Source organism: Triticum urartu, chromosome 2A, assembly GCF_056163025.1.
Source record: "Triticum urartu cultivar PI428250 chromosome 2A, HENAU_Tu73, whole genome shotgun sequence".
Lineage (NCBI taxonomy): Eukaryota > Viridiplantae > Streptophyta > Magnoliopsida > Poales > Poaceae > Triticum > Triticum urartu.
The window spans coordinates 58,508,147-58,580,235 of NC_141874.1; the positions used below are offsets into that span (position 1 = coordinate 58,508,147).

A 72,089-nucleotide genomic window follows, 5' to 3' on the forward strand; every position below is an offset into this window, starting at 1 on the left:
TGTTGCACAAGCTTGGGAGAGAATGAAATTAATGATACGTAATTGCCCTACTCATGGTTTGAATTTGTGGATGATTATACAAAACTTTTATGCCGGATTGAATTTTGCTTCTAGAAATCTTTTAGATTCGGCCGCGGGAGGCACTTTTATGGAAATCACTTTAGGAGATGCTACTAAACTCCTAGATAATATTATGGTTAATTATTCTCAATGGCATACTGAAAGAACTTCTAATAAAAAAGTGCATGCGATAGAAGAAATTAATGTGTTGAGTGGAAAGATGGATGAACTTATGAAATTATTTTCTACTAAGAGTGTTTCTTCTGATCCTAATGATATGCCTTTGTCTACTTTGATTGAGAATAATAATGAATCTATGGATGTGAATTTTGTTGGTAGGAATATATTTGGTAACAACGCTTATAGAGGGAATTTTAATCCTAGGCCATATCCTAGTAATCCTTCTAATAATTATGGGAATTCCTACAACAACTCTTATGGAAACTATAATAAGATGCCTTCTGATTTTGAATCTAATATTAAAGAATTTATTTCTTCGCAAAAGAATTTTAATGCTATGATTGAAGAAAAAATTGCTTAAGATTGATGATTTGGCTAGAAACATCGATAGAATTGCACTTGATGTTGATGCTTTGAAACTTAGATCTATTCCACCTAAGCATGATATTAATGAGTCTCCAAAAGCCATGAGAATTTCAATTGATGAGTGTAAGGAAAGAACCGCTAGGATGCGTGCTTCCAAAGATGCCTTTATTAAAGCGTGTTCTACCAATTCCTATGAAATCAAGATGAAGATCTAAAAGTTATTGATGTGTCTCCAATTAAATCTTTATTTTGCAATATGAATCTTGATGAAACTGAATATGATCTTCCTTTACCTAGAAGGCGTTCTAAAAATTTGGAGTATTTAGATTTTAATGATGAAATTGATGAAAATGGGATTGAAAGAAATAAAAATCTAGATGTTGCTAAACCCACTATTTGGATTTCAAGGAATTTAATTATGAAAGTTCCTCTTTGATTGATTGTATTTCCTTGTTGCAATCCGTGCTAAATTCACCACATGCTTATAGTCGAAATAAAGCCTTCACCGAACATATTGTTGATGCCTTGATGCAATCTTATGAAGAAAAACTTGAATTGAAAGTTTCTATCCCTAGAAAACTCTATGATGAGTGGGAACCAACTATTAAAATTAAAATTAAAGATCATGAGTTTTATGCTTTGTGTGATTTGGGAGCTAGTGTCTCTACTATTCCCAAGACTTTGTGTGATTTACTAGATTTCCGTAACTTTGATGATTGCTCTCTAAACTTGCATCTTGTGGATTCCACTATTAAGAAACCTATGGGAAGGATTAACGATGTTCTTATTGTTGCAAATAGGAATTATGTGCCCGTAGATTTCATTGTTCTTGATATAGATTGCAATCCTTCTTGCCCTATTATTCTTGGTAGACCTTTCCTTAGAACGGCTGGTGCGATTATTGATATGAAGGAAGGGAATATTAGATTCCAATTTCCAATTAAAAAGGGCATGGAACACTTTCCAAGAAATAAAATAAAATTACCATATGAAACTATCATGAGAGCCACTTATGGATTGCCTACCAAAGATGGCAATACCTAGATCTATTCTTGCTCGTTATGCCTAGCTAGGGGCGTTAAACGATAGCGCTTGTTGGGAGGCAACCCAATTTTATTTTTATTCCTTGATTTTTGATACTATTTAGTAATAAATAAATTATTTAGCCTCTGTTTTGGTTGTGTTTTTTGTGTTTAATTAGTGTTTGTGCCAAGTAGAACCGTTGGGAAGACTTGGGGAAAGTCTTGTTGAACTTGCTGTAAAAAACAGAAACTTTAGCGCTCACGAGAACTGCTGTAATTTTTATTTGAAGAGTGATATTTAGTTAATTATTTTTGCAGATGATTAATAGATAAATTCCTCACGTCCAGCAATTTATTTTAGAATTTTTGGTGTTCCAGATCTTGCTCTAGCTACAGATTACTACATACTGTTCTGTTTTTGACAGATTCTGTTTTTCGTGTGTTGTTTGCTTATTTTCATGAATCTATGGCTAGTAAAATAGTTTATAATCCATAGAGAAGTCGGAATACAGTAGGTTTAACACCAATATAAATAAATAATGAGTTCATTACAGTACCTTGAAGTGGTCTTTTGTTTTCTTTCGCTAACGGAGCTCACGAGTTTTCTATTTTGAGTTTTGTGTTGTGAAGTTTTCAAATTTTGGGTGAATTCTTTTGATGGATCATGGAACAAGGAGTGGCAAGAGCCTATGATTGGGTATGCCCATGGCACCCCCAAGATAATCCAAGGACACCAAAAATTCAAAGCTTGGGGATGCCCCCGGAAGGCATCCCCTCTTTCGTCCACTTCCATCGGTAATTTACTTGGAGCTATATTTTTATTCACCAACATGATATGTGTTTTCTTTGGAGCGTCTTGTATTATTTGTGTCTTTGTTTGTTAGTATGCCACAATCATCCTTTCTGTACACACCTTTTGAGAGAGCCATACATGAATTAAAATTTGATAGAATACTCTATGTGCTTCACTTATATCCTTTGAGCTAAGTAGTTTTGCTCTATGTGCTGCACTTATATCCTTTGAGCTAGATAATTTTGCTCTATGTGCTGCACTTATATCTTTTGAGTGTTATAATTTTGCTGCTTCACTTAGATCTTTTAGAGCACGGTGGTGGATATGTTTTAAAGAAACTATTGATCTCTCATGCTTCACTTAAATTAATTTGAGAGTCTCTTAATAGCATGGTAATTTTCCTAATAATAATATGCTTGGTATTCAAGATTTGTGAAACTCTCTTTTGAGTGTGTTGAATACTAAGAAAAGATTGAAGCATGATAATTGTTTTGAGTTATGGAGGTGATAATATTAAAGTCATGCTTGTTGAGTAGTTGTGAATTTAAAGAATACTTATGTTAAAGTATGTGATTCCCGTAGCATACACGTATGGTGAACCGTTATGTGATGAAGTTGGAGCATGATTTATTTATTGATTGTCTTCCTTATGAGTGGCGGTCGGGGACGAGCGATGGTCTTTTCCTACCAATCTATCCCCCTAGGAGCATGCGCGTAATACTTTGCTTTGATAACTTCTAGATTTTTGCAATAAGTATATGAGTTCTTTATGACTAATGTTGAGTCCATGGATTATACGCACTCTCACCCTTCCACCTTTGCTAGCCTCTCTAATACCGCGCAACTTTCGCCCGTATCATACACCTACCATATACCTTCCTCAAAACAGCCACCATACCTACCTATTACACTAGTAGAAAAGGGGGCAACGGTCCAGGCTGGGTCAGCCCATTAGTCCCGGTTCAGTCTACAACCGGGACCCATGGGGGCATTGGACCCGGTTCGTGAGCCCAGGGGGCCGGCCGGGCCACGTGGGCCATTGGTCCCGGTTTGTCTGGACCTTTTGGTCCCGGTTGGTGGGACGAACCGGGACCAATGGCCTCGCTCCTGGCCCACCACCATTGGTCCCGGTTGGTGGCTTGAACCGGGACCAAAGGCTCCCCTTTAGTCCCGGTTCATGCCACCAACTGGGACCAATGAGGTGCCTATATATACCCCCTCTCGTAAGAGCAGAGCACACTGCTCTATTTTTTCTGGCCGAGGGGGAGAGGGCTTGGTGGTGCTCTAGCTCACCTCCTATGCACTCAAGGTGTTCGATGGAATACCCGAGCCACACTACTTAAGCTTTCTCCTCTCCAAGCGAGACCTTCAAGCTCCATTTTCCTCAATATTTATCTAGGTTTAGCGGTCCGTCACGCCGCGTCCCCATCTTCACCGCCGTCGATCACCCACGCCGAGCTCATCGCCGGCACCACTGTGGTGAGCCTCTTGTTCTTATCTTCTTTTTGAAAGGAAAAAATATTCTTACTTGTATGTTTACATAGATACTTGTATTATTTTCTTACTTTTATTATTGCATCTTATATAGTGCGATGGTTTGGGTATCCGCCCTCATCGGCCCTCGTCCTGTCTATGATTCGGATGTGGTATATATATTATCTTTATAACTATTGGTTCATTTATTGTTTATGAAAATTATGCTGACCAACGCGACATAGATTTTATTTATGTAGGATCTATGTGAATCGGAAATTCCAACCGACCCTATTGTCGAGAGGTTAAATTTAGTTGAAGAAGAAAACAATTTGTTGAAGGAAAAAATAAAAAAAAATTGAGGAGGAGAAGATGATATTGGAGTTGCATGTTGCGGATGTCATCGATGATCACAAGATCAAGATGGATGCAATGCGCTTGAAGATTAGAAAGATTAGAAAATATGCCATTCATACCGAGGCTTGGTATCATTATGCCGTTGGATCAATTGTTACCTTGGTTGCGATTATGATCGCATTTGTTTTCGCATTGAAATGTTTTACATAGTTTCAATGTATGGTTTAACTAATTAGATGCTCTAGAGAGCTATATGTTGTTACACTAGAAGAAAACAGGGCTTTGGTCCAGGCCGGGTCAGCCCATTAGTCCCGGTTCAGTCTAGAACCGGGACCAATGGGGGCATTGGACCCGGTTCGTGATCCCAGGGGGCCGGCCGAGCCACGTGGGCCATTGGTCCCGGTTCGTCTGGACCTTTTGGTCCCGGTTGGTGGGACGAACCGGGACCAATGGGCCTGGCTCCTGGCCCACCACCATTGGTCCCGATTCGTGGCATGAACCGGGACCAAAGGCTCCCCTTTAGTCCCAGTTCATGCCACGAACCGGGACTAAAGGGTTTGCCCAGAGTTTAGTCCCACCTCGCCAACCGAATGGGCGCCCACACCTGTTTATAAGCCCGTCCCTCTCTGCGTTGTTGAGCTCCTCTCAAAGTGAAAATAGATGCTCCTATAGAGGAAATTGGACCTAAATTCATAAATAGAAATTAATTATGAATTTATGTTTAATTTTCTCTATATGTGCATCTATGTTCACTAAAAGAGAAGTTTTTATTTTTTGTGACCTAAAAGAAAAAAGAAATCACTAAAAAACTATAAGTATTTAGTTCTAAGTTGAAATGAAAAAATAAATAGCAAAAAAGAAAAAAATGCCTATAATATTTGTTATGACTAACTAAAATTACCAAATTGAGTAAAGTTATTCATAAACTAGTGATTCACACAAATTTTAAAAAATTCAAATTTAAACTATTCAAATTTTAAAGCTAATGGCACTAACAGAAAGTTCATAATTTTTGTGACCTAAAAGAAAAAAGAAATCACTAAAAAACTATAAGTATTTAGTTCTAAGTAGAAACTAAAAAAGAAATCACTAAAAAACTATAAGTATTTAGTTCTAAGTAGAAACGAAAAAAAAATAGAAAAAAAGAAAAAAAAATGCCACCTACTGGGCCAGGACGGCCTCAATACGACTAGAAACCCAACCATGGGCCAGGATTCAGGCCCGCAGCAGGCCCAGTAGGCCCACAGGCATTGCAGTGTCCAATTAGGCCCATAAGCCTGCATTTCAGAGGAGTTCGAGAGGGAAGAGGCAGCGGAGCTTATAAACAGGTGCTGGTCACTCTCAACTAGCGAGGTGGGACTAAACTCCCACCACCGCGCCAGCGCAAGGCCATTGGTCCCGGTTGGTGGCACCAACCGGGACTAAAGGGGGGCATTGGTCACGGTTCGTGGCACAAACCGTGACCAATGCCCCCCTTTAGTCCCGGTTTGGTGCCACCAACCGGGACCAAAGGCCGCCGCTTCCCGCCCTTTGGGCTGCTGAAAAAGGCCTTTGGTCCCGGTTGGTGCCACCAACCGGGACTAATGCCCACCTTTAGTCCCAGTTTGTGCCACGAACTGGGACTAAAGGCTTTGCTATATAAGTTCACACTTCGGAAATTTTCACTCTCATCTCTCGCAGTTGTCGCCCCGTCCCCGATGCCGCCAGGCTGCCCCGCCGTCGCCGTTCGTGACAGAAGCCGGGACGAATGCCCCCTTTAGTCCCGGTTGGTGCCACCAACCGGGACCAAAGGCCGCCGCTTTCCGCCCTTTGGGCTGCCGAAAAGTGGCCTTTGGTCCCGGTTGGTGGCACCAACCGGGACTAAAGGGGACATTCGTCCCGGTTTCTGTCACGAACCGGGACCAATGCTTCGTCTATATAAGTAGCACTTGTGAAATTCCCCGCCCGACGACGCCGCCAGGCTGCGCCTCGCCGTCGCCCCTGCCTCCGACGCCGTCCCGCGCGACCGCAGACGCCGTCACCGCTCCGTGCCCCCCTGCCTCCTCGCCGCCGACGCCGTGCCCCTCACCATCGCTGTCGCCGCCCCCTGCCGCCTCATCGCCCGTCGCGCCACGCCCCCTCACTGTCGCCGTCTCCGCGCCTCTCACCGTCACCGTCGCCGCGCCCCTCACCGTCGCCCCCGTGTCCTGCCGGCCTCCTCGTCGATCGTCGCCTCGGCCCGTTGCGTAATTTCCTAATTTAGATGTGTAGTTAATTTAGATGCATAATTTAGGATGTAGAGTTAATTGAGTTGTTGTAGTTAATTTAGATGCGTAGTTTAGATCTATAGTTAATTGAATTGTTGTAGTTAATATAGATGTATAGTTTAGATGCAAAAGTTAGAATTTCTTACTGTTCATACATTTTTTTGGTGATATTATTGTTGCATATGCAAAAGTTTGTGTGTTCATATATATGCAAAGAATATGTCAATTTTTTCATAGAATTTTTATGAATTTTTTGTTGTAATTTTGTTCATAGAATTTTTATTTTGTTCATAGATTTTTTATGATTTTTTTCTGTTCTAATTTTGTTCTTAGATTTTTTATGATTTTTTTCTGTTGTAATTTTGTTCATAGAATTTTTATGATTTTTTTTATTCATAGAATTATCTTTGTCAATTTACGTATATGTTCATATTTAGAAGAAAAAGAAGGAGAGAAAAAAGGAAAATAAGAAGAGGAAGAAGGAGAAGAAGAAGAAGAATAAGAAGAAGAGGAGAGGAATAACAGGAGAAATAAATAAGAAGATGAAAAAGAAGAAAAAAATAGAGGAGAAGAAGAAGGAATAGAGTAGAAGTTTGTGTGTTCTTATATACCCCCCTTCTTTTTTTCTTGTTCTACCTCTTCTTATTTTTGTTATCAGGTATGTCGTTGTCGATATACCCCCCCCTCCCCGATAACTTTTAGTAATTAGTACTACTTAGAAAGTGTTTAATGGAATTAGTTAGAACTAGGTAAACTTGTTTATTTTTAGTAAGTACTACATTATTCTATTGATAGTAAGTGCTCAGTAGTTGAACTAGTTGATTTAATAAAACTGGTTTATTTTACTATAGAAGTAGTTTATTTTCAGCAAGAAAATTAATAGAACTAGTTTATTTTTTTAGTTAAAGCAATTATTCCCGCATCGACGTGGACGATGCCTATCCCGCATCCTCGTCGTCGAGTCGGCGGAGGACGACACCTGCTTGACCAGATGGGCCATGTCCGGGACTGGGCTCCGCCAGGGTGGTACTGGGAGGCGCTACCTTCCGAGGGCGTATCTTGGTGAGGAGCCAGCCCGTCGTTGACCCGATCCTTGTTTGGTGGCGGTCGCGTGGGCCAGTGACGGTGCCGAGGCTTCCGGACACCGCGGAGGTGGTACGTCACCGTGTCAGCGAGGAGGACTAGCACATCCGTCGCTACATGGTTGCGTTGGAGGGCAGGTTCGAGAATACCTGGCAGGTTCTTCAGGGATCTCACTGGAGCTATGATCCTGTGATGGTTCCTTCCCATTGAGTGTCCACCGCCCGCGCCGATACCCGTCGGGCGCTACGGTTCTAGCTGTACTGGCGATATGTATGATAGTATTCGACGTGTATTAGTGATAATATTCGATGTACAGACACATGGAGATGATGTAGTTTTTCTTATAATTGAATGCATATGATTAGTTGAATAATGATCTAATTTAGTCTTTGAATTATGAACCTATAGGAAATGTCATCATCGGACGACGGAAGTCTCTCGGGGGAGTGCGACTGGTGCCACGACGATCGAGGTCAGTGCAACAGGCCTCACCTGGACGATGGTCGGCGCTTCGGCATTAAGCTCGAGGAGACCTTCGAAGTTGAAACGGTACGCAACGATGACAAGTGTTTTTTTTCATAATTAAGCATGACTTCAACTATTTCAACGTGTAATTTTCATCTTTTACAATTCGAGTATAGTTTATCCCATGCCATGCAAGACGCTATGACTTGGAGAGGATGGATTTTGAAGGCCATGAAAATTTTGAAACGAAGAAAATTCACCTAAGGACCCATCATGATGTGGATTTTGAAGTAAAGTTGTATAATGCTGAGAGCGTAACCCATTTTGGTTGCAAAAATTGGGAAGCATTTTGCAAATTGTATGGTTTTGATGAAGGTATGCTTGTCACCATGGATCTTGGTGATCCTGAAATCGAGCAAGACAATATGGACATTTGGGTCCTTGTTGATACGCCTCCAGTTCTACCGCTATGTGAGTTTCTTAAACATAGTTAATTATTAACTAATTTATATTGTTCATTTCAAAATAGTTGACAGGTTATTTCCATTGACAACTTATTTTGAAGTATCAAAGAATGTGCAGAAGATGGTAGATAGAACTTACTACACCGATGGCTCTGAGTTAACTTACAAGGAGAAAACTCATCTGGTTGGATTTTGTAATCATCTTGAGAATTACAATATCTACAATCAAATTCCTCAACATTATGGTCAATACGTGCGACTAGTGCACGTGTTGAACTACGGTAACTACTATGGAGATACCCTGGTAAGATTTTTTACTATTACGACATCCGTGCATCTTTTTGCATACTTCTAAAACTAGTACATCATTGCTAACTATGAAGTTATTACTATGTTTTTCAACAGAGAATCCCCAGAGGATTGTGTGCCTCCTTTGATGTATCAGAATGGCGGCAGCCTTCGTGTTTTGAACATATATCCAGGTCATCCTATGAATCTCAACTGTCCATACAAGATTTCTAAAAGAAGTGGAGACATGAAAATCAAAGGATGGAAAAAATATATGGACAATCGTAAGGAGCTTCTTGGAAGCAAAAGGAAGCGAGGCGCAAGAATTGGAGACAGGATGATCTCCATTCTTCATAATGGAGAGTCAGGGTCTATATTGTTTTATGCTATTTTACATTAAGTGTGTTTAGGTCCTACCTGATACTGATGATCATGTGCTAAGAACAATTATGTAGGGTTGGGTTCGATGACTATGAGGATGATGATCGTATGACTTATTATTAATAACGAGTAGAAGTTGTATGATGATGCTTGATTAGTAGGACTTGTTATTATATATGATGATGTATGATGCGAGCATGCATATGAGTTATTATATATCTGCGGGTGATATAAGAGAGAACACTTCTCTCTATTAGCTAGCTAATAACAACCTAAAAATAACCCCCTAAACCCCTAAAACAGCCACTTTTTTTAAAAAAAAAGAAAAACCTCAGCTCCAGCCAGCTGCTAACGCGTGGAAGCCTTTTGATCCCGGTTTATGTCATCAACCGGGACCAAAAGCCCCCCTGCCTGGGCTGCCGGCAGCGGCCACGTGGATGCCCATCTGTCCCGGTTCTGGTTTGAACCGGGACTAAAGGGGGGAGGTATTAGTACCGACCTTTTAGTCCCGGTTCCAGAACCGGGACAAAAGGCCCTTACGAACCGGGACTACAGGCCCTTTTTCTATCAGTGTTAGATGAGAACTATGTATGTACTTTGGTTTTAATGTGATGATGAACTTCTATTAATTTGGACACTTAATTATATATAACGCACGCAGATGAACCGGCAATGGATGTACGCTGACAGACACACCTCCGAGTACATTAAGGGAGTGCATGAGTTTCTCGATGCGGCTGAGGCAAACAAGCAGAATGGTTTTATGTGTTGTCCATGCACTGAATGTGGGAATACGAGGTCTTACTCTAACAGGAAAATCCTTCACTCCCACCTGCTTTACAAGGGTTTCATGCCAAACTATAATGTTTGGACGAGGCACGGAGAAATAGGGGTTATGATGGAAGACGGCGAAGAAGAAGAGTACGATGACAACTATGTGCCCCCTAAATACGATGTTGTTGCAACGGGAGGAGCTGGTAAAGATCAAGAGGAACCAGACAATGTGCCCAATGATGCTGCAACGGGTGAAGCTACTGAAGATCAAGAGGAACCAGACGATGTGCCCGATGATGATGATCTCCGCCGGGACATTGTCGATGCAAGGACGCAATGCGAAAGTCAAAAGGAGAAGCTGAAGTTCGATCGCATGTTAGAGGATCACAAAAAAGGGTTGTACCCCAATTGCGAAGATGGCAACACAAAGCTCAGTACCGTACTGGAATTGCTGCAGTGGAAGGCAGAGAATGCTGTGGCTGACAAAGTATTTGAGAAGCTACTGAAAATATTGAAGAAGAAGCTTCCAAAGGATAACGAATTGCCCGACAGTACATACGTAGCAAAGAAGGTCGTATGCCCTCTAGGATTGGAGGTGGAGAAGATACATGCATGCCCTAATGACTGCATCCTCTACCGCGGTGCATACAAGGATGTGAACGCATGCCCGGTATGCGGTGCATTGCGGTATAAGATCAGACGAGATGACCCTGGTGATGTTGACGGCGAGCCCCCCAGGAAGAGGGTTCCTGCGAAGGTGATGTGGTATGCTCCTATAATACCACGGTTGAAACGTCTGTTCAGAAATGAAGAGCATGCCAAGTTGATGCGATGGCACAGTGAGGACCGGAAGAAGGACGGGAAGTTGAGAGCACCCGCTAATGGGTCGCAGTGGAGAAAAATCGAGAGAAAGCACTGGGATGAGTTTGCAAAGGACCCAAGGAACGTATGGTTTGCTTTAAGCGCGGATGGCATTAATCCTTTCGGGGAGCGGAGCAGCAATCACAGCACCTGCCCCGTGACTCTATGTATGTATAACCTTCCTCCTTAGATGTGCATGAAGCGGAAGTTCATTATGATGCCAGTTCTCATCCAAGGCCCTAAGCAACCCATCAATGACATTGATGTGTACCTAAGGCCATTAGTTGAAGAACTTTTACAGCTGTGGAATGGAAACGGTGTACGTACATGGGATGAGCACAGACAGGAGGAATTTAACCTAAAGGGTTGCTGTTCATGACCATCAATGATTGGCCCGCTCTCAGTAACCTTTCAGGACAGTCAAACAAAGGATACCACGCATGCACGCACTGTTTAGATGACACTGAAAGTATATACCTGGAGAAATGCAGGAAGAATGTGTACCTGGGCGATCGTCGATTTTTTCCGACCAACCATCAATGTCTAAAGAAAGGCAAGCATTTCAAAGGCGAGGCAGATCACCAGAAGAAGCCCGCCATGCGTACCGGTGATCACGTACTTGTTATGGTCAATGATTTACACGTAATCTTTGGAAAGGGTCCCGGCGGACTAGTTGTTCCGAATGACGCTGAGGGACATGCACCCATGTGCAAGAAGAAATCTATATTTTGGGACCTACTCTACTGGAAAGACCTAGAGGTCCGCTCTTAATCGACGTGATGCACGTGACGAAGAACCTTTGCGTGAACTTGCTAGGCTTCTTGGGCATGTATGGGAAGACAAAAGATACAACTGAGGCACGGGAGGACCTGCAACGTTTGCACGAAACAGACGGCATGCCTCCGAAGCAGTATAAAGGTCCTGCCAGCTACGCTCTTACGAAAGAAGAGAAAGAAATCTTCTTTGAATGCCTGCTCATTATGAAGGTCACGACTGGCTTATCGTCGAATATAAAGGGAATAATAAATATGCCAGAGAAAATGTTTCTGAACCTAAAGTCTCATGACTGCCACGTGATTATGACGCAACTTCTTCCGGTTGCATTGAGGGGGCTTCTACCGAAAAACGTCCGATTAGCCATTTTGAAGCTATGTGCATTCCTCAATGCAATCTCTCAGAACGTGATCGATCCAGAAATCGTACCAAGGCTAAGGAGTGATGTGGCGCAATGTCTTGTCAGTTTCGAGTTGGTGTTCCCACCATCCTTCTTCAATATCATGACGCACGTCCTAGTTCATCTAGTTGACGAGATTGTCATCCTGGGGCCCGTATTTCTACACAATATGTTCCCCTTTGAGAGGTTTATGGGAGTCCTAAAGAAATATGTCCGTAACCGCGCTAGGCCAGAAGGAAGCATCTCCATGGGCCATCAAACAGAGGATGTTATCGGGTTTTGTGTTGACTTCATTCCTGGCCTTAAGAAGATAGGTCTCCCTAAATCGCAGTATGAGGGGAGACTGACTGGAAAAGGCACTCTTGGAAGTGACTCAATAATATGCAGGGACGGATATTCTTGGTCTCAAGCACACTACACAGTTCTACAGAACTCTACCTTGGTGACCCCGTATGTCGATGAACACAAGAATAGCCTACGCTCCAAACACCCGGAGTAGTGCGACGAATGGATTACATGTGAACACATCAGGACTTTCAGCAGTTGGTTGGAAACACGTCTCAGAGGTGACAACACTGTTTGTGATGAGCTGTATTGTCCAGGGGACCATCTTTGACTGTAATGACTTACAAAGGATACGAGATAAATGGGAATACATTTTACACGATCGCCCAAGATCAAAAGAGCACCAACCAAAACAGCGGTGTCCGCTTTGATGCAGCAACCGAGGGCGGAAAGGACACATATTATGGTTACATAGTGGACATATGGGAACTTGACTACGGACATGATTTTAAGGTCCCTTTGTTTAAGTGCAAATGGGTCAATCTGTCAGGAGGCGGGGTACAGGTAGACCCACAGTACGGAATGACAACAGTGGATCTGAAAAATCTTGGGTACACTGACGAACCGTTCGTCCTAGCCAATGATGTGGCACAGGTTATCTATGTGAAGGACATGTCTACCAAAACGAGAAAAAGAAAAGATAAGGAAGCGAATACATCATACAATGAGCCAAAGCTCCACATAGTTCTTTCAGGAAAAAGGGATATCCTGGGAGTGGAGGGAAAGACAGACATGTCTGAAGATTATGAAAAGTTTCATGAAATTCCTCCCTTCAATGTCAAGGCTGGCCCCAAGCATCCTGATAAACGATGAAGATTATCCATGGTTACGGCGCAATAAGCAAATGACACAAGCGAAGAAAAAGTGAAGACTTTCTCCCGCAACTATTATGATGATACCATGCCAACTTTGTATCTAAATAGCAAGTATCGTCGGTGTGAGATACATGTGGCCGTCGGTGTCAGACACTACATCCACGTCCCACAAGTGACGCGGGCTTCGACGCCCACGTCACTTGTGGGACGTGGATGTAGTGTCCGACACGGATGGCCACATGTATCTCACACCTACGATACTTGCTATTTAGGGTTTCCTCTACCGCTCGGCGACCCTCGACGAGCCGAGCGGTAGAGGAAACCCTAAATAGCAAGTATCATCGGTGTGAGATACATGTGGCCGTCGGTGTCGGACACTACATCAACGTCCCATAAGTGACGCGGGCTTCGACGCCCACGTCACTTGTGGGACGTGGATGTAGTGTCCGACACCGACGGCCACATGTATCTCACACTGAGGACCTCCAGCTTGACCACCCTACCGGTGAAGGGGAGACTCGGCTGGGTTCTGCTCTGAAGACTCCATGCCTATGGTGGAAGGAGCTCACCAACCTTCCGAACTGGATGCCTCCGCCTCCTCCTCCTCCTCCTCCGGCGAGTCAGGGCACTCCGCCTCCTCCACCGCCTCCTCCTCCGGCGAGTGACGATCAGGGCACTCGGCCGGCTCCTTCTCCGGCGCGTGGCGGCACTCCGCCTCCTTCTCTGCCTATGCCGGCGCGCCCGAGCAGCCGGCCTCCTTCTCCGCCTCGTCAGCAAGGGCGGAAGAGACCTGCCGCCGCTCCGGCTGCTCCAGCGCGTCGTAGTCCTTCTCCTCCGCCTCGTAAGCAAGTAAAGAAGAAAACCGCTTCGTCTGCTGTGTCGGTGTCTAGCAGTACAGCCAGAGGCGGGAGGACATACAGATTCGGTCCTTCTCTGAAGACTCCAGAGAAGTTACCATACGAGAGGACCCCAGAGGAGAACGTGAGATCGTGCGAGAAGAAGTGAGGAACTTCTTTGAAGTGGTGAAAGCAAAGAAACATCCACCTCCGGAGGAGAACGTAGATCCGGTGAAAGTGAAGCGCACTCTGGCTGCCCTGACAAAACCACCCAAGTCTCCGCCGAAAGGAAACTATGAGCGCATTATTGGAAAGGAATTTGCCGAAGTGGAGCGGTCTGGAAGTACTGTCAGTGATCAAAGGCTGAAAGAACGACGAGCTGGGAAACAAATTGCCCAGCTCGGCAAACAAGCGAAGCAATCGTGCCCCCCGCTCAAGGTGCCTAGCGACATCGTTGCTAATGATCCGAGGATGGTGCCCGGTTATAGCAATCTTGGAGATTACCTGCCCGACGATGTACATTATGATTTCATGGAGGTGCAGATACAAAGATACGAGTACGGGAAGCCTCTCGTCAAAGATGAAAGATCTCTATCAACGATGATGCGAAGATTGCATGATTGGTACTTGAAAATCTGCAGAGAGTCTGGGGGGCGGCGTACTTTGTATGTGAGAGTTAAAAAGGAGCATGACCTCATTGGAATTGAACTGTTGCCTGTTCCATTTGAGGAGTTCTTTCAGTTTTTCAATCAATTGGCCCTCGATAAAGCAACAGTCACCTGCTACTGTCTGTAAGTAGAACTACTTCTGTCATTAAGTCTCTCTATATAGCTCAACTCTTTCATTGCATGTATTTATAATTATCCTCACTATATTATGCAGATTGAAGATCGTCGAATTGAAGAAAAGACAAATCGGTGATATTGGGTTCATTAACACAAATCTCATAGATGCAACTCAGGTTAAATTTCATGCCGCAGATACCGAGGCCAACTTGCTACGATCGTTGGTAATAAATGAAAACAAAGATATAATACTCTTTCCTTACAACTTGTAGTGAGTGTTACTGTCTTGTGCATATTCAGTTTCCCTTATATATTAGTCAAGGTTATAGTAATGTAATTGATGAGTTATGCATGCGTGTGTAGTTTCCACTATATTCTCCTAGAGATTAAGCTTGAGCAGGGACTAGTAACCGTCTTAGACTCAAGACGAAAAGATCCCCAGGACTATGCGGACATGACTCAAATGCTCGAGAAGTAAGTTAAATCAATCATTATCCACCATATCAGCAACATTGTTCATTTCCTGATATATCAAGTAATTGTTTTCTTTGTCTCACGGGGTTTGGAGAAAATTCACCAAAAAAGCTCCGGGACTCCCGAAGAAGCTGCAATTTAGACAGCCAAAAGTAAGTACTATAGTAGCATGTTTCGCGCATCTCCTAGTGATTCAAGCGCTAGTTTCATCAATACCATTTGGCATTCTTGCTTATCAGTTTGATTGAGCTCTATTTCTTGTAAAGTGGTTGTGGCAAGAACAAGGGAATGATTTCTGTGGATACTACGTTTGCGAGTCCATCCGCCACATGACTTGTGAGCGGGGCTACTCTGACGAACAATATGAAGTGCGTAAATAACAACATTCACAATTTTATTTTATTACCATCATTTGTGTTGAGTTTCATTCATTCATATATATATGTATTGACCCCCTTCTGAAAATTAGATGTTTCGGAAGCGGGATGAACTCCTAGCACCAGCTCGCATGCGAGCAATTCAAGAGGAATTAGCGGCATTCTTTCTTGACCATGTGATCGCTGAAGACGGAGAATACTATGTGGACCATGAGTCCGTATGTTAGGAGATTATATTTGTAAGAGATAATTATTGTTTATATGTAGCCGGTAGTGTCGGATAGATATACGAGAACTTGTTGTTCGACCAATCTCTCGGAGAAGGAGAGGTGGTCGATATCACTTCTCTCTGTATGCATATATGTTCATGACGATCTTATGTTTCCGTCGTTTTCTTACTAGCTAGCTAGCGTGTCTAGTCCTCTCTATACGTATGTATAGTACGTAGCGTCGACCAAGAACGGACATAAGAGAGGACACTTCTCTCTATTAATTATAGCTAGCTAACACAATATATGAAACACCTAAATTAACCCCTCAAAACCCCCAAACCCCCCCCCATTTCAAAAAAACAAAAACCCCAGCCACAGAAATGCTGACGCGTGGATGCCTATTCACTACTAGGGAAAACCCTAGCAGTAGCACTGGTTTTGTGCACACTAGTAGCGCGGGTAGGCGCGCTACTAATAAGGCGCTACAGCTATTGCTTAGCAGTAACGTGTGCCGCACGTGCTACTGCTAGGACAAATAGCTACAGCGCTTGTTCACTCCCACGCTACTGCTAATGTAACTACTGCCAGCGTGTTTTCTTTCCATCGCTACTAGTATTGTTTTTTTAGTGTATTTATGCGCCATAATACAAATATTGGTACAATACCAGTTATGAGGTTTACATCATTATGTCCATAACAGTGTGTCAAATGAAGGTGGATTAGGTTCAAGTGGAGGCAATATGTGGTGCATGTCAAAAGTATACTACTAATCCAAACTTGATCTAGTTTGGACTAGTAGTACTTTTGATATGCACCACATGTTGCCTCCACTTGAATCTAATCCGCCAGCACAAGCTATTTAATCATCATCATAATCATTAGCACCAACAATATTTATTTAATCACCACTAACACTAGCTAATAATAATCATCAGTCATTACCACCAACACTAGCTATTTTATCATCATAGTAATAGTGTAGCACATCATCATCCTCAAACTCATTTCTAGCTAATCACTCCTGCTGCTCTCTCTTAGGTAAAACAACATAAAACATGTGTAGCTCTCCTCCTTGATCAAGTTGGAGCATGCAGATGAACTTGTCTCCTAATTTTGGGTAGCACATCTGTTTGCTGCCCCCTAGTACTTGTCTGCGCTCCCCCATCACATATCTGGTCCAGTCTTGCACTATTAAGCATTCATCGCTGATCTTGAATGCACTAAAGTAACATGTAGGATATCTTGGCCGTAAGCTATACTCATGGTACCTTTAGTCTTGATCCCATAAGGCACAACATTCATCGGGAGTCCCTGTTGAAGAACATCGTATGGTGACATACCTAGCAATGAAGTTTAGCTTCACAAATAATGTATGGAAAAGATGCATTGAGGACAAATAGTAAAAATCTTACCATCCTTCCTAAATAGATGTGACCGTAGTTCATGACGAACACTATTGGTCGCACGTTTTCAGTACTAAGATTTCTAAGTCCAGGAAGAAAATTTGTCTTGACGGTATCAAGATCCTCAAGCCATGAAACATAATGACTTAGCTCCTCGCAGTTTAGTTCAGCCCCAGGACAGTAGTAGGTCCTGTCTACCAAGCGTTGGACATGTTTGCTTGCACCGAAATAAGCTGACAATACAAATTAGTTGTCAACTATTTTTTAATAAACAATATCAAAGACATAAATATGCTTGAGAAACTTACATTTTGGTGTAACTGGAGGCGTCTGCACATCAACCCAGATGTCGGTATTACCGTCAATATCATCTTTCAGATGAATATCAAAGGTTACCATATCAAGCTGAAATGCATAAGTCTTGCATAGTGCTCGCCATGTTTTGCATCCAAAATAGGTGTAGTCGTCTGAATTCTATAATTTTGCGTGGAAAATATAACCATGCTCGGTCTTCAAATAAACTTTATTTATGACTGAAACCTATCTTATCCAATACAAAAACTCTTGCATGGCAGGGGATACGCTAGTAGAATAGTAAAAAAAATAAGTTGAAGCAAATGAAGCAGATGTCATGCCTAATTATGAAAAAAGACTTGTCGTTGTGACTTACTATATCCACTTCGAAGTTCTCGTCCAGCTTGATGCTGAAGCGCCTATCATCATCTAGGAAGATTCCGTTGCATAGGCCGTGCTCATCTTCGCAATATTTGCAAATACCGAAATCCTTTTTGTCGTCAGACATTTCCTATGTTCATAGTTAAAACATTAATTGAAAATCAATAAAAGACAACTACCAGGATACTCAACACACAAATCCGGGGCACTCGATATTTCCTACATATTCTGGCAAAAGTCATGCCAAAATTCACGGAAAAATCTGGCATGACCTTTGCTAAAATAGGATATATCGAGCGCCTGAAATTTGCCGGAACGGAAATGAATCAACACTCCGGCAAAACATAGGCCACTCGGAGGTGTAACCTGCAAACATGACCGTCCACTTGGATATTGAGCAACACAAGATATACATTTCAAAATATCTTATAAGACTCAAATTAGCATGCATTCAATAAGCAAAAGTAAATCATCTCATGCATCCATACGTCGTCGAATATTATAACTAATACATCCCGAATAATGTCATACATATAACATCACCAGTACAACTAAAACCCTAGCACACGACGGGTATCGGCGCGGGCGGTGGACACGCACACAGAAGGAACCATCACGGGATCATAGCTCCAGTGAGATCCCTGGAGAACCTGCCAGGTATTGGAGAACCTGTGCTCCAACACAAACAAGTAGCGACGGACGTGCGCGTCCTCCTCACTAACACGGTGACGCACCACCTCCGCGGAGTCCTCGAGCCTCTGGACCGTCACTGGCCCACGCGACCGCCACCAAAGAAGGTTCGGGTCAACGAGAGGCTGGCTCCTCACCAACCTGCGCCCCCCGGTAGGTAGCGCCGCCCAGTACCACCCCCGCGGAGCCCAGTCCCGGACATGGCCCATCTGGTCAAGCAGGTGTCGTCCTCCGTCGACTCGACGACGAGGATGCGGGATAGGCATCGTCCACGTTGATGCGGGAAAATTGCTTTAACTAAAAAATAGCAACAAGTTCTTACTAACTAGTTCTATTAATTCAACTAGTTCTTACTAAAAATAAACTTACTATAAATAAAAATATTCTAGTACCTAATTAGTACCTAGTTCTTACTAACTAATTAGTACCTAAGAACTACTGCCCTAATTACCATCTAATTTGATGAACCTATAGGGGTGGAAAGTGGTAGCGGATATTCCAATTATCCAACTATAAAGTGAAATAAGTGGTCAAATTTTACTCGTTTTATGATTCATCTTAGAAATTTGATTCGTTTCCACCCTTACATGAACCCTAACTCATTTAAGCCGCATCCGCATCCGATTCGTTTCCACCCTAACTAATTTGATGGAGGTAGAAACCCTAGGCAGAGGTAGGGGAGAGGGAGGAGCAGGCATGCTCACCTCGGGTGCCTGCGATGAGGGAGGGACAGGCGGCGTCGAGGTCGTGGTCGGGGCTCCGGGGCGGCGTTGAGGTCGGGGTCGGGGGCGGCGTCCCAGGCGGCGTTGAGGTCGGGGGCGGGCCGGCGTTGAATATGGGGTCGGCGGCGGCGTGGGGAGAGCGCGCGGCGGCCGAGGGGCGATGGCGGCGGCGAAAGTGGAGTTGATTTGGGGGATGAAGTGGCCGTGGGGAAGGACGAACCGTGTGGTTAAGTCAGAAGTACCAGTAGCGCGGTCCAGAAAGGGCGCTACTGCTACGTTAGCTACAGCGCGTTCTGGAATACACGCTGCAGCTAAGGAGATTAGCAGTAGCGCTGGGCCATTATACGCGCTACTGCTAGGTTGGGCTAGCCATGTGTGCCCAGTTCAAATGTAGCAGCAGCGCTTTTCGCTAGTACGCGCTACTGCTAAAGTCATAGTAGTAGCGCGGTTTATTTACGCGCGCTGCTACTAAGTAGCAGCAGCGCTTGATTTTGTACAGCGCTACTGGTAAATTTCTGTGTATAGGCTTTTCCCTAGTAGTGATTGGTCCCGGTTGGTGCCACCAACCGGGACCAAAGGCCCTCCTGCCTGGGCTCCGCGCACAGGACACGTGGAGGCCCATCTGTCCCGGTTCTGGATTGAACCGGGACTAAAGGGACAGGGCATTAGTACTGACCCTTTAGTCTTGGTTCAGGAACCGGGACAAAAGGCCCTTACGAACCGGGACAATAGGCCCTTTTTCTACTAGTGTTATGGCATTTCCATAGCCATTCCGAGATATATTGCCATGCAACTTTCCACCATCTAGTTCATCATGACACACTTCATCATTGTCATATTGCATATCCCGGCACACCGCCGGATGCATTCACATAGAGTCATATTTTGTTCTAAGTATCGAGTTGTAATTGTTGAGTTATAAGAAAAATAAAAGTGTGATGATCATCATTATTATAGCATTGTCCTAGTGAGGAAAGAATGATGGATACTATGATTCCCCCATAAGTCAGGATGAGACTCCGGATGAAAAAAAAGAGGCCATAAAAAAGAGAGAAAAGGCCCCAAAAAATGATCAGAGAAAAAGAGAGATGGGACAATGTTACTATCCTTTTACCACACTTGTTCTTCAAAGTAGCACCATGATCTTCATAGTAGAGAGTCTCTCATGTTATCACTTTCATATACTAGTGGGAATTTTTCATTATAGAACTTGGCTTGTATATTCCAATGATGGGCTTCCTCAAATTTCCCTAGGTCTTCATGAGCAAGCAAGTTGGATGCACACCCACTTAGTTTCTTTTTGAGCTTTCATATACATATAGCTCTAGTGCATCCGTTGTGTGGCAATCCCTACTCACTCACATTGATATCTATTGAAGGGCATCTCCATAGCCCGTTGATACGCCTAGTTGATGTGAGACTATCTTCTCCTTTTTGTCTTCTCCACAACCCTCATTCTATTCCACCTATAGTGCTATATCCATGGCTCACGCTCATGTATTGCATGATGATTGAAAAAGTTTTGAAAAAGTTAGAGAAGGAAACAATTGCTTGGCTTGTCATCGGGGTTGTGCATGATTTAAATACTTTGTGTGGGGAAGATGAAGCATAGCCAGACTATATGATTTTGTAGTGATAACTTTCTTTGGCCATGTTATTTTGAGAAGACATAATTGCTTTGTTAGTATGCATGAAGTATTATTATTTTCTATGTCAATATAAAATTTTATCTTGAATCTTTCTAATCTGAATATTCATACCACAATTAAGAAGATTTGCTTGGAAATTATGCCAAGTAGCACTCCGCATCAAAAATTCTCTTTTTATCATTTACCAACTCGAGGACGAGCAGGAATTAAGCTTGGGGATGCCTGATACGTCTCCAACGTATCTATATTTTTTTATTGCTCCATGCTATATTATCTACTATTTTGGACTATATTGGGCTTTATTTTCCACTTTTATATTATTTTTGGGACTAACCTATTAACCGGAGGCCCAGCCCAGAATTGATGTTTTTGCCTATTTCAGTGTTTCGGATAAACGGAATATCAAACGGAGTCCAAAGGGAATAAAATCTTCAGAAACGTGATTTTCTCACCAAACATGATCCAAGAGACTTGGACCGTACTTCAAGGGATCAAAGAGGTGGTCACGAGGGTGGGGGCGCCCCCCCTAGGGCACGCCCCCTGCCTCGTGGGCCCCTCGATGCTCCACCAACCTACTCCTTGCTCCTATATATACACACGTACCCCCAAATGATCAGAACAGGAGCCAAAAACCTAATTCCACCGCCGCAACTTTCTGTATCCACGAGATCCCATCTTGGGGCCTGTTCTGGCACTACTAGGAAAAGGCCTACTAATGGCGCACCAGTTTTGCCTACTAATGGCGCATCACTGGTGCGCCATTAGTATCACGCCACTAGTATTTATTACTAATGGCGCACCACTGGTGCGCCATTAGTATCTGGTATACTAATGGCGCACCACCCAGTGCGCCATTAGTATATAACACCATGCGCCATTAGTATGCCTCCCAAGGGCCATATTTAACCATGTGCTTTGGCACACTAATGGCGCACTGCGGATGGATGCGCCATTAGTATACTTGGCAAACTAATGGCGCACTCTTTGGTGATGCGCCATTAGTATAGTTTGGCATACTAATGGCGCACTCTGTAGTGATGCGCCATTAGTATGAATATTAGGTTTTATTTTTTTTACTTTTCTGATTTTTGCACAGGTTACAAAATTTATTATTTGACAGAATATAGACAGTAGCACATAGCAACAACAGATTCATCGAATACAATAGAAGATTAGTCTTCGAATACAATTCATCATATTAGTCTCCGAATTCAAAAGACCGAACAAAGATAGAAAATTACAAGTCTCGAGACCGCGAGTATCGAGTTTGTCTTCACATTACAAGTCGATATCGATCATCTAAACTGCCATCACATAGAAGAGAGCTGCGGTCATCACGATGAGCATCATCGCGATGAAACTGGTCTTCATCCGGTTCCTCCAACGCCCCCTCCTCTCTCCCGCTAGATAGCGGGCGTATCTAGATTCCGCCTCCGCCCTAGTGGTGTACCCTTTGTAACTGTTACCGCTGAAACGGTGAACCTGTCTCCGACACTCCTCCAAGTCGTCGTAGACTCCGGGAACCTTACCCTTGTACACGACATACGACGACATCTCTTTGCACAAGCCAAACAAAATACAATACATACATAAGCAATATATAATTATGCAACAAAAGGATTGGAAGAGAAAAGCAAGACATTAATAGCATGATTCATGGTCCTACTAATAAATAGCATCAATTACATCTAAGTTGATCGACTGTCCAAGCCAAAGAGACATACCATTCATTAAAGTTTAATTACAACATGAGCCAATCAATGTTTCAGAACTACACATCACTATGTTCGACTCGACTCATGGACAGGAGCGTGGATGAAGCCGCCGTCTGTCGTGTTGTCATGAAATCGCGGGCGTTGTCAGCCTGCATTTGTAGCATTCCGTCTATCTCAATGTTGGACGGTTGATATCTCAGGAAGAACTGCCCCGAGGTATGAAGGACATCTTGATGGATGATGTCCGCAAACTCCGACTGGATGCGAAAGAATTCTTGTCTGATGTCCGCGTCCTGGATTGCCGACAAGCTCGCGGCCCAATATTTGAGATTATTTGGTAGCAGAAGGTGATGATGGCCCCTTACGATTGCCTGCATGTGATGGAGGGCGTAGTAGGCATCCTTCTGACCGCCAGGCGGCTGCTTGACGCAGTAGAACGTCGTATTGTGGGCAAACACGTGCTTGCCGTACTTACGAACTGCCCTGGTGAATGTGCCTCTAGATTTGGCGTAGCCGGGGAGAACATCATCAAGAACTTTCTTGATATTTGTGTAGTCTATCTTGGAGTTATGGTTCGGGTCGAAATACGTGGCCATGGAATATTTCGGGCTTAAGAGGATGAGTGTGCAATGTGTGCACAGAACACGGAATGTTAGAAAAAAAGAACGATCAAAATCTAAGAAATCATATGTTACGGGGCGGTTAAGGGATGACTTACTCAGGAAAGTAAGCCACAAGGAAGTTATCCTTATCTGGGTTTGCAAGAATGACGTCTTTGAGGTGTGAACTCGCGACTTGGCGGTCCCCAGCGCTGCTCAAGAGCTTGGCACGCATGTAGAAGGGGTCGACGATCACGATGTCCGGGGGCTTGTCTCTAATGATCCGCATCTCCATACTCAGTGAAAACAGCCGAACGAAGGTGTAGTGCAGCGGATGAAGGTTGAACATAGCAAAGATGTCATCAAACCGCAGGACGAGCGTACCCCCGATGGCGCCATCCACAAATCCCTTGCCCTCTGGCACCTTGGCCACGAAAACCGGGTATGCCACATCATTCTCGCTGAGACGCCGCTTCTCCAAAGAAAGAACACTGTCGTGCAGACTCCGCATAGCACCAGTTGCAGCATTGAGCATATTTGTCGGTAGCATCGCCCTACCCGCCACATGCACCCTCCTCGAGATATCCTTAGGTGAAGGTGGCCCGTCCTGAGCACGGGTCGTACTCGGTGCTGGCTGGCTCGCACCGCGCCCTTTTTAGTCTGCCGTTTCCGGCCCTTCTTCTTGATCTGCTGTAATGGGACCGAGTTCTGCTCACAGACCGCCTTCTTGAGCGTGTTGGGGCTGATAATATTTGGCACCTCCGCTATCTGAGGCTCGATGAAGGCGGCAGCTGGAGGCGTCTCCTGAGAACTGAACGCCAGACGACGCCTGTTGCAATTGGGTTTCTCCGCCGTACCAGCTAGATCGCGGTCGTCTTGTTTGGGTTCTTGAGAAGGAGGCCCGTACAACTCGTCACCGTACCCATGTTCGGCAAAGTACTTATCGATGTTGGTAAATGTACCATCGTCGTTGTCGTCGTCATCCGGATCCTGTGCCATATGCATGTCCGGATCCTGTGCCATAGGGATGTCCGGCATGTCCGGTAGCGTTGCGGCGTTCTTGCCATGGCTTGGCGCCGGCACGACTGGCGGTCTTGTCTGTGGGGTGGTGTCCCCCGCCCCCAAACGAATCTGGCTCTTCGGCCAAAGCAGGGGCCAGCTTACGCAGGCGCTGAGGGTCATCTCATCTTCTTCGTCGGCCCCAGCGGGTCGAATCGGAGGTAACAGCTCGTCGCAGCCTGGCAGCACCCGAACCACTTCAACCCTATACATTGTGGGTGGCATCGGATTACCATGGAACACGGGGTTGCCCGGTTGAACGATTCTTCTCTTGGCGACATCGACCAACTCGCTGCCCATGAAGTGCAGGAGAGTGCAAGGAACGTTGGCGGCGCCCTGCGAAAACATGTAGGGCGTCAGGGATGCCTAGTCAAAGGCAAGGAGATGAGGTCCTCGGCCGAGAGGCTTAGTTACCGTGATGCTGTCGAGCTCGGCTAATGTCGAGGCACCGCCAACAGCGGGCGTGCAACTGACGGAGGGGCCGCTTGCTGGCGAGGTGCCGGCCGGCGTACACCCGGGTGCATTAAGCTCCAATGCCACTGTCGGAGACACCAATACCGCCGCCGCCGGAGACACCAATGGCGCCGATGCCGTAGACACCAATACCGCCGCCACCGGAGACACCAATGGCGCCGCCTGCGCGTTGTGCGAGTTGCTGGCCGTGAAGCTGGGAATCGGGGGCGGCCCCTGTTGGCCACCTGCAATCAAGGTAGGCATAATGCCGGTGAGCGTCGATCCCAGTTGTTGTTGCACTTGCTCTTGGACCATCTCCGAAATCCGTGCCACTTGCGCCTTGAGTGCTTCAACCTCGCGCGACTGGCTTTCCGAGCTGGTCTCTCCTTTCGCCCACCAGCGGCATAGTATGACGACCATTTTGTGGACAAGCCTTTGTCGGCCACACGACCAGCTGATGTCGGCTTATTGAGCTTATCCCTGTTTTTCATTACGTTCAACGCCCTATTCAAAGGGGTGTCGAAAGGGGAGCTCTGAGACAACCCCGCGCTACTGCTTTCTTTGTCCTGCGGAAGGAACGTGAACCATTTAGAAATATTGGGGATTAATTAGAATGCAACCATATGGAGCTAATTACGCGGGGGTGTATTCCTTACCAGAACAAGCTCAAGCTCCTTGGTCTTCGGATCCGTGGTAAGCTCCTTTGTTACTGGGTCCTCCTTGTACCGGGCCCTGAGAAAGTTCCTGGTCTGCTTGTCACTGTATTTCTCGAAGTGGGGCGGTAGGCCTTGCTCGGCACACTCTGCGTCCTCCTTGTCCCATATAGGCTCCGCCACTCTGTAACCGCCAGGACCGAGTTGGTGGACCCCTATGTTCAACTGCCGCATTTCTTTCCCCCACTGACTTGATTCGGAGGTTGCGGGGCTATTGCACTTGATCTTGAACTCCTTGTAGTCATCTTCTCTAATCAAAGGATATTTCGCCTTGATCTTCTCATAACTATCGCCTTTGTCAATCATTGCCTTCACCGTGCTTTTCCAAGTAGACAGGGTCGTGCTCATCGTCGTGAGGGCGGCACCGTTCACTTTATTACCCGAGAGGCGTGTGTTTGCGAACTCAGCGGGGAACTTGTATCGTTCGTGCAGCTTCATGAAGAGGAGGCTGCGCAAATTCCCTCGGTCCTTATGCCTTAGGTTCTCGGTGTTGATCGAGGCGGTGCTCTGGAGAATGCACCCGAGCTGAATCGAGTACCCCTTGACTACGTGTTTGGGCGCCGTTGGATGCCCGTCGGAGTTCACTTCAGTAAATTCCTCCCTGACGGTGCCGAGCACGTTCGGGTGCCGGTCCTTCCATTGCCTCTTCGGTTGGCTGCCATCTGTGTGTGCGCCGCCATCATCAGTGGTGGCATCCGCGGCGCCATCATCAGTGGTGTCATCCCCAACGCCACTAGGGGTTGTGTAGTCAGGATCGGTGTCTTCCGTGGCGTCCTCATAGCGGTGAGGTTCTTCCTCCAACTCCTGGGACAGCTCCCAGAATTGCTTGCCGCCCGAACCGCCGGCCTCATCGTTGTGGGCCATGTTTTGCTGTAAATAGGAAAAAAGTTTGGTCAAAAAGTTGGTTATTGTCAAGGAACAAGATCATGGTCTCATCATTTAGGGTTTGTCGACGCCGAGGCACCCTAAAAGCCTAAGCGTACATCATTTAGGTTCTCATCGACACCGAGGCACCCTATAGAAGCCAAGTTAAGTTTTCATCATTTAGGGTTTATCGATGCCGAGGCACCCTAGGTTGGGCCTAATCACTTGGCACTAATGGCTTGGCTCTATTGCCACCTATGTTGGGTTTATCATATAGGGTTTATCGATGCTAAGGAGAATTCTAAGTTGGGCCTAATCACTTGGCTCTATTGCCACCTATGGTTTAATGCAGCAAGAATGGCGGGCAGTTGATCCTACTTAACTAAGTACTAAGATACCCCGGACCATGCATTAGTCGCAAGTACCCCATATGTCCTATTTTTAGCAAAGTCATGCTAAAATTCACGGAAAATTTCAGCATGACCTTTGCTGAAAATAGGACATATGGAGTACCCGAATTTGCCGGAACAGAAGTTAATCGACATTCCGGCAAACTCAAGGGCCTCTCGGGGTACCTGCAAATTCATCACGAGACAATGGTCGGAGACAAAACCTAGCCACAGACCATATGGTCCTCTGCTTTCATATGGAAAAAAATCAGCTCAACTTATGTGAGCTTCCATTCCAGATATAATAGGTCACCAAACAAAAAATCATCCAGATATAATGGTACAGCAAAGAAACAGCTTAATCCATGCCTCAGCTTATGAACAGTCATTACTTCAAATACAGAAGAAGGAACAATTTATTTGTGACATAGTTACAAATGATGACAGAATAAAGCAACACCCTGCACTAGCCTAAAAACAAGTGAAGTTTCACCCATATAAGAACAACTTTATAAAATTAGAGAAGTTGCTAAATTTTTTGTATCCTTCATATACACTGGAGTACAGTGCTTTATAATGTTCCATCATCATTACAGAAAATTGACAATTGTCCATAATAGTTAACTGAAATTTTTGCCTCATAGCTTGGGTGGGTTAAGTACTAGGAGACTTTGTAATGTGCAGTACAGGTGCAGTAACAGGCTTTTGAGTTAAGAAAACATTTATGTTTGATTTTCAGTAAAAAGGCTTAAGAACTCAAACATTGCAAGCACAAAATTACTCCAAGAAATTTACTCCCGCAAGCACAAAATACAATCAAGAAATCCAAGAAACACATGGTCTTGAGGATATTCTTTATGACTGATTATTTTAGTTTTACATGCAGATTTTGACCAAAAAACACATGATCTTTTTAACAGTTTTCAGTTTGGACAGAATACTGAAAACTATAGTTTGGACATAATACACTTTGGTCTTCTAGTTACAAAACAAAACTGACATATTTCTAGATGCCATAATCAGATCAAAATTTCAAACCACACACTTACTTTCAACTATAAACAAAACTGACTTGCTGTTAATGAAACTCATGGTGGAAGTAACTACTAGCAGCATGTCATTATCATGGCAGTCCACTATATATTTTTATGACAATATACATCATTATCAGGGAACATTATGGCCATTTTCTTACATGCTGCTAACTGTACCTAACTGATTTTTTTGACAGTAGCTCAAGTTTTTGATAGTAGCTCCTAATTGTGCCTAACTGAATTTTTTGACAGTAGCTCAAGTTTTTGACAGTAGCTCCTAACTGAATTTTCTGCTTAAAGGGAAGGCTGACTTAAGTGGCAAGATGATACAATTTGCGTAACATAACAATATATGCATCTTAATATAACACCATCTCCTACAGAAATAGTATCCAGATCTACTAGGGGCAAAGTATAACTGATATTGTTTTGCTGACCTCTAGTACAAGGTATAGAAGAGGAGGTAAGAGAAGAAATAGTGACATTTCTCTTAGCAGGAGAATTTTTCTTTCTTCTAGAAACTACAGTAAATTTCTCCTCCTCTTCCACTACAGTATCATGCCAACTTAGACACAGGGAGGCGACATTTCCATTCGATTCATGAATATCTAAACAGTGTTCAGTTTTCTTACTAATTTATTCCCTAGATAATTCCAATTCCTTGAGAACATGAATAAAATCAAAATTATCCAGAGGTATATCAACACCCATCATTGATGCTCTAAACATAATCTCCTTAGCTACTTAATTCCCCAACCCTAGCTACTTAATTCTCCAACCCTTTTCTTGTCCAAAATTCTCCAACCCCTAACCCTAGAACACATCTCAGAAGGAAATCAAGAGGGGGAAGAGGGGGAAGCGGCTCGGGTGCTCACTGGGGAGGTTGAGGGCGACTCGGGGTAGCCAGAGCTAGTCGAGGCGGCGCGAATTCGGCGTCGAGCGGTGGCGATGGTGGCTGAGGAGGAGGAAATTGGCGGGCGTCGAAGGGATGGCTCGAGGGCGTCCGAGCTCGTCTGAGTCCTCGTAGTCGAAGAGGAAGACAACGGCGGTCCTCCTGGGCAGGCCGCGCGGTGTTGGACGGCGAGCACGAGGTTGACGCATGCGGGGCCGCGGGGGGAGGGGGCGCTTGGGCGGGAGGACGTCGAGGGCGTGGGCGCGGGCAGAGGGGGGACGGCGAGGGAGGCGGCGCTCGGCTCGAGGAGGCGCGGGGGCGGCGACGAAGACGGAGGCGCGGGGGCGGCGGCGGCGTGGGGGCGGCGACGGAGATGGAGGCGCGGGGGCGACAGCGTGGGTCGGGGCAGCGGGGGAATTAGCTAGGGGGTGAGGGAGAGGGACGAAGGGGATCTGGCGAGAGGGAGGGAATTAGCTAGGGGGAATCTTACTAATGGCGCACCCGCGGTCGGTGAACCATTAGTAATCTTTTTTTTACATAGCAATGGCGCAGCAGCCAGAGGTGCGCCATTAGTAATCTTTTTTTACATAGCAATGGCGCACCAGGCAGAGGTGCGCCATTAGTAATCTTTTTTTATATATAGCAATGGCGCACCAGCCAGAGGTGCGCCATAAGTAATTTTTTTTGTTGCATGTAATAATTTTTTAGAAAATGAATATGAATATGAAACAGTAATATTTTTTTATAAAAACAGCAATAATTGTTATTTAACAACAATTGTAGTCTACACTTTTTTATTATTATTTTTTTAATGAAGAGGGGAGAGGAGAAGGAGCTCACCGGGGAGCGGGGGAGGGTGCGGGGGGTGCTCGTCGGCGGTGGTGGAGCGGGGGAGGGTGCGGGGGGTCGTCGGCGGCGGTGGTGGAGCGGGGGAGGGTGCGGTGGGTCGTCGGCGGCGGTGGAGCTAGCGGGGGAGGGTGCGAGTGGATCGAGATCAAGATGGAGGGGGAATCGAGATCGAGATGGAGGGGGATCGAGATCGAGTGTTCTCATGAATATTCAATATTTTATCATATTGAATATGAAAAAATATCATCAAATTTGAAGAAATATTCATGAATTCAAAAAGTGCCCATGAAATTTAAAAATATTCATGATATCAAAAAGTGCCCATGAAATACAACCGAGAAATGAAGACTACGATTTAAATACAGTCGATCTTAGCTAGCTATCTGTTCATAATCTTCTTGCCCTTCTTTTTCGCAAATGGAGTTCTTCTGTGGAACGGACGTCCTTTAGGTAGGGTGGTCCTGCTTCTTCTTGTGGTGTATGCTGCTACTTCATCGTCGTCGTCATGTTCGATCTTCGGGTCGCCGTACTTGTCGAAGTCTTGCTCATTGGCTACTCCATCCATTCCGATGATCTTCCTTTTGCCGCTCCTCACGACAGCACGACTGGGCTTTGATGGGTCGGTAATGAAGAAGCATTGGTCCATTTGGGAAGCCAGTACCCATGGCTCATTTTTCGCGGTGACGTTTGCGCCCGCGGTCTTGGATTTGGCTTCGGGTATAACCATGGTGGTGAAATACCGGTCTTCTTTTAGGACGCTCTTGGCCCATCTAACACGGAACATCGGGACCTTCTCTCCAGCGTAGCTCAGCTCCCAGATCTCCTCGATCCTTTCGTAGTATCTGTCCTTGTCGTTACCGGTGTAGGATTCCATCGTTACCCTGGAGTTTTGATAACAATCGCTCTTCATGTCCTTGTCCTTGGTGTAGAATGTGTAGCCGTTGATATCGTACGCCTCATAGGTCATCAGGTTGTGCTCGGCGCCCTGTGACAAGGCGAATATGAGTTGTTCTTCCGCGGAAGAATCCTCATGTAAAGGGTACGACAGAAGCTTCTGCTTGAACCAAGGCGTGAAACATGAGTTGTGCTCTTTGATTATATCTCCGTCCGTCCTCTGTTGGCCTCGGTCACTGTACGTCTTCTCAATAAAGGTTTTGTGCTCTACCACCCAAGTATCGACCACGTCTATGTGTTGTAGCGCGACTAGGTTTGCTCTTTCAAAGTCGGCGAGTCGACCCTCGAAGTCGACATGCATTTCACGGCGACCCTCACGGTGACCCCATCCAGCGAGCCTGCCGAGGTGCATGTTGACGGGCAGACCAACGGGGTTCTCGATGCCTAGATAATTCGTGTAGTAGGAGACGCACTCTTCAGTCAGAAAGCCCCTGGCTATACTTCCCTCTGGATGTGACATGTTGCGAACGTATCCTTTGATGACACCATTCATCCTTTTGAACGGCATCATGCTGTGCAGGAACGTCGGCCCGAGTTGGATGATATCCTCCACGATATGGACCAGCAGATGCACCATAACGTCAAAGAATGTGGGCGGGAAGTACATCTCAAGCTCGCATAGTATCACCATGATCTCTTCCTGTAGCCTTCTGAGTTGCCTCACGCCAACCGACTTTCGAGAGATGACGTCGAAAAAGTTGCATAGGCCAAATAGCGTTTCACGGACGTGCGCGTCCATGATCCCACGGATTGCAACTGGAAGTATCTGCGTCATCAGCACGTGACAGTCGTGAGACTTCATCCCGCTGAACTTCTGCTTCGCTGGGTCTAGCTATCTTCTTATCTTCCCCGGGTAACCATAAGGAAGTTTTACTCCTACGATGCAGGTGAAAAACTGCTCGATCTCCTCCTGACTTAAAGTGAAGCACGCGGGAGGGTAGTCATTTCCGGTCTTCTTGGCCTTTTTGCCTTTGCGACGACTTTCTGTGTCCTGCTTCGCCTCATCATCATCATCATCATCATCATCATCATCATCATCATCATCATTAGCGTGAAGCTCCTGCCTGATGCCCATTGATTTCAAGTCTGCCCTTGCTTTCGGCCCATCTTTGGTCCTCTCTGGCATGTTGAGCAGGGTACCAAGCAAACTCTCGCACACGTTATTTGTGATATGTATGGCATCAAGGCTATGAGGCACACGGTGGATCTTCCAGTACAGCAAGTCCCAGAAAACAGACCTTGTTTTCCATACCTTCAACAGCGGCTCTGGCGCCTTTCGCTTCTTTCCTAGCTCTGGCGCCTTTTGCTTCTTTCCCGGCAGTGGGCAATCTTTCCAATTTTTCAACAGCCCGTCTATTTCCTCGCTGCTCCTCGTACGTGGGCGTCTTCGGAGTTCGGTTTCACCATCGAACAGATCCTTGCTTTTCCTCCACGGGTCATCGTCGCGAAGCCACCTTTGATGTCCCATCAACACGATTTTCGAAGACCCGGGATCTTTATCTAGCTGGCGATACGTTGTGTCATCCATGCACCTTACGCATCCAGAAAATCCGTGGACCACCTGCCCCGCGAGATATCCGTAACCGAGATAGTCGTGCACCGTCGTGAGTAGTGCGGCTCTCATAGGGAAATATTCTTTCTCTGCGGTGTCCCACGTATTGGCTGGCGTTTTCCACAGCGTGTTTAGCTCCTCTTTCAGCAGCCCCAGATACAGATTGATGTCATTCCCTGGTTGTTTCGGCCCTTCAATTAGCATACTCATGTGAATGTACTTCCTCTTCATGCACAACCAGGGGGGAAGGTTGTACATCCACACAAACACAGGCCAGGTGCTATGTGTGCTTCTCTGGCCGCCAAACGGATTGACTCCATCGGTGCTCACGCCCAGCATGATGTTCCTTGGATCCTTCCCAAATTTTGGGTGTTCGAAGTTCAACGCTTGCCACTAGCTCCCATCCTTAGGGTGACTCAGCATCTTGTCTTTTTTATTTATCTCCGGATCATTTGCGTCATCTTCTCGCTTCTTCTCCTCCCTATCCGCATGCCAACGCAGGAGCTTTGCTACCTTACGGTCCGCGAAACACCGCTGCAGACGAGGAGTGATCGGAAGGTACCACACCACTTTTCGAGGAGCTTTCTTCCTCTTCTTGTATCGAGTGACGCCACACACCGGACATATGGTAGACTCCGCATGCTCGCCCCGATAAATGATGCAATTGTTCATGCACACATGGTATTTCACATGCGGTAAATCTAGAGGACACACGACTTTCTTCGCCTCCTCGAAACTGGTCGGGCACTTGTTCCCCTTGGGAAGACGTTCGTGCCAGAATGACATGTTCTCGTCGAAGCATGCGTCGGTCATTTTGTGTTTTACCTTCATCTCCAAAGCCATGAGCGTTACTTTTAGGCAGGTATCCTTGGGTCTGCGTCCTTCATACAATGGAGTAACCGCGTCTATCTCAAGTTGATCCATCTTGGCTTTCTCTCGGGCGGCAGCTCTTGCGTTATCCGTCTGCTTGAGAAGCAGCTCTTGAATATGAGGGTCCTGCACCCACCCCATCGATGGTCCATCGTCGTCTGCTCCTCCGGCATCTAGATCTTCATGATCATGCCCTTCGTCTGCTCCGGCATCTTCCTCATCATCATGTCCGACATCTTCTACATGATGACTGTGTACAGCATCACCGTCGTGATCATGTCCTGGAGATTCTTCGTCTTCTCGCCCGCCCGAGCCACGGTGGTTGTCTTGCTGCCCTACCTCATATCTTGCCCGGCCCCCATGGACGACTTCATAGTCATCTTCATCACCTTGCCACCGATAGCCATCAATGAAACCACGCAAGAGCAGGTGGTCCCGCACCTGTCCGGAATCCGGGTCCGCAATAAGGCTCTTCAGCTTGCATCTTCGACACGGACATCTTATCTCTGTCTCGTTCTTTTCAAGCATCTCAGCCTTCGCGGAGCTCAAAAACCTATTCACGATGCCTTCGGTCATCGTGCGGACCATGGTCGCCTGCGGGGTAGATCAAAACGATATTTTAGAACCAAGAAAAAATTTGGCATGACTTTCCCTAAAAATAGGACCAAAAAGAATGCATAGTGCCAAAATTCTCGCCGAAACGGAAATGAATCAACATTCCGGCAAAATATTGGCAACTATCGCATTTCAAATATCGGTACCTGCAAACACAAACATATATGCAACACCACAAACATATGCAACACCACAAACATACATAGATCTAGCTAGGCCACAAAAAGTGCATGTGCACGTTGTTGGAGCGAGCTAGGGAGAAAAAAAAGTAGATCTACAACATGAAGATAGCTTTCCCCTTACTTACCTATCAAAAAAAGGTAATTTCAACACTTAATTTTGATGAATCTATGGTGCAAATGAGGTGAGGAGGAGGAGGCAGCCGACAAGCTTAGAGAAGGAGGTAGGGGGAATGAAGTGGGGAAAGTGAGTGTGTAGGTGTGGCTGTCCAAAAATATCTAGCTGGTCCCAGGTTACTAATGGCGCACCACAGAGACATGCGCCATTAGTAACCCAACATACTAATGGCGCACCACACAGACATGCGCCATTAGTAGTTTTGCAAAAAAGTAAAAGAAAATTATACTAATGGCGCACCGTGGCACAGTGCGCCATTACTAGTTTAAACTAGTAATGGCGCACTATGCAATGGTGCGCCATTAGTAGTTTTGCAAAAAAGTAAAAAATATATACAGTAGTGGCGCACTCTATGGCTGGTGCGCCATTAGTAGTAACTACTAATGGCGCACTCTGCCCGGATGCGCCATTAGTATGTTTGAAAAAATGAAAAAAAAACATTTTGTTACTAGTGGCGCACCATGTGCTTGGTGCGCCATTAGTGTCTTCCACACAAATGGCGCACCAACAGATGGTGCGCCATTAGTATATAGTAATGGCGCACCACATGTCTGGTGCGCCATTAGTGTCAATTCCATCTATAGCCCTTTTCCTAGTAGTGTGGAGCTCCGCCGGAAGAGGGCCGTCATCAAGGAGGGCTTCTACATCATCCTAGCCCCTCCGATGAAGTGTGACTAGTTTACCTCAGACCTTCGGGTCCATAGTTAGTAGCTAGATGGCTTCTTCTCTCTCTTTGAATCTCAATACAAAGTTCTCCCCCTCTCTCGTGGAGATCTATTCGATGTAATCTTATTTTTGCGGTGTGTTTGTTGAGACCGATGAATTGTGGGTTTATGATCAAGTCTATCTATGATTAATATTTGAATCTTCTCTGAATTCTTTTATGTATGATTGGTTAGCAAAAAGCAAGTCTCTTCGAATTATCCGTTTGGTTTGGCCAACTAGATTGGTAGTTCTTGCCATGGGAGAAGTGCTTAGCTTTGGGTTCGACCTTGCGGTGTCCTTATCCAGTGACAGAAGGGGCAGCAAGGCACGTATTGTATCGTTGCCATCGAGGATAACAAGATGGGGTTTATTTCATATTACATGAATTTATCTCTCTACATCATGTCATCTTGCTTAAGGCGTTGCTCTGTTTTTAACTTAATACTCTAGATGCATGCTGGATAGCGGTCGATGAGTGGAGTAATAGTAGTAGATGCGAGTCGTTTCGATCTACTTGTCACGGACGTGATGCCTATATACATTATCATGCTTAGATATTCTCATAATTATGCTCAATTCTATCAATTGCTCAATAGTAATTTGTTCACCCACCGTAGAATACTTATGCTCTTGAGAGAAGCCACTAGTGAAACCTATGGCCCCCGGGTCTATTCTCATCATATCAATTTCCATCACTTTTATATTGTTTTGCTATTTACTTTGCTTTTACTTTTTACTTTTCATCTTTATATCAAAAATACTAAAAATATTCTATCTATCAGATCTCACTCTCGTAAGTGACCGTGAAGGGCTTGCCAACCCCTAATCGCGTTGGTTGCGAGTAGCTATCGCTTTGTGCAGGTACAAGGGACTTGAGTGTGGGCTCCTACTGGATTGATACCTTGGTTCTCAAAAAACTGAGGGAAATACTTACGCTACTCTGCTGCATCATCCCTTCTTCTTCGGGGAAAACCAACGCAAGGTCAAGATGTAGCACCCCCCCTACCTCGTTCCTTCCTTGTTGATTGCTTGACGTAGGGTCCAAGTCCTCTGGATCATGTTCGTTCCAAAAATCACGTTCCCGAAGGTTTCATTCCATTTGGACTCCGTTTGATATTCTTTTTCTGCGAAACCCTAAAATAGGCAAAAAACAACAATTCTGGGCTGGGCCTCCGGTTAGTAGGTTAGTCCCAAAAATAATATAAAAGTGTATAATAAAGCCCAATAATGTCCAAAACAGGATATAATATAGCATGGAATAATCAAAAATTATAGATACGTTGGAGACGTATCAAGCATCCCCAAGCTTAATTCCTGCTCGTCCTCGAGTAGGTAAATGATAAAAATAGAATTTTTGATGTGGAATGCTACTTGTCATAATTTCAATGTAATTCTCTTAATTGTGGTATGAATATTCAGATCCAAAAGATTCAAGACAAAAGTTTAATATTGACATATAAATAATAATACTTCAAGCATACTAACTAAGCAATTATGTCTTTTCAAAATAATATGGCCAAAGAAAGTTATCCCTACAAAATCATATAGTCTGGCTATGCTCCATCTTCACCACACAAAGTATTCAAATCATGCACAACCCCGATGAAAAGCCAAGCAATTGTTTCATACTTTTGGTGTTCTCAAACTTTTTCAATCTTCACGCAATACATGAGTGTGAGCCATGGACATAGCACTATAGGTGGAATAGAATGGTGGTTGTGGAGAAGGCAAAAAGGGAGAAGATAGTCTCACATCAACTTGGCGTATCAACAGGCTATGGAGATGCCCATCAATAGATATCAATGTGAGTGAGTAGGGATTACCATGCAATGGATGCACTAGAGCTATAAGTATATGAAAGCTCAACAAAAAGAAACTAAGGGGGTGTGCATCCAACTTGCTTGCTCACGAAGACCTAGCACATTTTAAGGAAGCCCATCACTGGAATCTACAAGCCAAGTTCTGTAATGAAGAATTCCCACTAGTATATGAAAGTGATAACATAGGAGACTCTCTATGAAGATCTTGGTGCTAATTTGAATCAACAAGTGTGGTAAAAGGATAGTAGCATTGTCCCTTCTCTATTTTTCTCTCTTTTTTTATTTGGGCCTTTCTTTTTTTATGGCCTCTTTTTTTTATTTAGTCCGGAGTCTCATCCCGACTTGTGGGGGAATCATAGTCTCCATCATCCTTCCCTCACTTGGGACAATGCTCTAAAAATGATGATCATCACACTTTTTTATTCACTTACAACTCAACAATTACAACTCGATACTTAGAACAAAATATGACTCTATGTGAATGCCTCCGGCGGTGTACCGGGATATGCAATGAATCAAGAGTGACATGTATCAAAGAATTATGAACGGTGGCTTTGCCATGGATACAATGTCAACTACATGATCATGCGAAGCAATATGATAATGAATGCTAAAGTCATGTATAAGATGATGATGGAAGTTGCATGGCAATATATCTCGGAATGGCTATGGAAATGCCATGATAGGTAGGTATGGTGGCTGTTTTGAGGAAGGTATAGGGTGGGTTTATGATACCGGCGAAAGGTGCGCGGTATTAGAGAGGATAGCAATGATGGAAGGGTGAGAGTGCGTATAATCCATGGACTCAACATTAGTCATAAAGAACTCATATACTTATTGCAAAAATCTATAAGTTATCAAAGTAAAGTATTACGCACATGCTCCTAGGGGGTTAGATTGGTAGGAAAAGACCATCGCTCGTCCCCGACCGCCACTCATAAGGAGGACAATCAATAAATACATCATGCTCCGACTTCTTAACATAACAGTTCACCATACGTGCATGCTACGGGAATCACAAACTTCAACACATGCATTTCTCAAATTCACAACTACTCAACTAGCACGACTCTAATATCACCATCTCCATATCTCAAAACAATTATCAAGTTTCAAACTTCTCATAGTATTCAACACACTCATAAGAAAGTTTTATTATTAATCTTGAATGCCTAACATAATTAAAGCAAATTACCATGCTGTTTTGTAGGACTCTCAAAATAATATAAGTGAAGCATGAGAGAAAAAACAAATCTACCAACGTGCTCTAAAAGATATAAGTGAAGCATTAGAGCAAAAACTATATAACTCAAAGAATATAAGTGAAGCACATAGAGTATTCCAACAATTTCCGGATCATGAGTGTCTCTCTCAAAAAGGTGTGTGCAGAAAGGATGATTGTGGAAAACTAACAAATAAAGACTCAAATAATACAAGACGCTCAAAGCAAAACACATATCATGTGGTAAATAAAAATATAGTTCCAAGTAAAGTTACCGATAGAAGTAGACGAAAGAAGGGATGCCTTCCGGGGCATCCCCAAACTTTGGCTTTTACGTGTCCTTAGATTATATTGGGGGTGCCATGGGCATCCCCACGCTTAGGCTCTTGCCACTCCTTGTTCCATAATCCATCAAATCTTTACCCAAAACTTGAAAACTTCACAACACAAAACTTAAAGTAGAAAATCTCGTGAGCTCCGTTAGCGAAAGAAAACAAAACACCACTTCAAGGTACTGTAATTAACTCATTCTTTATTTATATTGGTGTTAAACCTACTGTATTCCAACTTATCTATGGTTTATAAACTATTTTACTAGCCATAGATTCATTAAAATAAGCAAACAACACACGAAAAACAGAATCTGTCAAAAACAGACAGTCTGTAGTAATTTGTAGCTAACTCAAGATCTGGAACCCCAACAATTCTAAAATAAATTGCTGGACGTGCGGAATTTATCTATTAATCATCTTCAAAAAGAATTAACTAAATAGCACTTTCCAAATAAAAATGGCAGCAGTTCTCGTTAGCGCTAAAGTTTCTGTTTTTTACAGCAAGATTAAAAAGACTTTCCCCAAGTCTTCCCAACGGTTCTACTTGTCACAAACAGTAATTAAACACAAAAAACCAAAACAGAGGCTAGATAAATTATCTATTACTAAACAGGAGAAAAAAAGCAAGGAATAAAAATAAAATTGGGTTGCCTCCCAACAAGCGCTATCGTTTAACGCCCCAATCTAGGCATAAAAGCGAAGATAGATCTAGGTATTGCCATCTTTGGAAGGAAATCCATAAGTGTCTCTCATAATAGATTCATAAGGTAATTTAATTTTCTTTCTTGTGAAGTGTTGCATGCCTTTCCTTAACAGAAATTGGAATCTAATATTCCCTTGCTTCATATCAATAATTGCACCAATCATTCTAAGGAAAGGTCTACCAAGTATAATAGGACATGAAGGATTGCAATCTATGTCAAGAACAATAAAATACACGGGCACATAATTCCTATTTGCAATAATAAGAACATCATTAATTCTTCCCATAGGTTTCTTAATAGCGGAATCCTCAAGGTGCAAGTTTAAAGAGCAATCATTAAAATCACGAAAACCTTGCAAATCACACAAAGTCCTAGGAATCGTGGAAACACTAGCACCCAAATTACAAAAAGCATAGCATTCATGATTTTTAATCTTAATTTTAATAGTAGGTTCCCACTCATCATAAAGTTTTCTAGGGATAGAAACTTCCAACTCAAGTTTTTCTTCATAAGATTGCATCAAAGCATCAACGATATGTTTGGTAAAGGCTTTATTTTGACTATAAGCATGAGGAGAATTTAACACGGATTGCAACAAGGAAATACAATCTATCAAAGAGCAATTATCATAATTAAATTCCTTGAAATACAAAATAGTGGGTTCATTAATATTTAAAGTTTTGACTTCCTCAATCCCACTTTTAACAATTTTAGCATCAAGATCTAAAGACTCCGAATTTTTGGAACGCCTTCTAGGTAAAGGTGGATCATATTCAGTCCCATCATTATCAAGATTCATATTACAAAACAAAGATTTAATAGGGGACACATCAATAACTTTTAGATCTTCATCTTTATCTTCCAAAAAAAATCCGGTTTAGCAGCCATCTTATTAACTAAGGTGGCTTGCTTATCCGAAACTTCAGCTATTAACTTCTCGAGATGAGCAATCTGAGATTTCAAAACATCAAATTCTTTAGACATATAATTGAGCTCTTTATTCATATAACCCATAAAGCTTTTTTGTTCTTTAAGCTTGTTCCTAAATAAATTATTATGCTCAAATTATAAGACCATAAAACTCTTGACGTTGTTTTTGATCTCTTCTAACCTTTTAAGGTGAAGATCACCAAATCTAGATAGAGCCATCGTGACAAGCAAGCAATCCGACACACAAGCAAACAAGAAACGGGCAAAAAGAGGCGAATAGCGAAAGAGAGGGAGGATGGAGAGAGAGAAGGCAAATAAAACGGCAAGGGTGAAGTGAGGGAGAGGAAACAAGAGGCAAATGGCAAATAATGTAATGCGGGAGATAAGGATTTGTGATGGGTACTTGGTATGTTGACTTTTGTGTAGACTCCCCGGCAACGGCGCCAGAAATCCTTCTTGCTACCACTTAAGCAGTGCATTAGTTTTCCCTTGAAGAGGAAAGGGTGATGCATTAGAGCAGCGTAAGTATTTCCCTCAGTTTTTTAGAACCAAGGTATCAATCTAGTAGGAGTCCATGCACGAGTCCCTCGCACCTACACAAACAAATAAACTCCTCGCAACCAACGCGATAAAAGGGGTTGTCAATCCCTTCACGGTCACCTACGAGAGTGAGATCTGATAGATATGATAAGATAATATTTTTGGTATTTTTATTATAAAGATAAATAAAGATGCATGTAAAATAAATAGCAAAGGAAATAACTAAGTATTGGAAGATTAATATGATTGAAAATAGACCCGGGGCTCACTACTAGGGAAAAGCTTATACACAGACGATTACTAGCAGCGCGGGTTTATATCCCTCGCTACTGCTACTTACTAGTAGCGTGGGTTTTTAACCCTCGCTACTACTAAGCGGTCTCTACCGTGCCCCGCGGGACATGCCATAGTAGTAGCGCGGGTTTTTAACCCGTGCTACTACTAAGTTTTTACCCCTCGCTACTACTAAAAGGTCCCATTTTGAAACTCTACCCCCCCTCCCCCGTGGATCGCCTTTTCGGTTTTGTAAAAAGCAAAAGAAAATGATAAAAACTTCAAAAATTAAAATCCTTCGAGATGTAGTTATGTTAGTACATCTACTAGTTAGGAAAATTTAAAAACTTAAATTTGGACATGTTTTGCAAAAAGTATAGGGAAAATGTAAAACGGCTATAACTTTTGCATACGATGTTAGAGAAAAATGTATAATATATCAAAATGTTTCAAAAATTAAAATCCTTCGAGATATAGTTATGTTAGTACATCTACTAGTTAGGAAAATTTAAAAACTTAAATTTGGACATGTTTTGCAAAAAGTGTAGGGAAAATGTAAAACGGCTATAACTTTTGCATACAATGTCAGAAAAAAGTATAATATATCAAAATGTTCAGCACGAAAATCCGCATCCGATGGAGGCCGCCTACGGCCTACTTGCAAATTTTTAGAATCCTCAAATTCGAAAAGGAAAAAAAGTTATGCTCAAATTTCAGTTTTTTAAATTTTGGTCAAATCTGGTCAAACTTTGGTCAAACTACTTATTTAAGAAGTATTAGTGTTACTAAATAATTATTCAAGAATATTAGTGTTACTAAATAATTATTTTAGTTTTTTTGGAATTTTGGTCAAATCTGGTCAAACTGTGGTCAAACTTTGGTCAAAATGTGGTCAAACTCCTTATTCAAGAAATATTAGTGTTACAAAATAATTATTGTTTTTTAGAACAATAGTTTTAAAGTCAAACACTGAAATGTGTGACTTCATGCTCAAGCTAAACTCCTGAGGGCTAATAGGATTGACATCTTACTATTATAAGGAAAACAACAAGTGCATACTTGGAATCGAGGGAGAATAGAACCCGGAAGTTAAGCGTGCTCAGGCTGGAGTAGTGAGAGGATGGGTGACCGTCCGGGAAGTTAGATGATTTGGAATGATGAGGGGTGATTAGAGATTAAATTGAGCAGCGATGAGGGTGATTAGAGATTAGAGGTTAAAATAATTCAGAAATTTGAAAACTCGGGGAAAAAATTTGAAAAAAAAAATCAATTTTTGTTTCAAAGCACGGGTTAGTAGTAGCGTGGGTTTTAATTCAGAAATTTGAAAATTCGGGCAAAAAATTTGAAAAAAAAATCAATTTTTGTTTCAAAGCACGGGTTAGTAGTAGCGCGGGGTTTTACCCACGCTACTACTAACGGACGTAGTAGTAGTGCGGGTGGCACTCGCGCTACTGCTATACGTTAGCTGTAGTGCCTTATTAGTAGCGCCGGCCCCCGCGCTACTAATAGGCCCAAAACCCGCGCTGTTGCTAGGCTTTTCCCTAGTAGTGGCTATAGGTTTCACTAGAGGCTTCTCTCGAGAGCATAAGTATTACGGTGGGTGAACAAATTACTGTTGAGCAATTGACAGAATTGAACATAGTTATGAGAATATCTAGGTATGATCATGTATATAGGCATCACGTCCGAGACAAGTAGACCGACTCCTGCCTGCATCTACTACTATTACTCCACACATTGACCGCTATCCAGCATGCATCTAGAGTATTAAGTTCAAGAGAACAGAGTAACGCTTTAAGCAAGATGACATGATGTAGAGGGATAAACTCATGCAATATGATATAAACCCCATATTTTTATCCTCGATGGCAACAATACAATACGTGCCTTCCTGCCCCTACTGTCACTAGGAAAGGACACCCCAAGATTGAACCCAAAGCTAAGCACTTCTCCCATTGCAAGAAAGATCAATCTAGTAGGCCAAACCAAACTGATAATTCAAAGAGACTTGCAAAGATAACCAATCATACATAAAAGAATTTAGAGAAGATTCAAATATTGTTCATATATAAAGTTGATCATAAACCCACAATGCATCGATCTCAACAAACACACCACAAAAGAAGATTACATCGAATAGATCTCCACAAGAGAGGGGGAGAACTTTGTATTGAGATCCAAAAAGAGAGAAGAAGCCATCTAGCTAATAAGTATGGACCCGTAGGTCTGAAGTAAACTACTCACACTTCACCGGAGAGGCTATGGTGTTGATGTAGAAGCCCTCCGTGATCGATACCCCCTCCGGCGGAGCTCCGAAAAAGGCCCCAAGATGGGATCTCATGGATACAGAAAGTTGCGGGTGTGGAATTGGGGTTTTGGCTCCGTATCTGGTAGTTTGGGGATACGTAGGTATATATAGGAGGAAGGAGTACGTCAGTGGAGCAACGTGGGCCCCACAAGGGTGGAGGGCGCGCCTGGGGGGTTAGGCGCGCCCCCTACCTCATGCCTTCCTCGTTGATTGCTTGACGTAGGGTCCAAGTCCTGTGGATCATGTTCGTTCCAAAAATCATGCCCCAAAGGTTTCATTCCGTTTGGACTCCGTTTGATATTCTTTTTCTACGAACCCCTAAAATTGGCAAAAAAAACTGCGATTCTAGGCTGGGCCTCCGGTTAATAGGTTAGTCCCAAAAATAATATAAAAGTGTATAATAAAGCCTAATAATGTCCAAAACAGGATATAATATAGCATGGAACAATCAAAAATTATATATACGTTGGAGATGTATCATGGGTATCTCTGTTTGGACTCAATAAGCACCTCGCTGATATAATAAACCGGCCGTTGAACCGTATACTCTTTTCCAGCCTCCTTGCGCTCCACAACAATAGCCACACTAACAGCCCGGGCATTAGCAGCCACATATAGCAATAAGGGCTCTTTATCGGCCAGAGCCGCAAGGACAGGTGGCTTGGCTAACTGTCTCTTCAAATCCTCAAGCGCTTTATCAGCAGCATCACTCCAGACGAAGTGATCCGTCTTCTTTAGCATCTGATACAAAGGGATAGCCTTCTCTCTAAGGCGACTGATAAACCGGCTCAAGGCTGCAATCTGGCCCGCCAAACGCTGAACATCGTTGATACACGCTGGTTTAGCCAGAGATGTGATAGCTGTGATCTTCTCCGGATTAGCTTCAATGCCCCTGTTAGACACCAGAAAACCCAAAAGCTTGCCTGCCGGTACACCAAAGACACATTTGGCCGGATTAAGCATCATCTTACAAACCCGGAGGTTATCAAAATTTTCCTTCAAGTCACCTATCAATGTTTCCTCCCTTCTAGACTTCACCACAATATCATCCACATATGCATGAACATTGCGCCCAATCTGTTTATGCAGGCAATTCTGGACGCAACGCTGATAAGTCGCTTGGGCACTCTTGAGCCCGAAAGGCATAGATACATAGCAGAAGGCTCCGAAGGGAGTTATGAAAGTTGTCTTCTCCTGGTCCTTAACTGCCATTTCGATCTAATGATAACCAGAATAAGCATCCAGAAAACTCAAACGGTCACAACCTACCGTAGCATCAATAATTTGATCGATATGAGGGAGAGCAAAGGGGCCAGCTGGACAGGCCTTGTTTAAGTTTGTGTAATCCACACAGATACTCCAAGTGCCGTTTTTCTTAAGTACTAGCACCGGATTAGCTAGCCACTCAGGGTGAAAGACCTCCACAATAAACCCTACTGCCAAGAGCCGGCCTACCTCCTCACCAATAGCTTTACGCCTCTCTTCGTTGAAGCGGCGGAGAAACTGCCTGGCCAGTTTAAACTTAGGATCTATATTAAGGGTGTGCTTAGCGAGTTCCCTCGATACACCAGGCATGTCAGAAGGCTTCCATGCGAAGATGTCCCGGTTCTCACGGATGAACTCGATGAGCGCGCTTTCCTATTTCGGATCCAGGTTAGCGCTGATGCAGAACTGCTTGGATGAATCACCAGGAACAAAGTCAACCAGCTTAGTCTCCTCAGCCGATTTAAATTTCAGCACCGGATCATGCTCGATAGTTGGCTAGTCATATCTGCCGGATCAACATTGTCCTTATAAAAATTTAGCTCCTCTGTGGCACAAACCGACTCAGCATAAGCCGCATCACCTTCTTCACATTCCAAAGCGATCTTCCAGCTCCCATGCACTATGATGGTCCCCTTATGACCCAGGATCTTAAGCTGCAGATAAACATAACAAGGCCTTGCCATGAACTTAGCATAAGCCGGCCATCCGAACAGGGCATGATATGGACTCTTGATTTTCACCACTTCAAAAGTCAACACCTCTAATCTTGAATCATGATCATCTCCAAAAGCAACTTCCAGAGCTATCTTGCCAACTGGGTATGCCGATTTACCAGGCACCACACCATGAAACACGGTGTTTGACGGTTTAAGATTCTTATCTATCAACCCCATGCGACAAAAGGTTTCATAGTAAAGGATATTGATACTGCTACCTCCATCCATAAGCACCTTGGGAAACTTATACCCCCCAACATGAGGTGCCACCACCAAGGCCAGATGACCCGGATTGTCAACCCGGGGTGGATGATCCTCTCGACTCCACAAGATGGGCTGTCCAGACCAGCACAGATAACGAGGTGCCGCCAGTTCAACAGAGTTCATTGCCCTTTTATGAAGCTTCTGATCGTGCTTACATAAGCTAGTGGGGAAGACATGGTACTGCCCACTATTCAACTGCTTCGGATTGCTCGGGTAACCCGATTGCTGCTGTTGTTGATTCCCCCGATGGTTGTAACCTCCCTGGTTGCCCTGGCTGCTCTGATTGCCATGTCCGGTTTGGTTGCCTTGGAATCCTGAACCGGAGCTGCCACCTCCATAACCCGGCCTATGGAAACCGCCTCCTGAACCGTCGGATGGTCCATTGTCATATTGATAGAGATTAGAATTTTTGAACTCTGTCATAATGAAGCAATCCTTCCCAAGATGCGTAGCTGACCCTCCACCCCGCTGGGGCGGTTTACCCTTGCACCACTGACCGTTATCATGGGTGTTGGTGTTAGCCACAAAGTCCAAGCTATTATCTGCCTTGTGTTTACCGTTGTTCCCATGACTTGCTGGGTTATGCTGCTGCCCCTAGGTGCTGCCGCTCTTCTTTCCCTTCCCTGTCTTGTCATCATCAGACTCGGGGTCCTTGGTACTATCAGAGTCGGCATACTTCACCAGAGCCGCCATAAGTGTTCCCATGTCATTACAATGGTGTTTGAGCCGTCCCAACTTCAGCTTCAAAGGTGCAAACCCGCAATTGCCCTCCAATGTTAAAACGGCTGTATCAGCGTTGATGCAGTCTGTTGAATGCAAAATCTTTGAAACCCGGTGCACCCAGTGGGTTGTTGATTCTCCTTCCTCCTGGACACAGGCGGCTAAATCCACGATGGACATGGGTTGCTTGCATGTATCCTTGAAATTATGGACGAACCGGGCTCTTAACTCGGCCCACGACCCAATGGAGTTGGCCGGCAGGTTTTTCAACCATGTGCGAGTTGTTCCCTCCAACATCATGGTAAAGTATTTGGCACACGCCGCCTCGTCCACATCCAGCATCTCCATTACCATCTCATAGATTTCCACCCATCACTCGGGGAATAAATCGGCGGTGTAATTCGGCACCTTGCATGGGCCTTTGAAATCCTTGGGTAGCCGTACGTTGCGCAATGCAGGGACAAGACATGGTGTCGGTGTCAAAACCGGCGGATCTCGGGTAGGGGGTCCCAAACTGTGCGTCTAAGGCTGATGGTAACGGGAGGAGGGGGACACAATGTTTACCCAGGTTTGGTCCCTCTCGATGGAGGTAATACCCTACTTCCTGCTTGATTGATCTTGATGATATGAGTATTACAAGAGTTGATCTACCACGAGATCGTAGAGGCTAAACCCTAGAAGCTAGCCTATGATTATGATTGTTGTTGTCCTACGGACTAAACCCTCCAGTTTATATAGACACCGGAGAGGGCTAGGGTTACACAGAGTCGGTTATAGAGAAGGAGATCTACATATCTGAATCGCCAAGCTTTCCTTCCACGCAAAGGAGAGTCCCACCAGGACACGGGACGAAGCCTTCAATATTGTATCTTCATAGTCCAACAATCCGGCCAAAGTATTTAGTCCGGCTGTCCAAGGACCCCTTAATCCAAGACTCCCTCAGTAGCCCCTGAACCAGGCTTCAATGACGACGAGTCCGGCGCGCAGATTGTCTTCGGCATTTTGCAAGGCGGGTTCCTTCTCCGAATACTCCATAGAAGATTTTGAACACAAGGATTGTGTCCGGATCTGTAAAACAAATTCCACATACCACCGTAGAGAGTATATTATTCCACAAATCTAATCTGCTGATAACTTTTCATAACGTGAGGTCCTGCCATGGCCCGGTCATTACGAACCGTTTTTCCCTGCCTGCCACATCACGTGTTGCGAGGCGGTTTTATTGGCACGTCTTGTCGAAGCAGAGATCGTGTTCCCCTTATCACGGGATTCTAATGAATACGGATATGGGTAACCCAACCGTGCCATCAATCGCGGCACTTGGGGAATAAGCAATTTTATGGGGCAAGTAGGGAGGCGCACACATTCTACCGCCTTTATAAAAGGACAAGGATTCCTCTTTTTCACCCATGCCTTCTTCTTCCCCTGCCCATCCATTCTCGCGCACTCGAGCTCCAGCGCCCAAGTTCTCATCTTCTCCACAAAGCCATTCTGAAGATGTCCGGAGCGGGAGGCCAGTGGATGGTCTCCTCCGTTACGGAGGAGAACGTTACGAAGCTCCGGGAAGCCGGATACCTGGCCGCAGACATCGCGCACCGGCTCCCAGACGCGGGGCAGATCGTCCCTACTCCATAACCCCATGAGAGGGTTGTATTCCTCACCCACTCGCGGACTAGGATTTCCCCTCCACCCATTTGTCCGTGGGCTCGTGTTCTACTACGGGCTGGACTTCCATGATCTGGCCCCCAATTTCATCCTCAACATCTTGGCGTTTATCGTCGTGTGTGAGGCCTTCCTCCGCATCAAGCCCCACTTCGGCCTGTGGCTGAAGACCTTGAACATGAAACCGAAGGTGGTGGTAGGGCAGCAAGCGGAGTGCGGAGGCGCCATGGTGGGAAAAATGCCCAACGTCACCTGGCTCGAAGGCTCCTATGTGGAGACCGTGAAGGGGTGGCAATCGGGTGGTTCTACATCACCGAGCCACGTGACACCAACTGGGTGGCGACCCCCGAATTTTGATCCGGCATCCCCACGCGGCTCACCTCCTGGAAAGAGAAGAGCCTATCCTGGGGTTCATCGGTGGAGCTGACCGGACTCTAGAGCTGTGTTAGAAATATGATAAGCAGGAAAATCAAGCTTGTCAACGTGGTCCATGTCATGCACTTCCGTCGGATCCTTCCGTGTCAAAGACGGGCATTCAATATGTGGGAGTTCGACCCAGACGAGAACCAGACGCTGCGAGAGCTTTTCGACACGATGCACAAAGACATCTGGAAGGTGCTGTTCAAGGCCGCCGAGGTTCCTCCTCCCCTTACCGAGGATCGCGGACTCGGCGCAAAGCACCCTGCCAATCCGGTAAGGTCTTTATATCTCACAAGATGTTCCTTTACCCAGTATAATCATGTGAGGGATCTGAGCCTCCATGCCATTTTAATAGGACTGGGTAACGACAGCGGAGTGGATCGATTGTCCGGCCCCACTACCCGAAGATCCAGCGGAGGCTCTCTTAACGGAGATGTTGGTTCTGGTGCCCTATAAGGCATCGGAGAAGAAGGCCAAGAAGAAGGCCACTGGGACCAGGAAAGGTCTCCGGTGCAAGGTTGTATTGGACTCATCGTCTGAAAACACCGAGGCGCACTCCTCCCACAAAAATGAGGAGGCGGAAGAGGAAAGTTCTCCCCCCCCCCAACCGGGGGGGACAAGACAAGGAAGGCCGCCCCATCTGAGGAGGCCAAAGGGTCCAAGAAGGGAAGGACCCTCCTTCCGGACCACTCCACAACAGCCGCTTACAACGACGAGGAGTGGTTGCCCAGGGACAAGCCCCTGGCGAAGTCGTAAGTATCCGGATACTATAATAGTTCTGGTATGTTTTGTTTTATTGCTTCTCATCATGTCAAAAATGATCATGTAGTCCATCCAAAGCCCATATCGACGTATCCTCTTTGGATGAGTCTTTGGGCCAGTCGGCGATGAACAGCGATGAACTCCTGACAGCCACCTCCCCCCGGCCCACGGACGACATCGAGGTGTTGTCTCAAAGGGAACCGGACCAAGGGAAGATAATTCCGGAGGCACCCCAAGGCGACATCCCAGATGCCGGGCACATGGGGGGTAAGACTCCCATGGGCTCTAATGACGAGGGCCGCAGCAAGTTCGGCCCCCAGCCGGATACTGCGCTGGAACCTCCAGTGGTTCTGGATTCTGTCAGGCGACCCCTCGCTAAGGGGGAGAGCCATCTGTGTCGATGGCCTTTGTCCATCCAGAGGCATCGGACAACTTGCTGGAAGTGCTTCGTGGCGCTTCCATTGACGAAGAGCACCGCACCATCATGAGTGCGGTGGTCGAGAAGGTTCGGTCCGCCAAAAGCGGATTGACCGAAGCCTTTGCCAGCCTGCTAACAGGCTTTGAGGTAAGTAATCAAATTATGAGAAAATATTACAGCATAGACACTAGCCCCTGATGCTCTATTTGGTGTTCACAAAGAAAGGTCGAACAGAGGATCAAATAACAATCACATGAGTCTAATCAGAATATGTCTATGTGAATAAGCAGGCTTCGCTGCTGGCCGCTGCCGCTCGTACTGCAGAGGTCTCCGGACTAAGGCAGGACCTTGAGCGGTCTAAGGAAGAGCTCGGCCTTACCAAGAGGCAGCTCGACAAGAACAAAGGTAAGTAATACCCCGTCTGTATATTGATAAAGAAAAAAGTGGTTATTAGATCATAGGATCATCATGAATTTTGCTAGGGGCCACGACCGAAGTGGCGGCCCTAAAGAAGGCGCTGTCCGAGGCCGAAGACAGAGTGGCTGAGGAGCGCATCGAGCACGAGAAGCAAGAGGCCAGAGTCAGCGAGGTTCAGCAAGAGATCCAGGATTTTGTCAAGAAATACGAGTCCTTGGAGCGTGACTCTAAGACGTAGGGTTCCGAGCTTGCGAAGGCCCTCGAGAACGCACAAAATGCCAAGGCTGAAGCCCAAAAGGCCCTCCAGGAGATTCAAGCGGTCAAGAAGATAGCGTCGGGTAAGGCATTCATTATGCAAAGCAAGCATGTGAAGGAGACTTTCCTTTTACTTACCCGAATTCGGAGCTCTCCAGGAGCGTTCGCAGATCTACAGGCAGTGTATCGGATGCCGCGGAGTTCTACCGGGCCGAGGAAGGGAGCTCGACGGAAAAGTTGTTCTGGTCTCAATATACTGGGACCAAACATTTGATGCCCTTGAGCGACCAGCTGAAGCAACTGGTCAAGCTTCACAAGGCGGCCGAACTGGCCATGAAGGGTCTCACAGTCCGGATGTGGCCTGGCAAGCCCCTGCCTGGCAGCTACTTCGGCCTAGTAAAGCGACTTGTGAATGCCTGCCCACGGTTTGAAGTCATGAAGCGGTCCGTCTACATTGAAGGTACGCGCAGGGCCTTTGCCCGTGCGAAAGTGCACTGGGCGAAGATGGATGTCGAAAAGCTGGTGAAGGAGGGGCCACCGGAGGGCAAGGAGCATCGCCACCCCAAAAAGTATTATGACAGTGTCCTAAAGGGTGCCCGCCTTGTGGCGGAGGAATGTGCTAAGGATGTAATATTTGAATGAATGTACTCATGTGATCATGTAATTGAGAACGAGTTCATGTGCGCTATACAACGCTTGTCAATTTAAAATATTACCTTCTGTGCGGCCGTTTATAAAATCTGAGAGTTGGCCAGTCGTTGGCTTCTGCCCCCATGTGACTAGTACTGAGGTGTTCGGGGTAAATCTTAAACATCCTTTATCCAAAAAAATTTGGTCCTTTAAGGAGGTGTTTAGCGTAGCGAACAAGGCAATCGGACTATACAACTTTATCACTGTCACTTGGCCATAGAAGTCTACAATTTTAAATTTTGGCGAAGCCCCTAGTATTCGGAAGGCCGAACTTGGGGCGCTATATACGCCTAAATCGGACAAGGCCGATTCCTCGCCCAAAGCGGAAAAAATATTTAAGTATTTGAGACCTCTCGAACAGCGACCAGCTCTCGCCGCATCATGACAGTCAGTTTATGGCTTTCTCTACTTAGGTGCTCGTCCAGAAGAACCGGGACACAATCGTAGTAGTTCTTCCAGTGCTACCTTAGCCGATATAGCAGAACGTAAGGTACCAAAACATGGGAGCCGGGCAAACCCAATTATTGACACAAGACATGATTCGGAGCTGATGCATATAATGCTATAAGTTCGGGGTGCCGCACTGTCGAAAGTGTTCGTACTTTTCTTGTCGTGTTATGGGGTACACTGAAGCCCCTGGCGCACTAAACGTACCAGAATGTACGGGTGCAATTTGTCGTAAATATGCAGACAGGGAAAAAAGATGAAGAAATGCACTAATAAGCTAACGTTGTACATTGTTATTTAAATGATACGTCAAAGAGTATGTATACAAGTAGTGCAATAAGGAAAAATAGGACTATTTGACATGTCCTATCCAAGGGCAGGCTGCGTGTGGGTATGTAAAACAGGTATAGCGATCGTTATCAGAGACCACCTGGGGATTCCCTTATACGTCAAAGCTTCTTGCTTCCTTGGTGTTTCCTTCCTGTGATGGGTCCGATAATTAGGGTATCGGCGAGGGCCTTCAGAGAATAGTGTCCTGAAATGAAGAAAACGATAAAGATATACGGGTCCCGAGGCGGTTGAGCCGCATTGTGGGTCGTGCCATAGCCGTGCCTCCGCCTATGCCCATGGTATCTTGAGTGCATAATTATGTACGCGCGGCGCAAATTTCGCCGCTTGACTGGGACTAGGACGGAGGCCGAATTGCTAGGCGAGCTCTGAACGTGCCGGGCGATCCTATTGCAGGGTACTCCGGACTCGCTTGAAGGTGTCCGGGGGCTTTATCGCCGAATTGGCGGTTCGCCTCAGAAGGCTGCTTTGTACTTCTGTGATGAGGGCTGCAGTGTGCTCCTCCGTACGGAGCGAGCGTTTTGTGTTTCCATTAACTGTTATAACCCCGCGAGGTCCTGGCATTTTGAGCTTGAGGTATACATAATGCGGTACCGCATTGAATCTGGCGAATGCGGTTTGTCCGAGCAGTGCATGATAGCCACTGCGGAAGGGGACGATATCAAAGATCAACTCCTCGCTTCGGAAGTTGTCCGGAGATCTGAAGAACACTTCCAGTGTGATTGAGCCCGTGCAACAGGCCTCTACACCTGGTATGACACCTTTAAAGGTGGTTTTTGTGGGTTTGATCCTCGAGGGGTCGATACCCATTTTGCGCACTGTATCCTGATAGAGCAGGTTCAGGCTGCTGCCACCGTCCATAAGGACTCGAGTGAGGTGAAATCCATCAATGATGGGGTCAAAGACCAATGCCGCAGAACCGCCATGACGGATACTGGTAGGATGGTCCCTGCGATCGAAAGTGATCGGACAAGAAGACCATGGGTTGAACTTTGGGGCGACTGGCTCCATCGCATAGACGTCCCTTAGTGCACGCTTTGGATCCCGCTTGGGAATATGGGTTGTGTATATCATGTTCACCGTTTTCACTTGGGGAGGAAATTTCTTCTTTCCTCCTGTGTTCGGCAGCCGGGGCCCCTCCTCGTCGTCGCTATGCAGCCCCTTTTCCTTGTTTTCGGCATTCAACTTGCCGGCTGATACCTCTCCAACGTATCTATAATTTTTGATTGCTCCATGCTATATTATCTACTGTTTTGGACATTATTTGGATTTATTATCCACTTTTATATTATTTTTGGGACTAACCTATTAACCGGAGGCCTAGCCCAGAATTGCTGTTTTTTGCCTATTTTAGGTTTTCGAAGAAAAGGAATATCAAATGGAGTCCAAACGGAATGAAACCTTCGGGAACGTGATTTTCTCACCGAACATGATCCAGGAGACTTGGACCCTACATCAAGAAACAAAGGAGGAGGCCACGAGGTAGGGGGGCGCGCCCTCCACCCTCGTGGGCCCCTTGTTGCTCCACCGATGTACTCCTTCCTCCTATATATACCTACGTACCCCCAAACGATCAGATACGGAGCCAAAACACCAATTCCACCGCCGCAACTTTCTGTATCCACGAGATCCCATCTTGGGGCTTGTTCCAGAGCTCCGCCGGAGGGGCTATCCATCACGGAGGGCTTCTACATCATCACCATAGCCCCTCCGATGAAGTGTGAGTAGTTCACCTCAGACCTACGAGTCCATAGTTATTAGCTAGATGACTTCTTCTCTCTTTTTGGATCTCAATACAATGTTCTCCCCCTCTCTTGTGGAGATCTATTCGATGTAATCTTCTTTTTACGGTGTGTTTGTTGAGACCGATGAATTGTGGGTTTATGATCAAGTCTATCTATCAACAATATTTGAATCTTCTCTGAATTCTTTTATGTATGATTGGTTATCTTTGCAAGTCTCTTCGAATTATCAGTTTGGTTTGGCCTACTAGATTGATCTTTCTTGCAATGGGAGAAGTGCTTAGCTTTGGGTTCAATCTTGCTGTGTCCTTTCCCAGTGACAGTAGGGGCAGCAAGGCACGTATTGTAGTGTTTCCATCGAGGATAACAAGATGGGGTTTTCATCATATTACATGAGTTTATCCCTCTGCATCATGTCATTTTCTTAAGGCGTTACTCTGTTTTCATGAACTTATTACTCTAGATGCATGCTGGATAGCGGTCGATGAGTGGAGTAATAGTAGTAGATGCAGGTAGGAGTTGGTCTACTTGTCTCGGACGTGATGCCTATATACATGATCATACCTAGATATTCTCATAACTATGCTCAATTCTGTCAATTGCTCAACAGTAATTCATTCACCCACCGTAAAATACTTATGCTCTTGAGAGAAGCCACTAGTGAAACCTATGGCCCCCGGGTCTATATTCATCATATTAATCTTCCAATACTTAGTTATTTCCCTTGCTTTTTACTTTGCTTTTATTTTACTTTGCATCTTTATCATAAAAATACGAAAAATATTATCTTATCATATCTATCAGATCTCACTCTGGTAAGTGGCCGTGTAGGGATTGACAACCCCTTATCGCGTTGGTTGCGAGGATTTATTTGTTTTGTGCAGGTACGAGGGACTCGCGCGTAGCCTCCTACTGGATTGATACCTTGGTTCTCAAACACTGAGGGAAATACTTACGCTACTTTACTGCATCATCCCTTGCTCTTCGGGGAAAACCAACGCAGTGCTCAAGAGGTAGCAAGAAGGATTTCTGGCGCCGTTGCCGGGGAGTCTATGCAAAAGTCAAAATACCAAGTACCCATCACAATCCTTATCTCCCGCATTATATTATTTGCCATTTGCCTCTTGTTTTCCTCTCCCCCACTTCACCCTTGCCGTTTTATTCGCCCTCTCTCTCTCTCTATCCTCCCTCTCTTTCTCTATTTTGCCTCTTTTTGCCCTTTGCACTTTCTGCCATTATGTCTGAAATGGGGGAAATTATTGTCAATATGGACAATAATAATGTCATGAAAAATTCTGATGCTCCTGCTAAAGAACCCCCCATCTTACATACAAAAAAATTCCATGTTGGTAGTGGTAATATTATTGGAAAATGAGTTATTCAAGATTTCTTTACTTGTGCCGGTGCTTTACCTTCTATGGGTAGTTCTATCCTTCATAGAACTAGTAGTCTTGCGGACGCTATTGCCATGCTTGTAGTTGAACTTGAAAGACAATTCATGCACTTGCATCCTTGCATACAAAGGATTTTCCTAGAATTTTCTAATATTGAGCATTCTTCTGTTAAGCGTGCCGCTACTATCTTTTTGGCTCATGAGTTTAGATTCATAATAAGAGAATCCAAAGAAATCTTTGCGCATTATAGGGTAGACGCTTGCCGTCCTCCCATAGAGGCTATCCTTTTTGATCAAGAAGAAATAATGCGTTTTCAATCTCTAGACTATGTTGCTTTCAATGAAAATCTTAGAAAAAGGGTTCCTACCAATGTTTTAGTCGGTATAATTTCTGAGCTTAATGATGATTTGGCCATTCGAAATAATGAACTAGGATATACTCTTGAATATAGGCTCGCAAAGTTCTATCAAAAGAATGCTTACAATGATGAATTGGTTGTGCAATACGAAGGACCAAAGGAGGAACCTATACCTCCCAAGGTTGATCTTGGGGACTTTTGCCCCATTAAATTTAGCCCTTTTGATTACTTTTGCTTGCCTCAAATAAAAATTGCTGCCAAACGTAGAGAACTAGATGATTCCCCGTGCGTTGCTGCGGGAATCTCTGCTTATAAACTGAAGTAAGAAAACCTATATTTGTTTCACCATGTGGAAAATTGACCCAATTAGCAATTAATTTATTTCAACGAAGTTCTTATGAGAGCTAAATTTTAACTATCTGATTAGACGTAGAAATCAAGTAAACGCAGTAGGGAAAATGTTGTATTCATCAAGACGATATGCAATGGATCATTCATCTTCAATTTTGTAATTGGATAATGGAATATACGACGCTCATTCATCATCTACTGAACATGATTTTAGAAGTTCATTAATTTATACTTCAAGAGCACATGCCATGGAAAGAAAGAAAATATTAATGAGAGTCATGCAATGCATGCAGGTAGATTTAAAAGTCAATTAAATCTGGACTTAATTGTTCCACCGTTGCTTGTTTTCTTAAATAGAATCCACTTTAGCGTCTCATGCTTAGGTCTTGGTTGATGCCGAAAGTCCTTGTCACATGGCTCTCAACATATTGCCCTGAATACTGGACTAATGATACCAAGGCATAGCGAATGCTCCAGAACTTTACTGTGTAGCAGCATACCAAACATATAATCTACATCAAACAGAAAGAGTAGAGGTCACAGTATGTTAAGTTCTTGTTATAAATAACCCCGTTCAAATCCTCATAATGAAACTACATGAGTCAAAAGCTTGAGAAAAAATTGATCACATGCTGGCCATTAAATATCAAGCCAAACAAAGCTACAACTAAAAAGACACATTGGGAAGAGAAATAAAAAGATGGGTCACTACTGTAGTTTAGTTATTTATTCTAGTTTTCACTAACTTTATCATACGAAAGAAATGGAACACACACAGATTGCATCTATAATATTATCTAATTTGAGAAATGTAAACACTTAATGCCACCCCATTGATAAGGAATAGGAGGAATCTTAATGTAAGTAAAATAAGAATCTTGCTGACTTATCACTAGGACGTTTGTCCAGGATAGGTTATAGATTTCTTACATCGAAAGAATATGCCAAGAAAATAGACTAGATGATTCAACTAACAATTTGTACTGAACAATCGATACAGCTCAATTAAGAGAATAAGAAAACTATTTTACCTCATTCTATTTCGTTTCTTGAACTTCTTTTTCATAAATAGATTATATTTGAATGAGAATAGAGAGCAATGCGTCTATTGATATTCATCACCGCATTTTGCTAATCCCTGGAACATGAGATAATTAAGAACACAACAAACAATACTCTCCCTTGAGTGTTTTTGCTAAATCATCACATCGTTAATTATATCTGGGGAAAACTGTAAAAGTAATTGGGAGAGAATAATGATATGTTAATGCGAACTAAAAAAATCAGCAGGCCCGTCTGGTTGCAATTTGCAAGAAGGAATGGCACATCAGTGGCTGCTGCATAAAGAATGAGGATTGTACGCAAGATATGATAATATAACATGAGATAAATAGGTACAGCACAAACTGAGTCTTTACGATATACATTGACTTGTTATGAATGGTGATTGCGCACTCGCCAGAACCTACTAATCCGTGAACAACAACAAAAATCATGATGTCTACACATCTACAGGATCCAATGAAGAACAAATTAATCAATCAATCCTGATGCATAAGAAACAAACCAAGCAAGCAAGCAAGTAACTTCCCGTGCATACTATAGACAAGAATTGTCAGGTCAAAGCAAATAGCCAAGGAAAATAACTTACCAGCCATGTGATATGTCATCTTGTATCTGATGCCACTTGACATTGGAAGCGAGGCTACCGAAGGGATCAATTAAATATATATAAGATTCGAAGGAAGATGCATGTACATGTCAGAGGTCTGTCACGTTTCTGACAATGAACCCTCTATCTTGGGCCATTCAAGAGGATGGATAAAGTCCTTTTTCTGTGTCTTCCGTCCGCTAATGGCGTTCAAGAACATCTTATAGGCTGTGTCCACGGAGCTAACAGCGAAACAGGAACTCAGCAAGGTGGGACTCGAATGCAATGCATGTATGTAATGAGGGTGATGAATGCTGCTGTTTCTAGAGTATTTGTGGTTGCAATCTAGCTCAGGAGACGGGGAGAGCATTGGTCATGGCAGCCGAAGAGACCGGCGGCGATCAGAATCCCAGGAGGGAGATGAACCGTGAGAACCGTGAGCAGCTAATAACCATAAGAGTCCCATGGGCTATCTTCTCTTTTTACTAACCGGAAAAAATGACTGGGTCAGTCGTCCAACGGGCCACATACAAATATTGGCTGGGTCAGCCCACGTACAAATATTGGCTGGGTCAACCCAGGAGTAAAACTGTATGCTTTGCATAGCCCAGGAGTAAGAAATCTATATAGTCGCTGAGGTAGTGAATCCACCGATGCCAGTCCACGAAAATGACCTGTAACTGAACTGCTGCCGTGGCACATGTGATGACGTGGATAGGCTGCATGTTGAGAAAAATCATGTAGTGGGGATGAATCTCTTAGGTATATAGGATATGAAATGAGTTTTAATGATCTATCTTACTATTATGGCGATACCTAGATCTATCCTTGCTTTTTATGCCTAGCTAGGGGCGTTAAACGATAGCGCTTGTTGGGAGGCAACCAAATTTTAGTTTTATTCCGTGCTTTTTGCTCCTGTTTAGTAATAAATAATTTGTCTAGCCTCTGTTTAGGTTGCGTTTTTTTGTGTTTAATTAGTGTTTGTGCCAAGTAGAACCGTTGGGAAGACTTAGGGAAAGTCTTGATATCTTGCTGTAAAAAACAGAAACTTTAGCGCTCACGAGAACTGCGGCCAATTTTATTTGGAAAGTGCTATTTAGTTAATTATTTTTGCAGATGATTAACAGATAAATTCCTCACGTCCAGCAATTTATTTTAGAATTTTTGGGGATTCCAAATCTTGCGCTAGCTACAGATTACTACAGACTGTTCTGTTTTTGACAGATTCTGTTTTTCGTGTGTTGTTTGCTTATTTTGATGAATCTATGGCTAGTAAAATAGTTTATAAACCATAGAGAAGTTAGAATAAAGTAGATTTAACACCAATATAAATAAAGAATGAGTTCATTACAGTACCTTGAAGTGGTCTTTTGTTTTCTTTCGCTAACGAAGCTCACGAGATTTTCTACTTTGAGTTTTGTGTTGTGAAGTTTTCAAGTTTTGGGTAAAGATTTGATGGATTATGGAACAAGGAGTGGAAAGATCCTAAGCTTGGGGATGCCCATGGAACCCCCAAGATAATCTAAGGACACCTAAAAGCCAAAGCTTGGGGATGCCCCGGAAGGCATCCCCTCTTTTCGTCTACTTCTATTGATAACTTTACTTGGAGCAATATTTTTATTCACCACATGATATGTGTTTTGCTTAGAGCGTCTTGTATGATTTGAGTCTTTGCTTTTTAGTTACCACAATCATCCTTTATGTACACACCTTTTGAGAGAGCCATACATGATTTGGAATTTGTTAGAATACTCTATGTGCTTCACGTATATCTTTTTGAGTAATATAGTTTTGCTCTAGTACTTAACTTATATCTTTTAAAGCACGATGGTGGATTTGTTTTATAGAAACTATTGATCTCTCATGCTTCACTTAGATTATTTTGAGAGTCTTAAATAGCATGGTAATTTGCTTGAATAATCCTAATATGCTAGGTATTCAAGATTAGTAAAAAAATCTTATGAGTGTTTTGAATACTAAGAGAAGTTTGATGCTTGATGATTGTTTTGAGATATGGAGGTAATAATATCAAAGTCGTGCTAGTTGAGTAGTTGTGAATTTGAAGAAATGCTTGTGTTGAAGTTTGCAAGTCCCATAACATGCACGTATGGTAAACGTTATGTAACAAATTCGAAACATGAGGTGTTCTTTGATTGTCCTCCTTATGAGTGGAGGTCGGGGACGAGCGATGGTCTTTTCCTACCAATCTATCCCCTAGGAGCATGCGCGTAGTGCTTGGTTTTTGATGAATTGTAGATTTTTTTCAATAAGTATGTGAGTTCATTATGACTAATGTTGAGTCCATAGATTATATGCACTCTCGCCCTTCCATCATTTCTAGCCTCTTCGGTACCGTGCATTGCCCTTTCTCACATTGAGAGTTGGTGCAAACTTCGCCAGTGCATCCAAACCCCGTGATATGATACGCTATTTCACACATAAACCTCCTTATATCTTCCTCAAAATAGCCACTATACCTACCTATTATGGCATTTCCATAGCCATTCCGAGATATATTGCCATGCAACTTTCCACCATTCCGTTTATCATGACACATTCATCATTGCCATATTGCTTAGTATGATCATGTAGTTGAAATAGTATTTGTGGCAAAGCCACCGTTCATAATTCTTTCATACATGTCACTCTTGGTTCATTGCATATCCCGGTACACCACCGAAGGCATCCATATAGAGTCATATCTTGTTATAAGTGTCGAGTTGTAATTCTTGAGTTGTAGGTAAATAGAAGTGCGATGACCATCATTCATAGAGCATTGTCCTAAATAAAAATAAAAATAAAAATAATAATAAAAAAGGGACAATGCTACTACCTTTTTTCCACACTTGTGCTTCAAAGTAGCACCATAATCTTCATGATAGAGAGTCTTTTGTTTTGTCACTTTCATATACTAGTGGGAATTTTTCATTATAGAACTTGGCTTGTATATTCCAAAAATGGGCCTCCTCAAGTGCCCTAGGTCTTCGTGAGCAAGCAAGTTGGATGCACACCCACTTAGTTTCTTTTGTTGAGCTTTCATACATTTGTAGCTCTAGTGCATCCGTTGCATGGCAATCCCTACTCCTTGCATTAACATCAATCGATGGGCATCTCCATAGCCCATTGATTAGCCTCGTTGATGTGAGACTTTCTCCTTTTTTGTCTTCTCCACATAACCCCCATCATCATATTCTATTCCACCCATAGTGCTATATCCATGGCTCGCGCTCATATATTGCATGAAAGTTTATAGGTTTGAGATTACTAAAGTATGAAACAATTTCTTGGCTTGTAATCGGGGTTGTGCATGATGAGCGCATTCTTGTGTGACGAAAATGGAGCATGGCTAAACTATATGATTTTGTAGGGATGAACTTTCTTTGGCCATGTTATTTTGAGAGAACATAATTGCTTAGTTAGTATGCTTGAAGTATTATTATTTTTATGTCAATATGAACTTTTATCTTGAATCTTTCGGATCTGAATATTCATACCACAATTAAGAAGAAATGAAGAATTATACTAAAATTATGCCAAGTAGCACTCCACATCAAAAATTCTGTTTTTATCATTTACCTACTCGAGGACGAGCAAGAATTAAGCTTGGGGATGCTTGATACGTCTCCAACGTATCTATAATTTTTGATTGCTCCATGCTATATTATCTACTGTTTTGGACATTATTGGGCTTTATTATCCACTTTTATATTATCTTTGGGACTAACCTATTAACCAGAGGCCCAGCCCAGAATTGTTGTTTTTTGCCTATTTTAGGGTTTCGAAGAAAAGGAATATCAAACGGAGTCCAAACGGAATGAAACCTTCGGGAACATGATTTTCTCACCGAACATGATCCACGAGACTTGGACCCTACGTCAAGAAATAAAGGAGGAGGCCACGAGGTAGGGGGCGCACCTCCCCCCCAGGCGCGCCCTCCACCCTCGTGGGCCCCCTGTTGCTCCACCGACGTACTCCTTCCTCCTATATATACCTACGTACCCCCAAACGATCAGATACGGAGCCAAAACCCTAATTCCACCGCCGCAACATTTTGTATCCACGAGATCCCATCTTGGGGCCTGTTCCGGAGCTCCGCCAGAGGGGGTATCCATCACGGAGGGCTTCTACATCATCACCATAGCCCCTCCGATGAAGTGTGAGTAGTTCACCTCAGACCTACGGGTCCATAGTTATTAGCTAGATGGCTTCTTCTCTCTTTTTGGATCTCAATACAATGTTCTCCCCCTCTCTTGTGGAGATCTATTCGATGTAATCTTCTTTTTGCGGTGTGTTTGTTGAGACCGATGAATTGTGGGTTTATGACCAAGTCTTATCTATGAACAATATTTGAATCATCTATGAATTCTTTTATGTATGATTGGTTATCTTTGCAAGTCTCTTTGAATTATCATTTTGGTTTGGCCTACTAGATTGATCTTTCTTGCAATGGGAGAAGTGCTTAGCTTTGGGTTCAATCTTGCGGTGGCCTTTCCAAGTGACAGTAGGGGCAGCAAGGCACGTATTGTATTGTTGCCATCGAGGATAACAAGATGGGGTTTTCATCATATTTCATGAGTTTATCCTTCTACATCATGTCATCTTGCTTAAGGCGTTACTCTGTTTTCATGAACTTAATACTCTAGATGCATGCTGGATAGCGGTCGATGAGTGGAGTAATAGTAGTAGATGCAAGCAGGAGTCGGTCTACTTGTCTCGGACGTGATGCCTATATACATGATCATACCTAGATATTCTCGTAACTATGCTCAATTCTATCAATTGCTCAACAGTAATTCGTTCACCCATCGTAAAATACTTATGCTCTTGAGAGAAGCCACTAGTGAAACCTATGGCCACCGGGGCTATCTTCATCATATTAATCTTCCAATACTTAGTTATTTCTTTTGCTTTTTAACTTTGCTTTTATTCTACCTTGCATTTTTATCATAAAAATACCAAAAATATTATCTTATCATATCTATCAGATCTCACTCTCGTAAGAGGCCGTGTAGGGATTGACAACCCCTTATCGTGTTGGTTGCGAGGATTTTTTTTTGCAGGTACGAGGGACTCGCGCGTAGCCTCCTACTGTATTATTACTTTGGTTCTAAAAAACTGAGGGAAATACTTATGCTACTTTACTGCATCATCCCTTCCTCTTCGGGGAAAACCAACGCAGTGCTCAAGAGGTAGCACCGGCCTGTTTGAACACCCAACATTCTCTGTTTGTGTGGTTGGCTGGTTTATCAACGGTGCCGTGAATTTGACACGAGCGATCGAGTGTGCGGTCCAAATTGGACGGTCCCGTATTGCTTCTTTTGAACAGCTTTTTCCGCTGATCAGATTTAGAGCCACTGAATCCGGCGTTGACTGTCGTGTCTTCGGTGTTGTCGCCGTTGTTGCGGCGCTTGTGTCTGTTGCGATGTGGCTTGCCGTTGCTATCTTTGGCATCTGAATTGCCAGGATTTCTTGATATGTTGTTGCTGCGAGCCAGCCAGCTGTCCTCGCCTGCACAAAAGCGGGTCATGAGTGTCGTGAGGGCTGCCATGGACTTCGGCTTCTCTTGGCCGACGTGTCGGGCGAGCCACTCGTCGCGGATGTTATGCTTAAATGCCGCTAAGGCCTCGGCATCCGGACAGTCGACAATTTGGTTCTTTTTAGTTAGGAACCAAGTCTAGAATTTCATGGGTGATTCCCCGGGTTGTTGGGTTATGTGACTCAAGTCATCCGCATCCGGTGGTCGCACATAAGTGCCCTGGAAGTTGTCAAGGAGTGCGTCTTCCAAGTTCTTCCAACTGCCAATGGAGTTTGCCGGCAAGCTATTCAGCCAATGCCGAGCCGGCCCTTTGAGTTTTAGTGGGAGGTACTTGATGGCATGTAGATCGTCACCGCGGGCCATGTGGATTTGGAGGAGGAAATCTTCAATCCATACCGCGGAGTCTGTTGGACCATCGTATGATTCAATGTTCACGGGTTTAAACCCTTCTGGGAATTCGTTATCCATTACTTCGTCGGTGAATCATAGGGGGTGTGCGGCGGCTCTGTGCTAGGCTATGTCACAACGCAATTCATACGAGTCTTGTCTGTTGTATTCGGCCTGGCTAGATTTGCTCTTAGTATATCCGGCGTGATGGTCGTCGTCATGCGTTGGGGCGCGCCCCTGTGATCCGTAGATCGATCTTGTATGTTCTGCTTTGTTTTCCAATACATCTCGCAGGTCCTGCGTGTAGCCCCGGGCCTTGGTGTTTTTGTTTGACTGGCAACAGGGTGCGGGCTGGACTTCGTGCTGATATGCCGCTTTGTCTCGGCCAGGAGGTGGCCGGTCAGCCGCATCATACGCTGGTAGTGTAGGCTTTAATGCTTCCTCCTCGAGTTGGGGTAGCAACCACTAGTAGAAAACAAGGCTATGGTCACGGGGCAATATTCACATTAGTCCCGGTTCAGTCACGAACCGGGACTAATGTGAGCATTGGTCCCGGTTCATGCGGCTAAGGCATTAGTCCCGGTTCACTCGGGCCCTTTAGTCCCGGTTTAAGACATGAACCGGGACTAAAGGGTGCGATGACCTTTAGTCCCGGTTCGTGCCTCAAACCGGGACTAAAGATTACACCTTTAGTCCCGGTTTGACGCACGAACCGGGACTAATGGGGTTGAGACCTTTAGTCCCGGTTCGTGCCACGAACCGGTACTAAAGGTCCCATTTTCAAACTCACCCCCCCCCCCCCCCCCCCCCCGTGGATCGCCTTTTCAGTTTAAAAAAATAAAAGAAAATGATGGAAATGTCAAAAAAATAAAAGAAAATAAGTTTCTCATGTGATATGTGGTCTAGTTGTTGGCAAAATTTGCAAATGTGAATTTTGACTTTATTTGCAAAATCTCTCTAAAATTTGTAAAAATGGGCATAACTTTTGCATACTAATTCGGATGAAAAAGTTTTTTATATGAAAAATCATCTACCCCGTTAAACATTTGCAAAATCCTCAAAAACCTAATAGAAAAAAGTTACGGGGCTTTTAAGATCTAGAGTGGAAAAAATCGAAAAATATTCAAACAGTGGGCAAACTGTGGTCAAACAATGGTCAAACTAATTATTCTAGAATATTAGTGTTACTAAATAATTATTTTAGTTATTTCAATTTTGGTCAAATCTGGTCAAACTGTGGTCAAACTGTGGTCAAGCAATGGTCAAACTAATTAATCAAGAAATATTAGTGTTACTAAATAATTATTGTTTTTTAAAACAATAGTTTCAAACTCAAACAGTGAAATGTGTCACTTCATGCTCAAGCAAAATTCCTGAAGGTTAATAGGATTGACATCTTACTATTGTCAGGAAAACAACAAGTGCAGACTTGGAGAGAGGGAGAATAGAACCCGGAAGTTAAGCGTGCTCAGGCTGGGGGAGTGGGAGGATGGGTGACCGTTCGGGAAGTTAGATGATTTGGAATGATGAGGGGTGATTAGAGGATAAATTGAGAAGTGATGAGGGGTGGTGATTACAGACTAGAGGTTAAAATAATTCAGAAATTTGAAAATAAAAAAAATTCAAAAAAAATTCAAAAAAATCATAAAATTTCCTTTACCAACCGGGACTAAAGGTGGAGCTCCACGTGGCCGCGCCCTTTTGTCCTGGTTCTGGATTGAACCGGGACTAAAGGCTCAGGGCATTAGTACCGACCCTTTAGTCCCGGTTCATGAACCGGGACTAAAGGCCCTCACCAACCGGGACAATAGGCCCCTTTTCTACTAGTGAACCTGCGCTTTGGGTAACTTTTGGTTGGGCGCTCGAGTTCGTATTCCTCGGCTGCCAGGACCTTGGTCCATCTATGCACTAGCAGATCTTGATCAGCTTGAAGCTGCTGCTGCTTTTTCTTCAAGCTTTTTGCCGTGGCTATAAGCCGGCGCTTGAAGCGCTCCTGCTCGACAGGATCCTCAGGCACGATAAATTCTTCATCGCCGAGTCTTACCTCGTCTTCGGAGAGGGGCATGTAATTGCCACCCTCTGATTCTCCGTTTGTCGCCTGTTCCTTTGGGCTAGCTTGCCCATCCTCCCGCTCGAAGCCTGGCTGGAGGGGATTGTCTTCGTCTTCGGCACAATCCGCAGCGTTATTGTCTCTTGTGCCGGTATCGCTGCTTTTGCTATGGCGGGGCTTAGAGCGGCGCCGATGATGCCGGTGCTTAGATTGCTTCTCGAGGGGATTATCCTCCGTTGCCTTATTGCCATTGCTTTCTTTGGGGGTGTCCACCATGTATAGATGATGAGGTGGCTGTCCAGTGCCCTGTGGGCGGTGGTTCCTGTTCTTCTCCTGCATCGTCGTCCATACCATCAATGTCTTCGGAGCCGAAATCAAGAATGTCGGTTAAGTCGTCGATAGTGGCTATTAAGTGGGTGGTGGGTGGGCAATAAATTCCTTTGTCGTCCGCTTCCCACTCAAGCCGGACATAGTTCGGCCAAGGGTCTCCTGACAAGGAGAGAGACCTCAATGAATTTAGCACGTCGCCCAAGGGTGAGTGCTGAAAGATATCCGTGGAGGTAAACTCCATGATCACTGCCCAATCAGATTCGATAGGCACGGACACAAGCGGTTCGGAGCCTGTGGCCGGGGACGAATCCAAGGGTCCGGCAACACAGGTCTCATAGGAGGTGAAGTCAGTATTCGGCTCTATCGCCGCTGAGTGTGCGGCCTCCGCGGCGGGGTCCATCCACCCGTCCTCGGACGGCACGATCTGCTCCGGATTGAGGGCCGGAGTAGCCACAGGTGTGATCTCCCGAACAACATCCAACGGCAGAGCTAAGTCATGCTCATTGTGACTGTGCGGCGCACCTGACATGGGCTTGAATCCGTCGAAGATCAAGTCTCCGCGGATGTCGGTAGTATAGTTCAAGCTTTCAAACCTTACCTGATGGCCAGGGGCGTAGCTCTGGATCTGCTCCAGATGGCTAAGCGAGTTGGCCCGCAGTACGAAGCCGCTGAATACGAAGATATGTCTGGGGAGAAAAATCTCACCCTGGATCACATCGTTGCCAATGATCTAAGGAGCCATCAAGCCTTTATCATGACGGCATAGTGGAACTCTCATTGAAAGCACCAATGTCGGTGTCAAAACCGGCGGATCTCGGGTAGGGGGTCCCGAACTGTGCGTCTAAGGCTGATGGTAACAGGAGGCGGGGGACACAATGTTTACCCAGGTTCAGGCCCTCTCGATGGAGGTAACACCCTACTTCCTGCTTGATTGATCTTGATGATATGAGTATTACAAGAGTTGATCTACCACGTTATCGTAGAGGCTAAACCATAGAAGCTAGCCTATGATTATGATTGTTGTTGTCCTACGAACTAAACCCTTTGGTTCATATAGACACCGGAGAGGGCTAGGGTTACACAGAGTCGGTTATAGAGAAGGAGATCTACATATCCGAATCGCCAAGCTTGCGTTCCACGCAAAGGAGAGTCCCACCCGGACACGGGACGAAGCCTTCAATCTTGTATCTTCATAGTCCAACAGTCCAGCCAAAGTATATAGTCTGGCTGTCCGAGGACCCCTTAATCCAGGACTCCCTCATATGGTACTCCCAAAGAACTGGAGGTAACCCCTGGTTCCACCGATGTTGTTGGACGAACCGGAGTGAACTGACGAATCGGAGTGAGTTGACAAACCGGAGCTTCGTGTTGCGCCGCTAACTCGGCTTCTCGACATGCCCTAGCGCGATCCACTACATCCTGAGCATTGCCACCGCCACCCGTCGGGTTATGGACACGGGGCAGATTACGATTCCGTGCACTGCTTGATACGGGCGGTTCATCGATATGCCTGCTGTAGCTCCGACTCGGGCGGGGAGTAGAATGAATCCTTTTGCGGCTATATGAATAAGCCTGCTGCTGAGTCAAAGCCGTCTGAAGGAGCTCCCTAGCCTGTCGTGTTTCAACTGCTACTGGGGACTCGCCATCAATTGGGAGAGTTGCCAATCATGAAGCGGCGGAAACGATGTTATCCAACGGGTTAGAGTAATGACCTGGAGGTGTTGAGATGTGTCATGATGGGACATCGTTCTGACGAGGCTGAGGCAGCAGATCCATCGCGTGTGGCTGAACCAGTGCCCCGGTCCCAGGTGCCTCCACCCGGTTTACCACTTGTTGGTTGCTGGTGCCTGCTCCTGGCGTGTTAAATAGATTTCTGGCCTCAAAAACCGGCGGAAGGTGCGACCGATATCTTCTCCTCATGACATCATCTGACTCACTCTGATCCAGCATAAGCCGGTAAGCCTGAGCGTTTAACTCGTCCCACTCTGTAGCCATCCTGGTGTTCTCCGTTGCCAGGTCCGCTTTAGCCTGAGTTATCTAATCCTTCACCTTTGCAATCTCCGCATTATGCTGATCCCGGTTTGCTGCGTCCACCTCTGCTGCCAGCAACGTTGCCAAAGCGTCGAACAAATCGGACAAAACCTGAGCCGGAGGCGGCGTAGAGCCCCCAGCTCCTGCTAGTGTTGCTGCTACTGAACCGGAGATCATTGCTGCGGCGGTAGAAGAGTGCTGCGCTGATTGTGTACCGGCCATGAAGACCGCGACCCGACTCGGCAGATCAAGGGGGTCCGGAATACTGTCGCCATCGGAACCACCACTACCCCGGCCATCCTGCAGCTGATATAGTGACTTGGTCTCTCTGGTTGAAGACTTGTCATCAGAATAGATAATGGTTTCGCCACCAGATGTCGATCTATCCTCGTATTCCGCTCCATGGATGACACCTACAAAGGCATGCTTTACGGCGGGCTGAACCTTGGCGGATCTTGCACGCTGAGCCGTCTCGATGATGTCGGTCTAGATGTCCGGCTCAGGGCCCGGTTCGCCGATCTTGTCGATGAAGACGTGAATTCCACCAAAGGGGACCCGGTACCCGTAGTCAATTGAGCCGGCCTCGGGACTCCATCCTGCATCGTCGATGTAGAGCTTGCCGCAATGACTTTTAATCATTCGGCCCACAGCGTATCCCTTGAGTCCTTCGAAGCTTCCCTTCAAGAACTCAAAACCATCATGTGATAGCCCCACGGTGGGCGCCAACTGTTATGGTTTCGTCACAGCAGATGTCCTTGTGAAAGGACTTAGTCGTGGAGCCATCGCTACGGGTTAGCTTAAAGGGGTTTAAAGTGGACAAAGGACGCAAGAGTTTTATACTGGTTCGGCCCCTTACGATGAAGGTAAAAGCCAACTCCACTTGTGATGGAATTGTTGGGGTTTCAATGACCAGGCAGCGAATCCGCTTTGCCTGGCTCTCGAGTTGTTGTTTGTTGTCCCTAAACCGCCGCCGAGTCGCCCCTTTATATACATAGGCCAACGCCCATCGGTTTACAGAGTCCAGAGGCCGGATCAAAAACATGTCTGGCTCGGTCTCTACTCCTATCTTACAATGCAAGTTATATATCAATGCCGGTTTATGTCTACATGCCTTAACCCGCCTTTGGGCCTTGGGCCTTCATGAAGTGCCACCATCTTTGTCTTCATGGGCTTCAAATAAAATAATCATCATGGGGATAACCAGGCCTCTCCTGGCCGGTTTATGTCCAGTAGTAATATCCCCAACAGCTAGGAAACACGGTAAAGAAAGAGAATCGTGGGTTGAAAAACCTGTGCCATTTCCACCCAAGTTAACTAGAAATAAAGATGAGGAAGAATTTGAACACTTTGCTGAAATGCTGAGGCCAGTCTTTTTGCGTTCTCGCTTGACTGACATCTTGAAAATGCCTCCTTATGCAAATTATATGAAAGACATCATCACAAATAAGAGAAAAATACCGGAAGCTGAAATCTCCACTATTCTTGCTAATTATACTTTTAAAGATGGAGTACCTAAAAAACTTGGAGATCCGGGAATACCAACTATACCTTGCTCTATCAAAAAGAATTATGTGAAAACAGCTTTGTGTGATTTAGGAGATGGTGTTAGTGTTATGCCTTTGTCTTTATATAAAAGACTTGACTTGAATAAACTCACACCTACTGAAATATCTTTGCAAATGGCTGACAAGTCAACTGCCATACCTATCGGTATCTGTGAGGATGTGCCCGTTGTTATTGCTAATGTTAATATTTTGACTAGCTTTGTTATACTTGAGATGCCCGAGGACGACAACATGTCGATTATCCTTGGTAGACCTTTCTTGAATACTGCAGGGGCTGTTATTGATTGCAATAAAAGCAAGGTCACTTTTCATATCAATGGTAATGAGCATACGGTGCACTTTCCGAAGAAACAATTCCAAGTGAATGGTATTAATGTTATTGAAAAATCTCCGACAATCACTATTGGAAGTTTTCAAATACCTCTACCTACTGTCAAAAAGAAATATGAAATGCTTATTATTGGGGAGATGCATATCCCCATTGAGGTAACTTAGTGATTTACGAAAGTTCTTCGATTTCATACTAACCGAAAGTGGTTGTTAATAAGACCCGATCAACCTTATTAATGAATCATTTTTGAACGGTATGAAGTTGATGAATTTAGTAAGCACTACTTTCTGTCCCTACTATTTGTTTTCTGTTTTTATTAGTTAAATAAAATAAAATGCCATGTTTTGTCTGTTTTCTAAATTTTCCGTACAATAAAAAAATGACCCAAAAATAAAAGTTCTCAGAATGCCCTGAAAATTTTATATGATTTTTTCCTGAATGTTTAAGAATTTTTGGTGCAAATAATACCAGAGGGAGGTGCACCAGGTGGGCACAACCCACCTGGGCGCACCCTAGTGGGTTGTGGTCCCCACGTGGGCCCCCTCACTTACCTCTTCATCCCACATCATCACTCACCACTAGAAAAAAAATCCCCATTGCTCTCTCTCCCGTGTTCTTGAGCTCAAACCCGCGGATTTCGATCTCTTTGCTCGAAGCTCCGTTTCCGAAACTGTTTCGGGGGATTGTTGCTTGGGAAAATTGTATGTGGACATGATGAACCTATTTGGAAGGAGTTCTTCGAGGAGATGATCCTCGGGGCATCTTCTAGTGACAGTTCTGCTCGCCGGTCTTATGTTGAACCAAGTGAAAGTTCAACGCGAGATGCCGCCACCAAAACATGCTTATGGCCTTGCGATGAATATATGGTGCAGGTGGGCATCAAGGAGGAATTTGAGAAATATGTTCACAATGCCGGACTCGGTCCCTACCTCTCAGATAAGTGTGAACAGCGCCATCTTCTCACTGAATCATTTTTCAAAGAATTTAAATATTTTCCTCGTGAGTCTAGGGTGTCGTTTATGCTTTATGATAATCCATATACTATTCCATTGGAGAATTTTGCTTACCATTGCAAACTTCCATTTTGGGGTTCGCTTGATGTGCCAGCAAAGGCTGAGTACGAGTCTTTCTTGACTAGCCTTTGTTAGGGTGAAAATAGAGGGGTGAGACAGGGAAGAATAAAGAGTGTTCACTTTCCCGCAATCCAGTATTTTGCATTATTTAATAGGAAATTCATATCAGGCAAGCAAGACTATAGCATACTTTGTGCTCCAGACTTGAGCCTCATTCACGCCGCTCTCATTGGTGAAAGGAATTATAACCTTGGAGCGATTGTTGCATGTAGACTTCAGCATAATGCCAAGAGTGGCTGGTTCTATGGTGGAATTTATGCCACACGTCTGGCACGAGGACTGGGTGTTTCACCTTTGCCCTTTGATCCTATCCTACCCACTCGATATTTAGATATTGATGCCTTAAAGGAGCATAAGATTCTCAAGGGAAGGGCTGATAACTTCACTTATAATTTGTTGTTTAACCAATCACATGTTGTGGACACATATTTTCCTACGCCTGCTTTTGTTTGATTATAACAGCAAGGAAAGATATTTTGTTCTTGAGAGCGAGGCCCGAGCTCACAACGCAGCAGTGTTGGCGGCACGGCATGCTGAGGCATCCGCACCGAGAGCCTCGGTGAGCTACCACGCCGACTACTACCCTCCAGGCTACTGATCGATTACAAAGTTAGGCCAAACGCCTAAGCTTGGGGGAGTATGTGTTCTCACCGACATTATATCATGCATATCATTCTATTTGTCGGTGCTCACACTTTTTCATTGTATCATCCATGCTTAGATTTATTTTCTTGCTTTCTTCTTGTGTGTTTGAAAAACTTTAGAAACACCAAAAAAATTAGTTGTAGTAATTTACTTTCTATGCATGCTTAGTAGTAGTATTAAAAAGAAAACCCAAAAAGATTTCCTGGTTCTTCCTTTACTTGTTGGGAGCTTTCCCGTGTAAATAGTTTTTCTCGTTTTTGCTTTTCTCTGTTATTTCCTTGTTCAAGAAAACCAAAAACTCCAAAAATATTTTAGTGTGTTTCTCTGAATTTCTTTTCTTCTTATTCGAGTCTTACCAAGGAGAAGACCACGATGAAAATGTGGAGTGGCTCTCATATGAATAACTGGTGAACTAATAAAGAGCCCATTTTACCTTGTCTTCTCCTGTTGAATAAAATGTTTGCAGATTGCCGCTTAGTCCACGGCACTCTTGCACTATTATTATTTTCATATCATTCGGTCATGCAAGTGAAAGGCAATAATGACGACATTCGATGAACTGGTCGTGGCAAGGAGAAACTGGTATGAACACGACTTGTTCTGTTTGTGTAAATATGTTTAACCTAGTATCCAGGCTTCAGCCCATTATGATTAAACATGTTTGCAATAAGAATTAGAGATTATAGTTTCTCATGCCATGCATAAGTAGCTAGGAGTTGATAATGATTTATCTTGGGTATCAACATAGCGTTAAAATGATTGTGATGTAGTATGATGATATGGTATCCTCCTCTGAAAGTTGGAGTGGCTTGACTTGGTACATGTTCATGCATGTAGTTGAATCAAAACCAACATAGCCTCTATAATATTTATGTTCATGGTGTTCATATCCTACTCATGCTAGTGTCCAATGTTACTTATGCATAATGCATGGTTATGATCATTCTTGCTCTCTAGTTGGTCGCTTCTCAATCTTAATTGCTAGCCTTCGCCTGTACTAAGTGGGAATTCTACTTGTACATCAAAAACCTTGAACCCAAAGTTATTCCAGCTGAGTCCACCATACCTACCTGTATGCGGTATTACCCTGCCGTCCTAAGTAAATTTGCATGTGCCACCTCTAAAAACTTCTAAAAATTATCCTTTTGTGTGCCTGGATCGTTCATGGAACGACATGAGGTGGTCGATATCTTTCGTTCTAAGTGGGTTATCCTCAGGTCGAGTGTTTATTCACTCGCCATCGCATGAGGATATGGGCGATAATAGGGATGCCCAGTCCCAAACTACAAACATGAAAAAGAGTTCATCTCTTGAATAATCAAACAAAAACTCCAAATGGACTCAACCTTTACTTTTACAGCTTGGGAACCGCCACTAGCGTGCTTAGCATGGAAGATGTTGATAACTGATGGTCGTGAAGTGAATGAAAAGGGGGCGTGTCTCAAAATTATCATTTATCTTTGTTTTAAAAATTGAGCTCT

At 44.4% G+C, this 72,089-nt stretch overlaps 1 pseudogene; it reads right to left on the reverse strand.

The window, feature by feature from the left end:
* Positions 1 to 6,164: 6,164 nt before the first annotated feature.
* On the reverse strand, positions 6,165 to 32,886 carry LOC147983721 (uncharacterized; annotated as a pseudogene).
* Positions 32,887 to 72,089: the final 39,203 nt, after the last annotated feature.